We start from the raw sequence: 72089 nt of genomic DNA, 5'->3' as shown, positions 1-72089 counted from the left end.
CCGAGATATGAAACTTGACTGCAGGGGACTGAGTAGTAGACGAGCAGGACGGCAGGATGGATGGAACCACGTCCTCGGCTCCGTTCTTCCCTCCTCCCCTCCTCTCTGCCTCTCACTGGGTCTCACTCTCTACCAGAAGGAACCACAGGCATCTGACAGTCAAAGGCATATAAACAGTCATTGGCGAGCAAGGTGAGTGGAGCCACACATTAGGGAAGTTGGTAGAACATCTTGGCTAAGATGCACTTTGGAACTTTTTGGCATTTGAATGGAAAATGAGGAAACACAGGAATACATATAAATATAAGTAAATGCATAGACATGCCCTCTCGTACCCTTCCAAGTGATGGCCCTCCCCTGTCCCTGGACGCCGGCCTCACCTCCCGCCCACGTCGCCCAGGTCTGACCTCTGATACTCCTGCACCATCATCTGCAGCCCCAGTCTTGGGGTTCCTGCAGCTCAGGGACAGGACCCCAAGGCAGGGACTGGCTCTGAAGACCCCAGGAACCTGACTTAGCACACCTGCAGTTCTGGCGATATCCTTCCATGTCTGGTGACATATTCAGCAAACGTCCATTTAGAGGTGATGTTGGTAAGCCTACTGGTCACAGAGTAAGGAACTCAGCCCCGAAGGGTGACGGGGCAAGTGGGTGAGAACCTGGATTGCAGCTCAGGCTGTGGACACCCAGCCCCTCACACCCAGGCTGCTCAGTGATGATCTTCATGTGGTTCCCACCTCGAGGTAACTCCTTCCAACAAAGGCTGGTTGAGCACCTCTCAAGTAGTAAGTTCTGCAAATAGAGACACATTTAAAAGAAAGTTTTCCTCCTCTCAGTGCCGACCCACTCTAGAAAGAAATTAAATTTTAAAAAACCCACACAGAATAAAACAAGATCACCGCAGATTGGAAAACAGGCTTGTTCTGGGATGGCACCACGGGGAAGTGGGACAGCTCCTTGAGGTGGGATAGAATGGTGATCAAATGGAGTGGGAAACACTCCAGACACAAGGATCCACAGAAGAGCCACTGCAGTCACGAGGCCGGCATGGCTTCAGATGACACTGGGGACGAAGTAGCAGAGGGTCATGTGGGTCCCACGGAGTGCAGTGCAGTCTACCTGCTTGGAGAAAACCTGGAGGGATTGAGTAAGGACAGGACATGCTCACTTGTTTCAAAACAACCGCAGTCTTGTTGTTCAAGGGCAGGTGGTGATGCAGTACCAGAGTGAGAGGTGACAGTGCCACCTGTCAACACCTGGGGACCAATCTTGGCAGAGATGGAGGGTGACTGCAGTATTAAAGTGAAGAGATAAGCAAAGAAGAAAGACTGAACATTAAGTCACCATCCAAAGAAGTTAGCAAAAGAGCAACCAAAAAACTCAGAGAAGGAAACAGTAGTCAAGATAAGAGAGGTAATTAGTGAAATAGAAAACATCATACAATAGAAAGCCTAAAGATAAAAAAATAGATCTATAAAAATACTAATAAAACTGATAAATCTCTACAGATCCTAGTTTAGGAAATAATTCAGAAATGTCAATATCAAGAATAAAAAGGACATCTAACTGCATAAACTGCAGATTCAACAAAATATAAATAATATTGAATTATTGCAGTAAATTAATAAATTCTTAGAAAAATATAACTTATTAAAATGGACTTAACATGATTTCCCTATAAACATTAAAATAGAATTTTGAAGCAAAACTCTTCCCACCAAAACAGCACTTTAGGGCTTCTTACCTTTAGAGAGTGTTTAGACACATGTCAAAATCTCAATGATGGTTGCTAAAGAAAAAAGTGAAAGTCAATAAATAGCTTTGGAATTACTAGACAAGGAAAAATATGGAATAAATCACTCAATTCGAAAGCAGTCGTTAGAGTAGAAGATGAACCACTGTTAATAACAAGGGTCAGTATAACCTATGAAATAAGATAATAGACATAAATGCAAACCTATCTCTCATCAAAATAGATGTAAATGGGTGAAACATGCAAAGTCAAATTCAAATGGTTGTTAAGTTGATTATTAAAAAGATGCAGATAATCAAATTTGCTTATAAGAGACTCATCAAAAATTAAAAAAAATAGGCACTCTAAGAATATTCCCTAATTTATACTCTAAGTAGTTTGTAAAAGTTTGGGTTTATCTCTACTGTGATGCATTGATATAATATAAAACTTTTGAGGCTGATAGTATTTTTGTAAGTAGATTTTAAACCACTCATTTGCTTAATTTAATGGCATAAACATTTACTTATATTCTTAATTTATTATTGTTCAGTCTTTTAAAAAAATCTGTATTTTGAGTACCTGTGGCTATAAATTGTCCTTTATATACTGTTTTTGCTGTCTCCCAAAGATTTAATGTAGTATTTTTTGTTATTATTCACCTGTATATATTTTCAAACTTTCTTTGACATTTCTTTCATCTACGAGTTATATGTGGATTTCATTTACTTTACAAATGTGTGCTGTTGTATGTTAAAATAGCATTTTACCTTTTATTTCTAACAATGTTACTGGGGTCAGGAAAGTTTTATGTCTTACACTGAGTTTTTGTAATGATATCAACTTGTTTTACAGCCTGGTACATGGTCAGCTCTTGAATGTTCCACATGTGCTTCAGGAGAACATACCCAAGACTTGAGGGTAAATTTTTATATCTATTAGGTCAAGATTGTTAATTTTGTTACTCAAATCATCTGTAGCAAAATATAAACACAACACACACACACACACAACAACAAAACAATATATCAAGACAAATTTATGATGATCCCAGAAAGAGTTAGTTTTAATAATACAAATATATTAACGTGTGAAAATTGTTATCAAACTGAAATGAAAAACCATATCTTCTTCCTAATAGATATAGAAAAAATAGAATTTGAACAAAGTAAGCACCCATTTATTATTTTTAAAAGTAACTCCTAGGAAACCAAAAGAACTAAACATTCTAGAAAATTAATGAAGGTTATTTGTCAGAGAATAGAGCAAGTATTATAGTTAAGAAGAAGAGAGGCAGAGATGACCACTACTAGCATTTTTACTCAGCACTGTACTTTAGGTAATAGTCCATTTAGGTAATATTCTTAAATAATAGTCCAAGAAGACAAATAAAAGCTGTAAAGATTAAAAAAAAACCTATTACTATTTGAAAATGATATATTTGTTTACTCAGTAAAACCAAGAGATTATAATAAAGAAAATTACCACTTTTTATTGAACAAAATTATAGAACAATCAGGGATTCATATACCATATTCATGGATAGGAACACCTATTATCAGAAAGATGCCTTCTGCTTCCTAATGGATCTGTAAATTCTCTGTGGTTCTAATAAAAACCCTAAGAGGTTTTTACAGGGACCTTGAAAATTGGCACTTAAAAATTTATGTAAACAAGATAAAATAAAAATGGAATGGTGACTTTTCCTACTAAGTATCAAGATGTATTAGAAAGCTGTAGTGAGCTCCTCTGGTCTACAAAGAATTAGCTTCTACAGTATGGAGAAATGCTATAAAAAATACAAAAATGTCAAAAACCCAATATAAAAATGGGCAAAAGATACAAAAAAATCAGTGCACAGATGAGAAATCCCGAATGAAAAGTATATTGAAATACAGATAACCTCACTGGTAATCAGGGTGGTGCAAAATAAAACTGCGAGATGCCACTTTACATTCACCAGGTGGTTAAAAATGTACAAGTCCAGAAATAACACATTCTGGTCAGTGTCTAAAGTCACAGGAGATCATGAAGTGCTGCACAGAGTGTAAATGGCTCAACCACCTAAGGCAGTCATTGAAAAATAGTGAGTTCAGTGGAAGATTTGCACATGTATATCCTCCCTCTATGTCTGTACCTTGAGGAATCTATCACACAAATCCCAAGGAGACATAAAATAATCTTCATGGCAACATTATTTGTAAAAGAGAAACACTGGAAATGTCAGTGACCATTACAGGAGAATGGAAAAATATATTGCATTATAACCTTTGCAGAGAGTCATAATATTTTATTATCAGTTAGGTAGTATTTTTTCTTAAAGAAACTAAGTTATCCTAATTGGATTCTTCAAGATTTCAGGATATCAAATTATTATAATTCAAAATTCTGCTCCAAATATAAGTATTTGTTTTATGCATTTCCTTTTAAATAAATTGATATTTTTTTTCCTTTTCTTGTCTCCCACACCCCTCACACACTCTATGGTTATGAAATGAAGTAAAGATATTCCCTATGCTTCTATGCTTTCAATTTTCTTGAAATCCAAGCAAACAAAACCAAACCAATATTCCTAATCATACAGCATTTGAAGTGAGAAAATCTAGCACCTAAAAAAATATAGTTTGCTTACTTGGAATAAATATAAAGGAATTTTTAAAGTCAGTTTTAGTGATCTTGGACCCTCTGGTGTCACCCAAACTTTTAAACAAAGGTTCAGCAGGTTCGGTTGTACACATTCTTCATGGAAAGAGACCGTGGGTATTCAAGTGATATCTACTCGACACTAAAAATCTCTGATTCTCTCGTTTCATAGATTACATCTTCTACCACAGTAAGGGTGTTCTCCACTCTTTTATTGGGAGAAAAACCCCAAAATAAAACGCTTAATGTAAGTATCATGAATTACAGAAGCTGAGTTATTGCTCCAACTTTCATACTCAAGCAATCCTTTTTCCTTAGTTTTCTTTTAAGCAATACATATCTTTCTCTTTTATCAAGTTTTTATGATTTTGTTCTGGGTTTATTTGTGTTTATTCTCAAATTATTTCTCTAAATATTTCTCTATACCTTAGTTTTAATGGAGTGCTATTCTAAAACATCTCTTTTTTAGACAAACTATTTTTTTTTTTTGCCACTTTTGAATCTGGGAGTTGCAACTCTTTAAATATGAAGTCATTTTCCTGAATTTTATTTGATAACCATAATACCATATGAATTATGTTTCTAATCATCAGAGACAGTTATTTATTTTTCGTAAAAGCTTCCAGCATGATTTGATGATAAATGTTGTTTTAATTATTAGCATAGATATGATTCTGTATAGTCATAATCAGACAGGTTATATTTAATTGCTGATGGGTTTGTCTTCCTAGGAGACTGTAAGTTCCAGGAGTACAAGAACTCTGCCTGTTTTCCTTATCACAGAATTCCCACTGGCACATAGTAGGGAAATAAGCATTCCTAGATTTGATTACAGCAGTTAAAGTGAACTCCTACGACTGCATATATTAGCATGGAAACATCTCACAAGAGCCCTCGAACAGAAAAACCACCAGAGGCTCTGTGTAGCAAGCAGCCAATCCCCGTGTTACTAGGGGTTCACGTACGTAACGCTCATACACAAGAGAGTCAAACACCAACCTGAAGACAAAGGTTACTGCTGGGGACCCACAGCAGGACCTGAAGGTTTGGTTGATGTTCCTCCTTAGCTTGTGTGGTGGGTACCAATCAGGGCTCTGTGAAGGGCACCACAGGGGCAAGTCTGCCAAGAACTCAAAACAATAATAAAAGTCACTGTAAATCATTGCTTTTCTAAACCATGCAATTGTAGACAATTTAAGTGATAACATGCTCTACCCAGTAGAAATATTTTATCGATCCATGTTCTAAATAATTGCTTTGTTTTAATAATTATCCAGGACAACTTCAAATCTCCCATTTGCATGCCTTCTGTTTTAGTAGCTGTTGAATTCAATAAGAAGTGTCTTCAGAGAACTCCTGGGTGGACTACCCGCTGAGTCAGCTATGCACACCCTTCTTGGGGTCACGTGCCCAGGGGTCCTGAATCCTTGAGTTTCCAGCCCCGGGTACTAGGTGACTGCTTTTAAACAGTAGATCTGAAACCAGCAGTGACGGTAGAGCAAGCATAAGGACAAAGGACAGAACAGGAGTCAGTTCCATGCCTGTGAAGCACGACACCCCTGGGGAATCAGACGCCGTGGGCTCAACACCCCCAGCAGATTCAACAAAAAGTGGATACTTCTTCTCAGCAATGGATCGAATAATGTAATTCAGCCACTTTCTTTGATTCATGAGAGCTTGAAAAACTGTGGTGGTTTATGGAACATATTAGAAAATTTTGGCCAATTTTCTGTTGAAGGCATATTAGTGGAAATGTCTTAACCCTGGAGACTCTGAAAGCATCTAGAATTAATCTCAGAGAAACAGTGACATGGGCAGTGTTGAAATTTCTGGAATTTATTGTGAAATGGGATATTTATGAATCTTGACCAAAATTATCTTAATACTTAAGACATTTCCTATCTACATGTATATCTGTTCCTTCATGCACACAAAAAATCCAAAATAAAATGACTGAAATGTGCTTTTGACCTTGAGGGCAGACTGGCAGCTTTGGGCTATACGTCCAGGAACTGTGACCCTGCAGAGAAGACCACTTGATGCTCCAGTATTTGTGAAAGAATCCTCAAAAATAGAACCTGCAATGTAGCTACTCATTGCTGTGACAGACTAATGTTTAATATACATTTTAACTTTTTTTCAAAAATATGTGAACATAATTGAATATTTAATGCATTATTTTTCCCTTTTATGTCCGTGTTATTTATTAATTAAAACATTAATTTAGTGGCATAATCATACATATGAAGTTCAATCAAAGAAAATTTGGCTGCATTTCTTTTCTGATCATTATTATTTATTTTCTCTCCTGGCTATTATGGAAAATGATTTGTTTATAGACAAGAGGTGTGTTGAAAATCATCTGCTCCTGGTCAAAGAAACATGATATGCAAAGACGTTACAATATTATTATATACTAATTCTACAAGCCCATAAGCAGGGCAGGTAAGCAAGTTTTCTTACGGAAGCTTATTGTTAAGGGGAGCAGAGATGCAGAATTATAGCTATACCAAAATATGGTCAATATATATTTAAATATATCAAATATATATATTTGATATATGAAAGATACAGTATATTACAGTTCCTAGAATTTTAAAGCTAGCTACAAACTAAAGCATTAATAATTAGTAATAATTAACTGTTTTAGAACATTTTTACTTTATTTAAGGCATAAGAGAATTGGTAAATGTTTCATTAAAAGAAACCCTCTGTATGTAACTTCATGTTACACTCCTTCCTGAAAGTCTCACTGGGAGCATTGGGCTATAAAATTACGATAATCTCTTACTGTGGTCGATTTTGCAGTAATTAAAAAAGTGACTCTAGTTATATTTTTTTTCTGAAAATATTCACAATATACAAATTCCAACAACTTTGAAAATTACATGGTTTTTGTAACCTTGGGAGATTAGAATTATTTTAAAACTCGCACATGAATTAAAATTTTTAAAATATATTTATATCTTAAAAATGTAAAGTTGGCTAATTCGAATGACATGCCCTTATAACTGCGCTGTGATTTCAAAATTCCTTTGTGGCGTCTATTTTAATATTCCTGCTGGCTTGGGTAGCTCCGCTGCTTAGTCTGGTGACATGACTTATACAAACAGCCCCGGGAGTGTTCCCGTGACCGTGTCCTGTGTGTGCGTGTGCGCGCGTGTGAGATACACGGGCCCGATCCTCCCACGGCAGCGTGAACTCTGGCGAACCACCCCCTACTTCCTGCTCACCTCTAATGCCCTTGTCACTAGCCTGACTGCAGCTTTGGTGTCGGCTCTCAGAGGCCCCTCTGGGTGCTGGCAACTGTCTGACACTCCACGGTTGCAACCTGGCCGGAGCCCATCCAGACATCCCGGGCTCCTCTGCCTCTCCTACTTCGAGTTACTCAACCATTCAGTCTAGAAGCCACGGTTGGGGTCAGACAAGCCTGTTGGAGTGGTTATGTCATAATTTCAAAAAGGAGCAGCGACAGGCAGCCAAGTGCAGTCGTGACCGGGTTCCTTTACGCATGACCCGCGCAGCACAGAGGACGCAGAGAGCAGCGCCGAGGCTCTTTGTCACACGGAAATTCAATTCAACACAACACCATTTCTTCATCTTTTCAACTGTTCCTTTATAGAGCATATTTATTGAACGTCTACTGCATGGAAGGAGTCTGAAAGATAGTTATATAGCAGAATCTATCTTATATCTTATTAGAGTGGTCAGAACTTCCAGAGCGTGCTTTAAAGATCATTGGCGTTGTTTGCAGTTATTAATGAGATTTCCTCTGAATATGATTTCTACAGTTGGTTTTAGATGGCTTTCTATCAAAAATGGGTGTAAGGTTTAATTTTATTTGGAATCCTTTAAGATGATCGAGCAAATCTTCTCACTTGCCAGGATGCTGTCTTATAGCACAGCACTTGGTTTCCTAGCGCTGAGCCTCTTGTTAGAGAAGAGGGTTCACTATTCTGGATTCTCCACGAATGATCCACTGCGGGTTTGCCCATGGAGTCCTTCGGTGACGCATCTCTGAGAGTCTTGGTCAGAGCTGTTCTGGCATCACCACAGTGCAGGGTTGGTGCTCAGTCCTGTAACGGGCTCTGGAACATTTATGCAGGTTCCCAGGGGCTAAGGCTGGAAATCTTGAAAGAACTCATTATCTCAGAACTCATTCTGACTCCAGAAGCATTACTGGAGATTGTTCATTATTTAAAATTTTTCTATATTGGATATTTATATACTCTTTAAAAATGTTACATGAATTTTGGCCGATTGTATTTTTCATAAATGTTTCCATTTGATCAATATTTTCAAAGTTATTAGTATTCAGCCACATCTAGTGTATGTTAGCTACTCCCAAACCCACCCAGACATCAGCATCAGCTGAAGAGACCATCCTAAATGCATCCCCAGGCATTTGAGTCAGAACTCAGAGGGAAAGCTCCTCTCTCAGCCAGGGGGCTGGGAGGTTCTCCCCCTGACCCAGTGGTGATGTGCTCAGGCCAAAACCCCAGAGCATTTGCTAATCATTATTCTGATTATTCATGTTCTTCCCTGTGAATTACCAGATCATACCCTTTGCTTTTTTTCCATTATGTCTTCTTATTGATTTGCTGAGCATCTTTATATATTTTAGATATTAATCTTCTCTGTATTTATGACTTTTTAGTAAATTTTCTGCATTTACCAGTATTAGCAAAAGTAATCTGTGCTCAATATTTACATGATCAGTAACAAAATGCTTTCAAGTTGTCTTCAAAACACAGTGTAGGGTTCAGTCTTCCAGCCTGAGTGTCAGAGTTAGCACAGCCCGTTGCTCTGGTTTTCTCTGCTGTAAAGAGATGCCTCACAAAACCATTTGGGTAATTTTCAGTGGACAGCTGTATTGTTTGCAGCTGCACATTTAGAAACAGTTTGAACTCATGAATTTTATTGAACTGAGTCCCACTAACAATGGGCCTTAAAAAGCTTGTATTTATTTATTTTTAATGCCTCATAAGAAAAGTACCAGTAATAAAGCAGGCGATGAAGATTCAAGAATTATCTGTCCCCATCATGTGTCCTTCTCTTGCCTTTTGGAATTCCATGTCCTCTTTGTTTTTTACCAGCAAAACCGGTGGCAGCAAAATGTTGGGATTTGGGATGTGTAACTGGGCGCCGGTTCTGGATGTTTGACCTTCATTATTGTTGTTGTGACACACATCATTTTCTCTTGACCTAGTTATTAGGAAAAAAGTATGCAAATAACCCCGGCCACCATTGCCAGGCGACACTAGGCTCAGTGCTGCGGGTCAGCTGAGACTCTCGGGAATAATGGACCAAACTTACAAACAGCGGAGCCTCGAGCAGGTGGGTGTCGTGCGGCGTCAGGGCCAGTGCCCGAGGCAGGCCCCAGGCGTCACCTACCTTCTCCCCACGAACGCCCTGCTCCCGCCACAGAGACTCCCGTCCAGGCGTTTTCTAAGCCTTCACATGAAGTGTTCAATGTAACAAGATTTTTTCAGTCAAGAATTCAAAACTCAGAATAAAATCTCTGTTGTTTTAGTTAATAACCCAAACACAATCATAGTACTTACACACTCTATGCTTACCAAGACAATGCAACAGTATTTGCTTTATTTCATAATCTTTAATAATCTATTTCTGAGCATGATATAAACTCTTTATACCAGAGGTCAGTAAGGTATAATTAATACAAGTGGGTGGATTTCAAGACCTGAGGGTCACAAGAAAAACCCCGCGTGGAGTGAGCGCCCTGTGTTTGCTGCTGCTTCTCTGAATTGTCCCACTTCCCACGGGCTACAGCTTCCTGGTCAGAGTCAGAAGGTTCCTGGTCTGACAGAGTGGTGACAAGCATCGGGGACAGGACAACTACCTGCCAGGACCGTTCACTTCTCCTTATCTTGGGCCTGGAAGCCAAAAAAATTTGGTTCTTTATCCTAGCAAGACCAGGAACAGGATGTCTTCTGACAGGTACAATGTCTGCCTTTCACAAGGAGCGGGAACACGAGGGTGAGGGGACGACTCCGTCCAAGCAGAGCTGTTTAGACATTAGAATTTGCTTTCGCACATTTCCAAGTCCTCACAACACAATCTGGGGTGTTTAGAGACAGTTTCAATGGTATTGTACTGCAAGTCTTCGGGTCTTGCTTAAAATCTAAAATGTTTTTGCGACTCTTTCCTCAGGAGGCCACTTTTCCTCCTGAGCTACAGTTTCTTACCTACAAAATTAGAATTTTGTTCAGACAATGTTAAAATTCTGTTCCGTCTTTAATGTTTTATTAAAGTCCTTTGCTCCAGGTCATACAAACAAAAATTGGTTCAAGGAAACAAAAAATCTGCATCAATCACACCTGTGCTTTTCCTACATCTAAACACTTCCTCGAAAACTTCATTGATAATTGCATTAAATGCTGTGTCTGGGTGAAGTGGTTTCAACCAACAAAAAACCACGGTTGAACAGACACTGTTCTCAAACCCACATGGTTTTGTGATCGTTCACGGGGACATGCCCACCACAGGGCACTAATCTCCACCCAACACTCACCAGTGTAAATTAATTAAGTTTATTTGAAGAATGTCTGAGTTAATTTTACTATGATTAGATCTATAAAATAACTATATTTTTGTGTGGAATAACAAAATTCAAAATGGATTGATTTTCAAACTAGCTCACATGCACACGCACTCACTCAGAGAAGTGCACACTCCCCGTGACAGCGCAGGCGGGGAGCAGACCCGCCGTGTCCCTCAGACACATGGATGGAGACGTTCATCACTGCGGGCCTGAGGGGAGGGTCGAGCTGCTCGCACGACGGCCTGAGGCTCCTGCAGAAACTGCCTGGCGGGCAGGAAGCTGCCAGGTCACACTCCCTGCAACCCAAGATGACAGTGTTGGCGGCCGGGCGGTGGGAACGCTATGCGGGGGGCAGTTTGAAGGGCTGTCCCTGGTGCTGGGAGACGACCCCCGACAAACCTCATGCAGCGTCTCCATCTCAGAGCCTCTGTCCCGGGAAAGCTGCTCACCCACCGGAAGCATCTTTTCTCCAGGAGACTGTAGACACAGACTCTAGAAGTTCACAAAGCTTGGCAAATTCACTCCTCTGCTCAGTCTTTGTAGGGACCCACACGGGCTGATCACAGGCACGCACATATATTAGCATCTGGACCCTGGTGAGTGTTAACAGGACTATAAGATACAGAGAAATTATATAATATACAATATATATGATACAAAAAGTTATTTTATGTATTGTGTATTTAATATACTATATTAAATATAAAACACATAAAATATAATATGATATATTGTTTCTAAGAATTAAAAAGGAAACATAATATACATGATAATAGTGCATCTAGTTGTGTATTACAGTATATCATATATTTTCTTTTGCACCACCTCAGTCCGTGTGGATCCACGGTTGGGGGGTGACGGCCTCACCCTCGGTTTTCCCGATCTTGCAAAAGCAGAAGGTCACACCCGAGGTCAGGCTGGGGCCCTTGATCAAACGCGGACTGATGGCAGCTCTGTTTTAGCTCCAGCAAAACTGGTCCATGGGGATGGAACCCCCTCTAAGTGAGTGTGGCCTCTTCTCTGAGCCTTAGTGCATTGACCAGCCAAGAGGAGGTGGCCTGGAGGGAGGGAGAGGCCGACCTGAGCCCACCCGACCCCGCTAGGGTCCTCCAGGAATTGGCGGGTGTCCCCGGAGAGTGCCCACCTCAGCCCTCACCTCAGCGGGGATGGGGAGATGGATGTATGAACGAATAACACAGAGAAGAAGGAAAACAGAAGTGAGGATGTGTAAGGTGCTGGGAAAGGCCGTGAAGAATGAGCTCTGTGCTTGCAGGACAGGTCAGGCCTGGCTCAGTCTGCATTTCCTGTTCTCACCTTCACACCCACCCTCTTCCTTGGGTGACTTTTCACCAAACAGATGCTTACTAAACACCCACTTTGTGCACTAAGAATTCAGAGTGCAGCAAAAATGACATTCACCATCTTTTTCTCTAACAGAAGCAGTAAGCACAGATGTAACCAAGGTCACGACTGACCGTTGGACGTAAAATCGTCTTGGACTTAGAGAACCACTCGAGAGCGTGTTACTGGGCAAGCTGGTCGAGAAAGTCCCTTTTGATGAGGCAACACCTGACTTAGGACTGCAGGCTGGGCAGCCAAGGACAAGAACATCCTGGCAGAAGAAATAAGAAAGCCTCAAAGGGGCGAAGACTTCCGAGACAGGAGCAGAGGGAGGCCGCGTGGTCGGGGTGCACAGGGAGCCAAGGTGAGAGCCGGACCCACAGCGGCGCACACAGGGCTTACGGGCCGAGCGAGAAAGGGAAGTCCTGGTTTCCTTCCGTGTGTAATGGGCACCATGTGGAAGACTTGGAGCCATGCAGTGATGTAATCTAAATTCTGTTTTTGGGTGGTTACTCCAGTCTTGGGTGGAGAGCGGAGTACGGACTGGCAAAGGGACACCCCAGAGCTCCTGCAGGGGTTCCTGCAAGTTTGATGCTGACTTGATCCTGGGAGGTGGCGGAGAGAGGAAGTGGGTGGATCCGAAATCCGTTCCAGAGAGGGAGCTATCAGGACATTAGGAAGCTCTGGATGTGCTGTGTGAGGAAAGAGAGGCGTCAAGGAGGAGTGGTGCACTTTTAGTTTGAGAAATTTGGAGCGTGGCAGGGTAACAAAATGAGATAGGGAATTTCTGGAAGGAAAGTTTGGGATAACGGGAACCAAGAACTCGAAGCTGGGGACTTCCCTGGTGGAGCAGTGGTTAAGAATCCGCCTGCCAATGCAGAGACACGGGTTTGAGCCCTGGTCTGGGAAGATCCCACATGCCGTGGAGCAACTAAGCCCGTGCGCCACAGCTACTGAGCCTGCGCTCTAGAGCCTGTGAGACACAACTACTGAGCCCACGTGCCACAGCTACTGAAGCCCACGTGCCTAGAGCCCGTGCTCTGCAACAAGAGAAGCCACCGCAATGAGAAGCCCGCGTACCACAACGAAGACCCAACGCTGCCAAAAATAAATAAATAAGTAAATAAATTTTTTTAATTAAAAAAAAAAAAGAACTGGAACCTAGACACACGAGGGTGCAGAGCGTTTAGTCCCTTGGGGACCATGGTGGAGGGATTGTTGGCTGTACTCTGAGATCCGGTGCTGGTGGACAGAGAAAGAGGCAGGACGGCACTGACACCCCAGCTGCCCTCTGGTCCTCTCCTCCCTGGATGAGCTGCTGGGGGTGAGCAGACAGGTTCACGTGAGTCTACCTGTGGGACTTCAAGGTGTAACCCTGTTACTGGACACAATTACCACGGCCTCTGACAACACGATTAGTCTCTGTCAGCACTAATCGACAGTCAGCATCTAGCTGGTAAATAACAAAATTTAATTAATACTCTAGAGGGCTGGGAAAACTCGATTTCCACAGTTCTCTGTCCTTTTGTGCGAACACAATTCTATTTCCTGTGCTATTTAGGATTTCTGATAACATGTAAAGTCACCAAATGAAATTTAAAAATAAACAAAGTGAATTGTGAAAGTCTTGTGGTGGGATTTTTTGTCTAAATCCTAGAACTCACCTTTCTCTCCCGGGTCAACTGGAAAACCCTAAGTACAGGTGACTCTGCCGTAGCGGATGGAAATGTGAGCTTTACGGCTGGGAGGACCTCAGGGCCTCCTGCATCTCTCTGAGAACTCAGGACCTCCTCCATCCTGGCGCCTGTGCCCACCTGCAAGTGAGGGTGCTGAGGGAATTGGGTGCCTCAGACGGCTCACCTGCTGCTGGTCCAGGGGCGGGAGGCGTCCCAGCCTCCAGAACGCCCCGTCCTCTTCCTTCTGGAAGGCTGAGGCTGCTTCCCCTGATGAAAGCGTGAGGGAGTAACAGGCACAAGTACCATCTGATAAATGTCCCTTCCTGGGAAGAGGAAACAAACACAGAATTTAGTCTCTAGCGATCAGGCAGGGCTCCTGTTGTTTACGAGCTCGGGTTACTCCCCAGCCCCCCTGAGATCTGTAGGGGGAGGACACCCTTGGCTGAGAAACCTGCTGGAAGTCAGCACAGCCCCCTTGTCCTTTCAGTCGACACCAAAAGCCCCCAGGCCCCGTGACAACGATGCAACTATTCGCTGTGACACCAGCGTCACACCCACGACGGTCAGGTGTGGACACTGGCCACCCGCTGGCCTGGCCACGTAGAGGAGGGGGACCGTCATCACAAGCATCCTAGGAGGCTGAGGGATTTCGCTCTGAAATGAGGCCCGGTCCTGGAACACGGACCAGTGAGGTCTCGCGTTTGCTCCTGGCCCCACGAGAGCGCTGGGAGGGGACGGAGGGCGGCACGTGGCCTCTGAGCACCCAGGCTCCTGCAGGGCAGATCCTCGTCAAAGCCACTTCCCCGGGAGCCTCCATTTCCTGGCAGAGGTGGCAATGGAAGCAGGCGTGGGTCCAGAGGAGGCGCGTGTCCAAGCAGCGGGGCAGAGTCTTCCGGCCTCAGTCTCCTCCATGTAAACGACCGCGCTATCTGCACCATGTTCATGATGACATTGTCACCAACATCACACAGTGCAGGGCTCAAGAAGCTCTCCAACATCAACAGAGGTCCATCCACCTCACTACAAATAACTCGATTTCATTTCTTTTCATGGCTGAGTAATATTCCATTGTATATATGTGCCACATCTTCTTTATCCATTCATCTGTCGATGGACACTTAGGTTGCTTCCATGTCATGGCTATTGTAAATAGTGCTGCAGTGAACATTCTGGTACATGTCTCTTTCTGAATTATGGTTTTCTCAGGGTATATGCCCAGTAGTGGGATTGCTGGGTCATATGGTAGTTTTATTTTTAGTTTTTTAAGGAACTTCCATACTGTTCTCCATAGTGGCTGCATCAATTTACATTCCCACCAACAGTGTAGGAGGGTTTGCTTTTCTCCACATCCTCTCCAGCAAGGAAATACAGATTTTATTTTCATTTTACCCTCAGATATACATGGGCCCCCAGACCCCTAGCAGCTCAGTCGTGCAGCTCTGGTGAGGGATGCGAAAGGCCAGGCCTGAGTTGGGCTCGGTTGCTGATGAGATGCTTGGGTCCCACTTCTTCTCCGGAAGCCAGTGCCTCTTCCTGCACTGCTGGGAGGACTGACGATCTTTAAGGACCAAACCTTTGCTGTGTCCCTTACAACATGCAAATCAAAATAAACCAAAACTGGAAGCACATTCCTGATAACCGGCAGGGTTGTGTAGCTATTTTGCTAGCAGCCATTCAGTGACAAGATGGGCATGTAAGTAGGGTTGACGATTTATTGTGAGATTCATTCTTGTGAAAAGAGGCAAATTAACTTTGTGAGATTCATAGAGAGGCCAAGCAAATTGAGTTTTTGTTTGAAACTAATACTACTCTTCGTTTTGAAGTGATGAAGTGTTTTTTTACAATCTTGCTTTACTTTGATAGCAACTAAAAGACGTCCAACTTTTAAAAATTTATAACATCTTTTCATGGTGTGGGATTAGCTCCTCCTGCATTTGGATTGTTTATGCTGTGGAAATGGAAATTTTTGCACATGGAAGGATTTGAGAAAACCCCATAAATACACGATAGGGTTTATTTATGTTGGTGCCTGGGGATGCACAATGATGTGTTTACATTAAGTTTATAGTCATTTACAATAAAACACAACAATTGTTTCAATGGATCTGTGGGCGGTGGCAACGTAAGGGAAATAGATTGTGTCCTATGTGCCTGTAGCCTTAGAACCAGGGACCCCCGGGGAGCTTGCTGGCTCTCCAGGTGGCACCTGCTCTGCTGGTTCTCTGGCAGTGACGCTCTGGGCGTCTGGGGATCCCAGCCCGCCATTGCCCGCTGCTCTGCACTTCATGTGGCCGCTCTCATCACCCTGTGCTTGTCCAGCTTGACGAGCAGACGATGTGAAAGCTGGACCATCTTCTTCTCTCTCCCCAGACACTTCCAAACGGTCCAACAAACACAATTTTTAGGAGACTGTATTACCCCACAGGTGTTGCTCTACTAACCTGGAAAAAACAGTCCTGCAGGATGTAAACATCAAGGTACTTTTGGTTACTGGTGACAGAATAATTAAGCGGCCTTATTTTATTTGCTGGAAAGGAAAGAGTCTATTCAGGGACTCTGTCATCTCGCTCTGCTCTGGCCCAGTTCTCTTCTAACAAAAACCTTTTTCTCTGTTACCACCTCCATGTTTGTGTCACCAAACTAAGAGAGAGAGAGAGGTTCCCTTTTGATGCGTGTGCATCCCCCGAGGGGCACAGGTACCCTGGTCATTTCCACGTCAAAGGGATGGAGGCTCCCTTGGGTCCACATGGCAGAACCCGCGGCCTGGGGGGCTCAGCGGGTCAAGTAGTCTCCACAGATCTCCATGGATGGGCTGGAGCAGTGGGAGGGGGCCCCGCCCCTGGCAGAGACAAAGCAGGCACGGGTCTCATTTGCTCCTGGGCTGAGAGCCTCTGCACGGCACTCACTGCACAGGGACGCGGGCGGAAGGCGTTCGGCGTGGTCCCCACTACAGCCGGCAGGAGGGCACTGTCTCTCCCAGTTTACAAAGGTGGGAGAGGCACATGGAGCTAAGATAACTGGCTCTCGCTGCACACCGAGGAGGTGGACGGGCCAGGGGTTGGTCCAGGGTCCGGGCTCTTAACCGTAACGTCTGAATTTGGGGTAGCAATACAATTTCCACTCAAGTTAGGAAAACTTGAGACTAAAATAGGGCCCAAGTAATAATTACACTGGAACCACAGGTAAATCCAGCCAAACTGGGTCCCACCTTCAGTCTCAACAGTATTTCCGTGAACGCATAGAAGACCTTCAACCCAGGCGTCTGCTTGGTCACCAGAGCACTGGCCATTGAGGCCCCGTTTGTCACTTAGGGAGGCCTGGATCCCAAAGAGCTGGGCACCCAGGAATGTCCACACCCAGATGTCTAGAAAACCTCCGGGTGGCCTCTCTAGTGCCACATCACTAACTTTTAGAAAAGATAATCCAGTACAATATTCATTTTTCTGAGTCAGGAGGGAAAACAAATAAAGCTACTCATGTCTGTTTGCTTGTTTGTTTTCCCCTTGTAAACACGAATGCTTAAATCTCTGATGATGATCAAGGTTTTTAAGATAAATGAGCAATTCATTTTGTAAGCTGACTAGAGCTATTTATTTTAAAATGAGCTCCTGTTTTCTTTTTCACCAGGTTTTTGGAATTTCACAGTTGAATGATTATACTTTCCTGAACCATTTATATCCTCCTCCTCTTCACAGGTTAGTGACCCCTCTGAATGTCAGCCCTGCTGAAATCACATTAGCGGCCTGATTATCACCTTTTTCAGATCATTAATAACTCGATTAAGACTATTTGGAGGCCCTAAACCCGACTCCTAGGGCACTTCTGGGCAAACGTCCTCCAACTCAGAACATCTCCATTTATCAACTCTCCGAATTTGGTCTTCCAGTGAATTCTCCCTTCCAAGGAGTGGGCAGCATTACGGTCAGATGCACAGACACACATGATGTTTTCCCGTCGGCACCCTTCTCTGAAATTCTCTATCTCCCTGAGCGTGGTAACTTTACATGATTTAATCCTTTATTTTTCTTTTTAATTTGTAGGTAGGAAGAAAGTTTGCTAGAGGCATGGTATACATCTCAGCACCCTCAGCTCCTTCTGCTTTCCTGCAGTCAGGGAAGGAGTGCCTTTTCTCCGGGACAGTCACCTGCTCAGAGGCCATCTCAGGGACACAGTGGGGAGGGGGGGACACAGTGGGGAGGGGGGCCACAGGCTTCTCCGTCTCTGACTCCCTGCACACACTGGCAGCGCCTCCACTCAGCTGTCAGCACAGCACCTCTGATAAAAATCTGGTGTTTGGCTGGAGTTCAGGGTGTCTCCCCAAAGGACCAGCCCATCAATGGGACTTCATGCCTGCATCCCAGCATCCTTTAAGGACAATATGTTACCAAAATTAAACAAAAACAAAACTCTTCCCTGTGTGAAAATTATGACCTCAGGAAGTAGAGGGAAGTGTAAAACACAAACATCTAAAGTTAAAGCTTTATAATCCATACAAATATTTTGAATTTGGTCATTTTGGTTGTGTACTGTTGCCACTCCACTTATCGGGTATTTATTGATATTATTTAGCAACGTAATATGGTGCTAAATAGTGTTGGCTCAGCAATACCAGAAATAAAATTACACACGTTAATGAGTAACAAGAAGTATGAAAAATAGCTTTTAAAGCACTTTTGGTAAAAACTGAGAGCCACTGCCGGTTTCTGTCCTGCTCTGTTGCTCTGTTGTCGTGTTTCCCAAATGGTACCTGAGGGCAGAGCCAGGGCTCACACCCCTCGGCTCCGACCCAGCACCGTCCCTGCTCTGTGCGCATCAGGGCTCTGGGGTCTCTCTTCCTTCTGTTCCCTGACTCCACTCTCCTCCTCTTCCTTCCTGCCCATCAACATCCCAGACTGTGCAAGACGCATCCCTTCTGTTTGTGTCACATAAACTGTGTGCTCGAGGTCTGTGGTGTATACTTAATAAGGCGATTGCTTCATCAGGGCCATCCTCACCCGGAGCTGGTCCACAGGACATCCTACAGCCAAAGCAGTTTGGGGCCGCTACCACCTTTGCACTAAGGCATCTGCCATTCTACCCACCACTGCTTTGTACGTGGTTGGTTTTTACTTGTTTTTGTTTCACTATCAGTGGCAATATCAACACAGTAGAAAAAACATATCCAAGTATTATTTTGAAAATAGTTTGGCTTCAGGAATCCCTTAAAAGTGTTTCAGGGACCTCAGGACCCTCGGATGTAGCCCTGCAATTTGGGAACCACTGTATTCAATGTTATGTTAAAGAAGTATCATATTTTTAATGTGTTGGTACATTCTTTTGCAAATATTTAATTTTTTGCATCATTATTACTAAATAAAAGTGATTTGTAGTCATTTTGTTTCATTCTTTGTTTCTGGAATCAATGTTTTACTCTCAATAAAGATAATCTGGAAGTTTCCCTTTTTTTCCTGTGCTCCAAAATAATTTAGGTAGCATTGGGATAATCAGATTTATAAAGTTTAATGGAATTTGCCTGTTAGACTACCTGGGTATTTTGCTTTCTATAGGAGGATTCTTTATTAACTCAATTTCTTCTAAGGCTATTGGTTTCTAGTTTATGACTCTACCATGGTCAAATTTGTAAATCTATAAAATGAAGTTTTTAATTCCTTCTGGTGTTTACATTTTATATGCATAAAGTTGCACAAAGTGTTACCTTGCACTTTAAAATTTTCTTCTGATCTGTGGTTATTTTTCTCTTGTCATTTCTAATTTAATCCATTTGTCTTTCTCCTATTGTCTTGATTAAGTTAGCTTATAATTTTTGCCTATTTTGTTGATTTTTTCACAAAGATGTATTTCTGATTTATTCTGCTCTTTGTGTTGTAATTCATTAATTTCTTCCTTGATCTTTACTTTTTCCTGACTTGTGCTTTCTTTTTTATTTTAGGAGAGAAAATGTAATACAAGGAATTGGTTAAGTCGTATTAGACAAGTAGAAAAGCAGACAGTGAGCTATCAGAGGCAGTAACTGCAGGAAACAGATACACCCCGAGGAGTGGGAAGACAGGGGAAGAAGTCGGGGCTCTTAGAAACGGGGACCCAGACTCCTGAGGGGGCACGCCTGTGGTAGGTGCTGGTATATCCAGGGGCCCATGATGAGCTGGTTCCGGGGATGTGGAAAACCTGGAAATTGGAACCAGTTGCTACTGACACCTGCCTGCTCTATTCCGACCCTTCCTTTTAGTTGTTACGTTTTGAATCTTTTGATTTAGGAATGTCTCTTACATACAAATTAGTGCTGAATTTTGCTCTGTTAGTCAATGTAAAATCTTTCACTAAGTGCACTGAGCACATTTACATTTACTGATCTTGGCATTTTAATCTCAGTTTTGTCATCTGTTTTGTGTTGTATTTATGTGTCCACCAGGCTTTGAGATGGTCTCTCTCTGTTCTCCCCACTTAAGACATGTCGTTTGGTTTACAGAGAAGTTTGTATTTCTGTTGTATAGTTTTGCTTTATCCCAGTACTTTTATTTAACATTGTCCAATCCTCTTTATTTTGAATGTTGGTTCTCCCACTTCCCCCTTCCTAGCATTTAATTTGAAGTAACATCTTTTTACCAGAATTCAGTGTCTCTCAGGCAATTGACAAGTTTTTTTCTAACTTTTCACATTCTCTTTCAATTCTGCCCCCTCCCTTTTTAAAATGTTCTCTATATTATCCTTTATTTTAGAAATATGTATCCACTGCCTATAGAATTTGCTCCCACATTTATTTGCTTTTATTGTTTTAGAAGATGCCTTTCCAGTCTTCTGGCTTCTTTTGTTCTATTAAAAAGTTAACTATCCATCTCAGTTTCTGCTTTTATAAAATGGAATAGGTCTTTTCTTTCCTAGGCTGTTTTTAAGATTTTCTGCTTGTCTTTTTATCTTTCTGTGTTGGAATATTATTTTGATGTGCCTTCTTTTTTGTTTATTCTTGTATGCTTATTCTGACTGGGGTTTATGGGATTCTTGAATCTGTGGCTTGACGTCTTTCATCAGTTTGGAGGAATTTTCATCTTTTCAATGATTGCTTCTCTCCATCCATCCCTCCTGCCCTTCCAGAACCCAGATTACAAATACAGCAGGGCTTGCACTTTGTTCCACAACCTCTTATGCTTTTTGTTCTTATGTAGTCTCTCCTGCATTCTCTCTGTGCTTTGTTCTGAGTATTACCTCTTTACTGTCTACTTCACTAATTATCACTTCTAGTTAGTTTACTGAGTTACTGATTTCAGCTATTGATTTTTTAATTCTAGAATTTCCAATAGTCTTTTTTTTTTTTTTTTTTTTTTATTTATTTATTTTTGGCTGTGTTGGGTCTTCATTTCTGTGCAAGGGCTTTCTCTAGTTGTGGCAAGCGGGGGCCACTCTTCATCGCAGTGCGCGGGCCTCTCACTATCGTGGCCTCTCCTGTTGCGGAGCACAGGCTCCAGACGCGCAGGCTCAGTAGTTGTGGCTCACGGGCCCAGTTGCTCTGAGGCATGTGGGATCCTCCCAGACCAGGGCTCGAACCCGTGTCCCCCGCATTAGCAGGCAGACTCTCAACCACTGCGCCACCAGGGAAGCCCCTCCAATAGTCTTTTCAAGCTTCCAATTCTCTTCTAAAATTTTTATTTTACAATTTCTAGCACATACTAATCACAGGTATTTTGTTTCATTAATTCCTACTGTGATATCTGGACCTCCTTTAGGAGGTATTCTGGCGGAGATCATCCCTCAGGATCCAGGACACCTGCAGCCCTGTTCGTCCAGCCAGTGAAGAAGGATCCTGCTGCTGCCTCTGTGGCTGCTGGACAATGCCAGGCCAGCAGGCAGTCAGCCAACAACCATGGAACCTCATGATGTGGAGTCCTGAGCAGCTGCCTGGCATAACTCAGCCCCTTCATTACGACGTGTTGAATTTATCGAATGTTTGCTGCATACCTGTCTCTGACCCACCTAGGCCATTAACTGGGGTCGACAGCCAATAGGGCCCTTCCCCCATCCCTGCTGAACTCAGAGGAGTGTCCCCTGCAGGCACATGTCAGAGTTACGTGGCAGCTTCAGTCTCTGGAAGGAGCTCACAGAGCAAGCACCCTGGTGTTCTGGGACTCTGTGCTCTGAGTGGGGTAGATGTATCAGGTTATCCATGCGCCTTTATTGTGAGAGGACCTACCTCCCTGTGTCCAGCATGCTCACAGGCTGTGTGCTGCCCCTGGACAGACCCCTAGTGAGGAGTGAGGAGTGCGGTGTGTGGAAGGTTGCCTGGCCTCTCCCGCCCAGGGCAGTGGTGACAGAGCCCAGTGTTTCCCTGAGAGAAATCAGGGGGCAGAAGACCACTGACACTCCACAGAGCAATGGCAACTCTCTCAAGTGCCCCATAAAACATTTTGTTGTTCATTCCTCCTGCTAATGCTTGAAGGTGGTACTGCAACTATGTGCCAAGGGGTCATTTACGACGTCCAGTAGCCCCTGGAGGTCCACACGGCTGGTTGCACTGGTGCCCGGACTCCCCTCGCAGAGTCAGGGACCTGCTTCCTTCCCAGTCACCAAAGAGAAGTGATGGTCCACACGGCACCCTCACGGCTGCCTGTCTGACTCAGACCCCAGCCTTCCTGTGTCTGAAGAACACAATTTTTGCATTTGTACAACCTTTTAAAGAAGGTCTTTTTTAGAAGACTCATTTCCCCTTATTTAGATGTGTCTGCAGCCTGTTCCATAATTAAACATTGAAAGCCCCCTCATTTCCATGGACATAAATGTCTTAAGAGGATGCAGCTGTGTCATTCTTGGCATCTTTCAAAGAAAATACACAGATTAGGAAGTGCAGAAAGAGGGGCTCGCTGCTTTCAGCAGTTCCTCACAGCTGCCCGTCTTCGGCTTTCTTCCCCAGCTCGAATCAGTGATGTTCCAGCCTTCCCAGTGCAAGAGGGGACCTGCCTGTCCCAGAGCCGAGCCTCCCTTGCAGAGTCCTGGCTGGGAGGTCTGACGTTAAGTAGGCATGAGATTGTCCAGGCCCCGAGGGATGAGGAGACATAAATTCCTTGCTTTGACTCGTTAGGAGGTTGGCTTTGGCAATTCTAATCTATTCTTCACGAAGGGAACCCAGATAAGATAAGAGGATATATGGTTCTCCCTCTGTATTTGTGGGTCATTGGTTCCAGTAGTCTCCCTCCCCCCCGTGCCACCCCATACCAAAATCCATGGATGCTCAAGTCCCTTATAGAAAACGGTGCAGTATTTACATATAACCTACGCACAATCCTCCCATCTTCCCCCGCACCCTCCTTTATACTTTAAGTCATGTCTAGATTACTTATAACACCAAATACAAATCCTAAGTAAGTAGTTGTAAATATAATGCAAATGGTTGGTGGTGTGCAGCAAATTCAAGTTTTGCTTTCTGTAACTTTCTGAAATTTTTTTCCCTAAGTATTTTCAGTCCATGGTTGGTTGAATCCACTGATGCAGAACCTGTGGATACGGAGGGCCAACTGTCAATTGATTTAGAGTTGGCACTTCCCTGACAATCTGGACAGATGCTTAGTAAACCTGAGATAATTAATTTAGCATCAAAGTGAGTACTATGAGCATTATTAGATTGGTACATGTTAGGGCATTTGGGAGAACAGAAAATACAGCAGTTGAGCTGGATCCTGGTGCAAGAGCCACTGTGCCTTACCCGTCCAGGTCTCTAGTTGGCACATCTTCCCAATGCTTTCTCATTGTTCATTCCCCCCAGTGGAAAAGGGGGGCACTGTTGGACTTAGGAAGTTGGAGAAATAGGTAATAATGCTTCTCTTAGTGATTTAGTTACAGAGCTCTTACGTGCAACAGAATGAGAGGAAGTAGAATGGTTCTGTGCATAGATTTGGGAGCTAGACTGATTAGGGATTCAACTCCCAGCTCCATCATTCATGGGCTGTTGATCCTGAACAAATTACTTAAGCTCTTAGTACTTCGTTTGTGTACTGCATCTTAGTACTTTCTCATCTGTGAAAGGGGGATAATGATAGTACTTATATTTTAGGGTTGAGAGGATCTAAAAGATGAAATCAGGTTAAGGTAAGTAAAACAAGGAGGAAGCAGCCATTCAGGCATGGAATGGAAAGGGAATTGAAAGACTAGTTTTCAAATTTGTGTCTGCATAAGAATCATTTGGGGTTCCTGTTAGAAATGTAGATTCCCAGGCTTCAGCTCCAGGAATTGAGATTAATTTGGGATCCAAGAATTAGGTCTTTTTGTTCTGTTTTAGTAAACTTTTAGAATTATTTTAGGTTTACAGAAAAGTTGCAAAGATATATCCGTTTTGCCCTAATATTAACATATTATCATAGCACATTTGTTAAACTAAGAAGTCAACATTAACGCACTACTGTTAACTCCAGACTTCATTTGGATTTCACCAGATTTTTCCACTGATGTTCTTTATCTGTTCTAGGATTCCACATTGTATTTAGAGAAGCTTCATTTCTTACAGGGACTTTCAGCCCATGAGAGGCAGGTGGTCTGGAGACCACATCTTGAGAAACACTAGGACATGTCAAGGGCTGAGGAAGGTCAAATTGCCCCATCCTCACCACCATCCTGGTGGTGGGGCTGTTGGATATAGAAATTTGATTTGAAGAGTTGGGATGGACTCCTCTCCCTTAGATGAGAGGGGTTACCTTAAGAAGTGAGGCATCTATTCCTAATGCCAGATGAAATGAGTTTTGGAGTTTGGAAGGTGGGGTTGCTGCCTAGCCTGAGGAGATACATCTAGGGTTGTGGGCAGATCAGGGGAGTGAGTGCAGCAAATTGGGAACAACTACTTTGTGGGAACACAGGAGGGCTCAAGTAGTTGATTAAAGGGGATTACAAGGGGCCAGTTAGCCCGTGAGCCATAGAAATCCTGTATTTCCTGGAACCTGGTGATAGTGTTTTAGAAATGGCTCATAGTAGTAACCAACATCAAGCACTGCCACATTGGACACGAGCAGAGAGTCAAAGGGTGAAGCTGAGATGACCTTGTTGAGAGAGGGCAGTGGGAGGTGGACAAAACACTGATGCCCTGCGTTTGGAAGAGTCGGTTCCCACAGTGAGGAGATAAAGGGCCACCATCTGGGGAGCTAGAAGTAAAGGTCAGTAGAATTGAGAACGGTAAGATGAAGGAATAGATGTTGTAAGAAAAAGCTAGCAGAGTAATTTGAGGTCTTGAAGTAGAGATCGACATATTCTTGAGGACCTTAGGTTCTGAGGCTGTCACTGACTTTCTCTAATCACATTCAAATTATTTAGCTGCCCTCACAGCAGTTAAGTAATCACCTAACCTGTTCCTTTTTTTTTTTTTTTTTTTTTTTTTTTTAAAGAACATTCACCTCTTTTCATTTGACTCTGGATTTCTCTTAATTTCTATACTACTTCACTTTCCTGGTTCTTTCTGCATGTTAGCGATCCTAAACCATAAACTGGTATTCATAACATTTCTTTCACATGAAGTACATGTTATCTCATCTGCCAAACCCATTTAAAACGGACTAGTGGAAATTGCCTCAGAAGCCAAACAGATTGCACCTGTGTACAAGGGACCAGGTGTCTCTGAAGGGCTCCTAGATCTTTTGTATTCTTGCTGGCACGGTGTCAGGCTGGCCAGGCTGGTGAGTGGCTAACAGTTAAGATTTTAGGTGATCTAATCCTTAACTTGATAGATGCTGGGTGTAATCTACAGATTCTGCATAGAAATTAGCACTTACCCCTGGGAGAGCCCCTACCAGCTGTCAAGTGCTTTACCAAATAGCTCTATACTCAAGAATGCGGCTTCTGGGTGAGGGAACAGTCGTAGTCATTTTACATGTGGTTAGAGAGAAGTCTTGGGTGATGAAAGATTTTAGCTAACCTACACGCTATAGGTAAACATTTCCAAAAACATTGCATAACCTGAATACAGAGTGAATTGTTTTCCAGTAAATACTGGCTTCAGCATTTTTCAAAAATCAAGGAATGGTATATTTTATAGAATGGGAAAACTAAGAAATGAAATTTGACCTGTTGTAAAACTAGGATTTAGTGCTGTTGAATTTCAAGAATGGGCATACAGGGTACATTAGGAGTAAATGTGAAAGAATAGGGTCATGATGGAATCTGATACAGGGTGGAAAAAATTTCTCTTAACCAGAAACACTGGGCCCTAAGAAGTTGTCTTAGGGTCAACCACATGAATTTAACATACAAAAATGGCAATCTAATTTGGTTCAAACATACATTTCAAACTTTTGTCTTTTCCTTGTAAAGAATAAAGTTCAGTTCACGGTATACCAGAGTTAAAATTGCACAGATGTCAGTATTCCAATAGAGAAAAATAATTTTTCTTAAAAAGCGAAAAAATAAAATTTGAGTTCAGGTAGTCAGATATTCTTTTATAGTCTTACTACTTTAGGGAACAAACCCTTCCTCGGTATAAAAATCTGGAAAAAAATGCCATAGTTGCCACCCTATTAATAACTAGTTTCCATGCCCCATATTTGTTGGAGAACCTACTTTGTGATGTTTAAATTTTTACCTTAAGTTGCCTCAATTTCCCATTTATTAAAATGGCTGTATTGCCTCTAGAATTAAAGCTGAAGGGGAAAAGCAATTTTTAGCGATTCCCCTTATTCTACCAACTTGTTCTTGAAGCTACAGTCATGCCCAATGTTCCTACCCCCAATTTTTTCTTTTCAAACCTTCGACCACTCGAGATATGTCAGCATTTCTGCTTAGTAACTGGCATATTACTACGCGGTGCAAACTATTGATATAAACAGTGACTTGTGATAGATTTTTTTTTTCCTTCTGTACTAAATCAGATCATTTCTCCTCATCAGCAACTTAAGAAGAACAAAGTTAAAGATGTGACCTTAGGAAGGTAACTAAGGTGGAGGAAATACTACGGCAATACTATCAGGACTGATGGAATATTGCTCAAGTGCAGTGGCTAGGGTCTAAAAGAAACTTTAGAGATCTGGTGTATTTCCAACTGAATGTTAAGTGAAATAGCATGTTAAAGTCAAATTACGTGGCTTGTTTAAAAGTCACCCTCTTAACAGCAACCACAATTCTACTGCTTCCTGTTCTTCCATTTTCTTTCCTGTTCAATTGCTTGAAACCCTCAAACAACAAGTTCTGATTCTACAGTATTCCTGTAATTCCTTTCTCTGTGGATTTACCTACTTTTATCTTTCAATGTGCATTTCCATCTTTGCACCATAACAAACAATTCAAAAATGCCATCTAATGCATTATGCCACTGAGCACTGTAGCCAGTGATTTTAAGTGTACTAGATTATCTTCAGGTTGAAAAGAGCGTAAGCTGAAGAAATAAAGGTCTACATCTTAACTAAAGGCAGGGGTCAAAACAACTTATGAATGGTTAGTTGGAAAATGCTTTAAGGCGCGACTATCAGAGCTGACTGAAAACATTTGAGTTAGGCAGAGTTGTAAAGTTATGTGAACAGTGAGAAGTGTTACAAACACAGTAGCCATATATTTTAATTAAAACAGAGTTTATTAGCTTTTCTTTTAATATAAACATGAGGAAGAAAAACCACATAAGTTGTAGCATTCTTTTCAAAATAAAACTGCAATCAGTACTTGAATTTCCAAGCTCCAAACTCCATAAACAATATTTTTTGAGGTGGTAGATTGTAGTATTTTATATACCATAATTTATCATTTATGTCTCTGTCCCTTAAAAATGATGGAACCTGCAGCACTCAGTATAATGTGAAGCCTTGCTATAAAGAGAGAAAGTACTTCTGGCCCAGAAATGCTTTGTTTACAGGCAAAATTCCTAGGATTACATTTGAGAAGGTAGGAGGAGAAAGATTTCACATAGTTGAGAACACTTTTTTTTTTTTTTTTTTTAATATTTCAAGTTTAGGTGACATCGTTACCAATCTCCAAAAAGACTGATTACTGGACCTCCCTGCCTTTTAAAGCCTGAGGTAAGGGTTCCTAAGGTTTATATGTTTCCTCTTACATAGAACTTGAAGTGAGACACCTACAGCCAGGTTAACACACAGGATAGAAAAGCTGTTTCGTATCACTTACTCTCCTGTCACTACTACTAGGGTCCAGTTCTTTTCAATTTATTACATGTGAATTAACACTGTTGTTCATAATTCCTTTACCAAATCTAGAAAAAAGAAACTTAGGTGATCAAGCAGGTAAGCAGCCCAGCCTTGCAAAGGACTATTTTAAAAAGAGGAGGGGAGGTATCCCCTCAAGTCTTAGTGCAATTTTAAGCTTTGATACTTGTAGAAGTATAAATGCCACAAACTTACGAAACATCATTTGAAAGTTTAATCGAATTTCTTCTAAACTCATTTAGTTTTGTAAATTTTAAACGTTAAGCGTTTATTGTTTTATTTTTTATTTTTTAAAATTTATGTATTTATTTATTTATGGCTGTGTTGGGTCTTCGTTTCTGTGCGAGGGCTTTCTCTAGTTGTGGCAAGTGGGGGCCACTCTTCATCGCGGTGCGTGGGCCTCTCATTATCGCAGCCTCTCTTGTTGCGGAGCACAGGCTCCAGACGCGCAGGCTCAGTAATTGTGGCTCACGGGCCTTCCCAAGCCAGGGCTCGAACCTGTGTCCCCAACAAGAGAGCCTGCGACAGTGAGAGGCCCGCGCACCGTGATGAAGAGTGGCCCCCGCTTGCCACAACTAGAGAAAGCCCTCACACAGAAACGACCCAACACGCCATTAAATAAATTAATTCATTTAAAAAAATAAAAAATAAAAAAATAAAAGCTTAATGTTTAAAATGTACAAAAGTAAATGAGTTTAGAAGAAATTCGATTAAAGTTTCAAGTGATGTTTTGCCAGTCTAGCATTTATACTTCTGCGACACTGTTCTGGAGTATCCAAGCACACTATATTAAAGCTTAAAATTGTTCTAAGACTTTTGGGACACCTTCTATTTCATCACCGGCTTGTTAATTACTGGACCACCATGTTGGCTGGAATTATGAAAATATCCTTTAACACAAGTATATAACAAAGAGGAAAATCATCACAAAATCAGAAGCACCATTATAGTTAACAAGAAATGCAGCACGGACCCAATAGAAGGAAATAACCTACTTTCTCTGTTTATGATCGCAAACATGCTAATATGCTAATAAGTACTGCCTGCAAAGAATTTGGATGACATGTGTTATTCAGCAGCTTTTTGGTTTAAATTGATTGCCAATAATGACTAGCAGCTTCAATGATATAGTAGGGAGGAAGAACCCTGCAAAACCTAACGATGCTACAACAGTCTGTTCCGAAGTTTGGCTTTGTGAGTTGTTAGGAGTCCCATGTTTTTTTTTGTTTTTTTTTTCTTTTTTGTTTTTTTTTTTCTTTTTTTTTTCTTTTTTGTTTTTTTTTTGTTTTTTGTTTTTTTTTCTTTTTTTGTTTTTTTACTTTTTTTTTTTTTGGAGTCCCATTTTTTGATGGTAATACTGCACTGATTCTAAAGGAATATGCAGCAGTATGGGACAGTGAGGTAAGAAAAACATAGAAGTTATATAGCTAGTGTCTTTAAAGTCTAAAAATTTAAACTATTAATTAAAAAACGTCACATAGCTCACAGCTATCAGATATCTGTGCGTGGATTGGGAGCAGATATCTGTGCGTGGATTGGGAGCTTTTAGCTTTGGAGTGGTTTTTGTAACTCTGTTTACAATAAAAAGGACAGAAGAGCGTGTTACATTGACGAGGTCCCGTTCTTTCCTATGAGCATAATCTTCGCTTGTCCATGAGTCTCTTGAATTCAATGTCTTTCTTTAAGGTGAAAATACTAACTTTGCTGGTTTCTGAGCAGGAGAGGTGATATTTCTCCAGTCTTTGTTTCGAGGGGTTTATGATGTTACAACCCCTCACTTCTCCCTTAAGAGAGGATGGCATTGGAGCGCCGAATACCAATGAAATGATCAGCGCTGAAAGACCTTCTCATAGCAGCTCTACACACGTCTTTGTATTTGTCGTCACACAATCTGGAAATGGCCTAGGAAAGTCAATCAGGTAGAACATAGGTATAATTAGGGGGGAAAAAAAATGTTCGGACCTTAAAAAAACAAAAAAAGCATCATTGATAAGCCACACATCTCCATTCGTTTAGATAGTTCATAGTTACTGCTACTTTGGATAGCTGATATCTACACTAACTGACAGTTCCCTAAGTTAATAACCTTTAAGGGCTATGATTAGATTGCTGGGGCAAGGGGTAACTTGCCCTAATAACTTAGAGTTACTTAAAAATTGGGTTGCTAATGATAGGCTCCTAATAGCAATATCATCTGTTACCTACACACGTGATCCTTAAACGTAATGGACATACACTTGGGCAAAATCAGTGTTTACTCAGCTATTCAACTTCTCTTCAGTTTTCATTAGTTATTACATACTCTAAGAAAATTTTAATCAGGTAGGTATGTGCTGAAGGTAGGAGAGGTCTAATAACAAGCGCTGAAAGGTGCTATTTCACTTGCACATAAATTATGGTAGAAAAACATCTTATTCTAAAGTACCACCAAGGTACCACAGAAAGTATCAATTTTAAATGTGTTCATTTCAGTCGTGAATTTTGCTGTATACCCACCAAAAATCATAAGCCATAAGTATTACGTTGTTCCATGTACGTTACCATTTATATTAAAAACTCATGTACTTTCTACATCCAGTATCTGAATCCACATTATACTTTCCAAGTATAGGTCTCTCAGGTTAGCCACGGATGCTTTGTCTAATAAACTCATGGGACTGAACTGTGATACACATACACACACACACACACACACACACACACACACACACACACACACACGAACTGCAAGCTGAGTAAAAAACAGTTAAGAGGGAATTCCCTGGTGGCGCAGTGGTTAAGAATCCGCCTGCCAATGCAGGGGACACGGGTTTGAGCCCTGGTCCGGGAAGATCCCACATGCCGAGGAGCAACTAAGCCTGTGCGCCACAACTACTGACCCTGCGCTCTAGAGCCCGTGCTCTGCAACAAGGGCAGCCACTGCAATGAGAAGCCTGCGCACCGCAATGAAGAGCAGCCCCCGCCCGCCACAGCTAGAGAAAGCCCGCGTGCAGCAGCGAAGACCCAATGCAGCCATAAATAAATAAATACATTTATTTATTTATTAAAAATATCAAGACAGTAGAAATAGTCCAAAACATCAATTATATAAAAAAAAAAAAAGACAGTTAAGAGTGGTAAGTAGATTATGTAGGTACATCTGATTAGGGATACAATTTTAAGAAATTATTCATGTATGGTTATATGTAAGTGTAGAGGTTCAAATGGAAAACCATTAAGAACAGATTAAATATGATTGAAAGTATTCTGTATTATGGTTACAGAAGAGACAATTTTTTTTTTTTTATAATGTGGGATCCCTGTATAAACCATAAAAGACACAGGAAATATGATGCCAACGGGTCAATAAGCTCTTCAAACTGTTAACAGCTTTCCATTTTCCTAATCACTGCTTAATATAATTTAGCTACAGGTGTGGCTTCGGTGGCTGACAGAAAACCCCAGTTAGTGATTTCACAGCCTTACCTCTAAGTTCTGTGCTCTTTCTTTGCTAAGAGGAGTGAATAGAACATTCAGGTTGTTGTCATCTGCTAAGGAGCGAAGGTCAAAGTAGTATTTGGCATACACACTGAAAGGAACATTAATATTAAACTGAAGTAGCTCCACGAAGTGCCTTTCCATCTCATTCCTGGGGGAGGAGGAGAAGACAAAACCAACACAGGACAATTTTAGTCAACTGGGCTATCTTCAAAAATACCATTCTGAGCTACTAGGATGGCTCTAAATACTGTTTTGAAACCAATAATGGCTACCCAGCTGGATTAATACCCTAATGTTCAAACAAGGTACAGCTATTTGTGGTCCTTTCTGCGTCCCAGCACTTTGAGTCTGGGACAAGGGGGAAGAGGTCATGGCCCTCTTATGCACTCATGCTGCTGACTCAGGGGCTCATTCTTCAGAGTTCCATTAGTGCAGCTGTACGATTCATGCTCCACACTCACTCACGAGGCCCCGCTCTAGTGATCAGTTGAAAGGAATGATGTATGCTGTTTATTAGCTCTGAAGAACTTGCAGACATTTTCACCGGGCTGGTGACAGGAAGGGGCTTACTGAAGTAGAGACGAGCCAACAAAAGGAGTGGGCACATCACCATGGCAACAAATGGATCCATCGAGAGCCACTGCTATTATCTCTGAGGGGGGAAAACTCTTGAGGCAACAAGGATTCATCTCAAGTAAATAAATAAATAAGCTACATTCGATGGGAAAGGGAATCCCCCCACCCCCACCCCGTGCATGGGGCTGTGTCAAAGGGCATAATGCAAGTTTCTGTTCACCTTAAAACCTTACTAGGGTGACTTGTCGTCACCATGACAGGACAGGATGCACTTTTTAAGCTTAGGAAGGCAGTAAGATTATGTCTCAGCTAGGCTAAACCCACTTTATGATACGACCTCTGATAGAGCAGTTGTTGCCCCCGGTGTTAGGAGAGCAGCCCAGAATGTTCAGACCTACCGCCCCTTGCCAGGACAGACTGCACACGCCCACAGAGGGCGAATTCAATGAAGTGGGAAAGTAGAGTGCTGGGAGCAGGCTTCTGCTATATGACCATATCCAGCCATTTGCTTGCCAAATGTTTAAGTAAATAAATATAAAGTTAGAGTAAATCTTACCACTTTTCACAGCAATCACTTTAGAGAGTTGATTAGATAAAAATGATAAATACCCAAACAAACATGCAAGTGGCTTATTTTACCATACATTTGGTTTCTTGGTTTTCAAGTGTTAATATTTTATCCATTGGATAAATCAACAAATGCTCCATGTTCTCCTGTATGGAGAGCAGAGTATGAGCAGAAATGAGGTTTCTCATTTGTTGAACTTTAAACCTAACTGAACCTACTTCCAAAATTAATTTCCTGTTCATACGGCCAGAAGTCTATAGAAATGTAAATCAGATAATGTTTTGATAATCAGCTAATCAGGACTTAATTTACTACAGGAATAAATGCACTTCACTATCCCTTTTATATTTTCTCCACTAATACATTTTAATTGTGTGGAAATACAGTACTTCATAGGATTAACATGTCTATTAATAGAGCTTTAATCACTGAAGAAAAGCATTATGCCTACAGAATATGCATCTTCTGTGTTTTTTGCTGTTTGTAAATGGCTAGGTGGCTGAAGAGCCTACCACTTACAGGCGCAGCAAACTGTCTGAACAGCAGCTGCTCAGTTTAACTTACTCTTTTGAAGGGAAATATATATTTAACAAGACACAGAGATGTTAGAAAGTTTTAAGGAAAAGCTGATAGACAGCAATTTTTCAATTCAGACTCAAAATGAGACCATTACAAATAGTAGTCAACAGCAGAGGGATGAAACAAATGTGTATTAAACACTTTGTTGTAATGCTTTCCAACTCCCAAAGATCATAAACAAAAGCAGCCTATTATAAACATAACTCCTGGTGATTCTCCGTTCTACACAGAAAAGCGTTGTTTAGAATTAGTTTCTTCATAGCTGGACAGTGCCGCCAATGCTCCTGGGCTCAATGTCTATGAACACCCACACGTTTCCCTGCATGTTCTCGGATGTTGTACCTGGAACCAGAGCCCCAGTCAGCTCAGCTGCAGATTCTGAGAAAATTTCAGCTGCCATCATGGCAGGGATGGTGTTCACGATTACAAATTTTCCTTCCTTCAAGGGACCAGTTTCAAGACTGATGATAGTGTTGGTCAACGTCACTTTAGTTTCTGCAACTTCCAAAAGTACTTCTATTCATTTCAAATTCATTATCTGCTGTTCCACTGTTTGCTAAGATTGCTACCAGCAATATCACCACGACCACCTGGTTTACATGATCACCAAAGTGGGCATTTTCACCAAAAGCCACTTTGACAGCTACTGACAGTCACTGGTCCCTTCTCTTAGTCACAGCTTTCCTCGCTTCAGCTGTAAATATGCACTTTGGTAATTGTGAATTATCTAGGGTAAGGGGCAAAGGTAACAAAAACAAACTCTTGCCCCTGCCTACCATCTTGATCGGCCTCTGCTCTCCAATATAATCAAGAGGTGTCCTTTCACATTTTCCTGAATGCCACCCACAAAGACAGGTTCACTGGCAAGCGGGCACTTCGAGAGTCTGCTGGAATTACCTCTCTGGCTCATCCTGCTTCCCACCCTTGGGGCCCTTCACCAGAGCCAGACTGGAAGCCTGGCGTTTCATGCCAATGTGAGCGTGCCATCTGTGAGGAGAACCTGCCTAGTTAACTCAAGGCCCCACAAAGTGCTGCTGTGTTTGCTGAGTGCCCTGGGTGAGGCCCCAGGGATGCTTCCCGGACGACCTGAGAGGTAGGTGTTTCCTAACTCAGCAGACTTTAGGGGAGGAGACAGGAACACAGGGATCTGAAACCTTTATATGTGGCTACCTGTACATCATAGTTTCTGTAACAACAGAACCTCAGATAAAAAGGAGAAAAAGACCAGCAAAAGCAAATACACAATGTGTGACTCAGGTTGAAATTATAACCTGTCAGTAGTCTAGAGGCCCTAAGACCTTAACAGTGGCCACTTGCTTCAAAGACCAGGCATGTGCCCCTTAAAAATGGACTGGACCTGGTAGACAGCTTTAAGAAAGCTGTCAAGTTACTTACTGTACCATGTTGCTCTGGTAGTGAGCTTGTAAAATGTTTGGCAAAAACCACCAGAAAAATAATTTCAATTTCTCAAGCAGAATATTACAACAATAACACATCAAGACCTACCAATGAATGAGGGGAAATACAAATTGTTATACTACAGCTAGATAGAAAGAAGGCTGTAATTTTATGTCTATTTCAGCTCTCTGCACAAGGTAACCTTTCTTAAAATGTAACATTTCTTAAAAATGTAAACTTTATGAGAGCAAATGAGGTATTGGAAAATGGTTAGAAAGTTCACGGTAACCTTACAAACTCACATGTCCTCAACTGTAACGTCCTTGAGGATCTGGCAGTCGTCCACATTCCATACAGCCCGATCGTCCCAAAACTCGGAGGCAAGAAGAATGGCTCCCAAAACAATTCTTTTCCAGTTAGTGGGGCAAATGTCGATCTCAGCATAAGTTAAAAGCCTTTCTAAGTAAACCTGCAAAAGTAGAGCACTGATCTTTGATTTTCGTTCAGTTTAAGTGCTGTGATAAGAATTGTTAGGAATGACAGATTTCATCTCTTTTTGACACCCCTTTTATTCCTAGGTTCTACAAAGACTTTGCTCAGCCAAGCCAAGGCCAGAGGCCAGGTCACAGTTGTAAGTCAGATATTTCTGTGAGTCTGATATTTCTACTCTGCCCGTGTGAATTTCCAACCCAATTTTGGTCACAGGAATGAAAGGACATCTCAGCAAAGGGCATTCTAAAGACACGCATTGTATTATTACCTTCCCACTTGTCAAGGGCAGCACATACAGCCCAGTGTCGACTTCAACTGTTCAGTAAATGCTTGAGTGCCTATCACGTGCAATGTTAACTACAAGACTGGTGGTGGTTGCATGGCGATTTTACATAACGCTTGAGTGTGTAAAATTCTGGTAAGACTGAGCACATCTTTACCTTCTCTTCAGAGTCACCAGTCCTTTTGTGGCATGAACTTGAAGATAAAAACTGGTGGTCAAGAGAGCCTCCCAGTGGCTGCTGCGTGGCACAGCAGGACAGGCAGTACAAAGGGGCTTTACAACTGTCAAGTATTCCCATATTTTAGTGCCTTTTGAAGGAACACACATGCATACAAAGGGTAGTCCTTTTCATATCCCCAATTTTTCACATCTCCATTATCATTTCATTATTCATTTCTGTCTTACATAATCTGCAGCTTAGTCAATTCTTTTGGTTTTAAGGTGGGAAGACCTGCCTGTGTCTGTATCCCTGGGGCTCCTCTAAACCTGCCGGTTTGTGAGATGATTTCATGGTTTCTTTTACATGTATCAAATGTCTACCCTACAAAGAACTGGATGTAGTTAACAGCTGAGCAAAGATTAGAGAGGTAAGCTGTGATTTGTTGTTACCTCTGTAGAAGAGTGTATATGCCATTTGACAAAAAGAAAAATGTCCAGTTTGAAAGAGTCTGTTTACTCTCTGAAGGGTTATCAGATTGACAGCTCAGATTCGCCCATGCCCTCCAAACTCTACTGTGTTTTCAAACACGGGTATTGAGATTATATGTTCTTAGTGAAATTCGGCTCCCATTGCCCAAAGAACTCAGCACTCTCTAGTACCCTAAGAACGACTCTCCCCGCAAGGTTCAACTCTACTTTATGGGACTCATCAGAGGCACTGAAACGACACTGGCAATCTCTCAACTTCCTCTCACCTTTGTACTGGCAAACTTGGTACACGTGCTGATATTCATTTATCCCACTTGCCCTCCTGTCTCGGAGGAAGCGAGATTTCTTTCTTTTCACTGAAGCTAACTCTCCTATGAATGAAGTTGATCCCACCTCACTTCTGCAGAGCACTGTGCGCACAGTTAGTCTCCTTTTGAACAACTTCTCCCTGTCAGAGGCTTCCTCCAGTGTGAATGCTTCCATGTCCCCAGCCTGTCCCCCACTGCCCCTAGACGGCGTCCTCAGGGCTGAGGCCAGCTCCTCATCTCCCATCCTCTCCTTAACCCACTTCAGTCAGCCTCCTGCTGCTACCACTCTACAGAGACTACTCTTGCCGTGGTCACCGGTGCCTTCACACAAACAACCCAGAGCTCTTCGTCCCAGAGCTCCACTCCCCAGGCCTTCCCTCATAAATGAAAGAGCACTGCCACACGCCCAGTCGCTGAGACCAAAAACCTGCACTTGAGTGTATCCTGCTCCAATCTGTTAGAACTTCTTGTTATCTCTACCTTCACTGGTACCCTGACCGCTTTTCTGTCTGTCACTTCTGACTTGTATCGCTGCCACTGCCTAACTTCTCTGCCTCCCAACAGACTACAGTCTGTTCTCCCCAAAGCAGCCAGGAGAGCCTCTTAAATTAAGAGTACTTTATGCGCCTGCTCCAGATCTGCCAGAGGCTTCCCATCAAACAAATACCTTCTTCCCGTGGCCTGCAAGTTACGAGGCCCTGTGCGGTACGGCCTTGTCCTTCCGTGACCTCATCACCTATGCTCTTTCCCTCATTCCCCGCTCGGATCACAATGGCCACCTTGCTTTTCCTTGAACACACAGAACAAGTTCCTGTCTCAGAGCCTTGCACTTGTCCCCTCTGCCCGTAATGCCAGCGTACCTGATCTTCCTCAGTTCAGCCAGGTCCTGGGTTCAAACATTACCTCTTTAAAGAGGCTCTTCCTGAGCTTTCTAGTAAGCCCCTCTAATCACTTTATCCCTTTACCTTGCTTTCTCTTCATGGTTTTTACCACCACTTGAAATAGTCATCTTTTAAAAAACACTCATTAAAAAAAAACACTTATACTTTGCTATACACCTGAAACTAACACAACACTGTAAATCAACTGTACTCCGATTAAAAAAAAAAAAAAAAAAAAATTTACGTCTTCCACACTTGCTCCATAAAGGCAAGAACTTTATTTATCCAACTTGTTCTCTCCTCCACCCCCCACATGTAGAAAAGTGACACAGAGTAGGTATTCAGTGACATGGTATTTATGACATGAGCAACTTCTTGGTAGCATTTAGCGTTTGGACCATACTCTCCTTCTTGAACCTCTCCTGGTGTCTCTTAGGGTTCTCTGCTGGGTTTCCTACCACTGTAGCCACTCCTCTGGGGATCTGTCCCTTAAGTGCTGACAGTCCCTAGTAGGATCTATCTTCTACCCACTTTTTATTTTACATACTTTCTCTGCATTTGAACAGCTACACTTAATTCCCTCCCTCTAGCTCAGATTCATGCTCCAATCCCATATATCCAAATGATTACTAGACACTGCCATTCTGCTGTCTCGCAGGTACATCAAGCTTAACTTGTCTACAAAGAAATGCCCCTCTTCCAACCCAAATACTCTCCTTCCTGCATTTCCTAGCTCTCCATATGCAAGCACCATTCCTGCCTCTCTCAAGCATGTGCTAAGCACTCCAAGTGGCCCGTAGCGCCAAGAAAAGGCCTGTGTCTGATCCAGTACCCACTGAGGGGTCTCTTTTCAAAAGGACAAGCCTCCTGTCCTAAATTCTGCCTTGATAGGAGCAGGCAGTGAGTGGCCTAAGTATTCCTTCCCTGCAGACCACGCAGCTGACTTTCCCCCCTACAGGTTTGCTATAGGGAGGAGTAAAACAATCCCAACTACCTCTCACTTGAATATGATTTATTATTCAAATGATAAAATCTTACCATAGGAATTAGGAATGGATGACAAAAAGGTCCTTACACAGCTGTAGCTTAGCAGGCTAACTAGAGTAAAGCCTTCTGAAGTCCTACTGGCACCCTAGTCCTGGGCAACTTCACATGCAGGCAGTAAGAGGACAGCAGGGATGGTTAACACCATTATCCATTATCCAAGGAACAGAGAACTGAGGGCAGTAGTTCTCAGTCAGGACACACATCAGAACTGCCTAGGCAGTGCAGTCTGGGACTCAGCTTCAAACTGCCCGGAACCTGTTTCTGCCTGTGGACCAGAGCGCTCAGTGATTGCCCCGCCCCACCACCACCACACGCGTCGTCTGTGTGTGCGTGTGTGCACTGTGCGTGCGTGTGTCCCCTCAGGTGTGGAAGGAGAAACCAGAAATCTCTCCTGCTGCCTTTAATATCAATTGTTTTGTCATGAGAAAAACAATGGCAACGTTTTAAATCATAATGATGATTAAAGCTCAAATGTGTATACTTTACTTTCTTTTGATAGGTTTCTCTTAATAAAGTTCTAATGATCGTTTCAGGAACCTACTTTCATTTGGGAAAAACAGGACCATACCATGTGTACAAGGAAGAAATTTCTACAGATGCTTTATGAAAGAAAAAATATCTTACCAAAGTTACTACTGCACCTTCAGCAGTTAGCTGTGCGGCACTAGAAAGAGTATGAACAAATCCGTAAATGAATTTGTGTTCAGGATCATGCTCGAAGTATTCCTCTGGAATCTTTTCTCGCTGAAGGGAGAAAAAATGCAATTTAAGTATCCACGGAAGAAAAATACTTAAAAGTACCCTTAAGATAGCAGTCTTCACACTTGGGCCCACGTGCCCCTTAAAATAATTCTGATTGGGTGACATGTCTTGTAGTCTTTTAAATCTAAACAATGGGATCCTAAAATACCACAGTGATCCAGTACTCACCACCATTCATTAAAGAAAAATACAGGCACAACCGCAGAAAATTTATGTATTTCCACGTTCCTCCCCACAGAATTCTAACCAAATGTAAACTATTGGGTTGGCCAAAAAGTTCATTTGGTTTTAAGTAAAAATAAAAGACACAGTTTTCATTTTCACCAAGCATTTTATTGAACAATATATTCACTAACCAAACAAACTTTTTGGCCAACCCAATATTTTTAGGCTCAAAAGTCTTGCTGATCACCATATGTAATACTTTTCTGTAGTCAACTTTGAAAACACATTTCCAGTGTCCTGTAACCATAAGGCTCTAAGAATGTGCTGTCCTGTACAGCAGTCGCCAGCCACGTGTGGCCACAGAGCACCCGGAGAAGTGAATTTTAAAACTTTGTCATTTTAATTCGTTTAAAATGTAAACAGTTTTCTAATTTTCTTCTTAGAGGCCTTATCATATTAGGTTTATTTACAAATATTTATATTGTTTGATGCTATGGAACATCATCCTTTAAAAAGATATTTTCTGTTACTTGGGTATGTTTACTTACCTGCTCACTATTCACACAAAGTGCAACTCGGTTCATATCCATCAACCCCTTATACAGCACGCCTTCGGGAAAATGACTAGACACAACATGGCGTGGGGAAGAAGACTTAAAGGAAGATGAATTTGACTTCGAGCTGGAGGAAGTAATTTTCTTCTAGTAATTAATTTCAAAGCAAATCAGCATGAAATAAACACAACTGTATAAGAGAAAAATACCACTTCAATAAAACTGACACTTACTGTGAGTGGATGTAATCTCTCATCAAAAATATCCAAGGATCTATCTGCATCTCTATAAAATAAGAATGTGCATTTAAAAAATTAATTCAGGAGTTACTATCTTCGTAAAATATCTGCTAGGAGTAGAGAGAGGGGTAGAGGAAGCTTAACCTTCAACGAAGCAAACAGTTTTATAAATTCTTCTCCTGGATTCCACCCTTAGAAAGGTTTCCTGACCTATTTTTACTCAGCACATCAAGTTCTGTGAAATCTTTTCTACAACAACCAGCCAGAGTTGCCTCTATAAGCACTGACCCTCCCTAACAGGCAATGCTAGTAAACCAATATATTTTCACCCCTCTAACCTCACACTGGAATATGCAAGAACATTTTATAAAGCAGTGGTGGTGGGCAATAAATTCTTCTAACTTCAATCAATGTGAATATGAGATTCATGGTTTTTTCCCGTTTTTTTCTCTTTAGTTCTTTATATTCTTCTTGTGTATTTCTTCTTGTCTCTTTTAAATAGTTTGAGTTAAAAATGTAATTGTCTTTTTAAAAGAAACCAGGCTTTTTAATTTAAAATTTCACCACACTAATACACTGCGCTCATTTGAACAGCGCTTCTCTAAATGTGGTCTGCAGGCCTCTGGGATTCTCCCCTATACCCTCCTTCAGGAGGCCCAAGAGGTCAAAACTGCTTTTATAAGAATACTAAGACACTACCTGCCCTTCACATTGTGTGACATTTGCTATGGATGTATAAAAGCAAAAGTGGGTAAAACTGCTGGTTTCTGAGCATGAATCAAGGCAGTGGTACCAAACTGAATTAGAAGTCATTCAATTATTCACTGCCACTTGCAGTTAAAAAATCTGCTTGAAGAACATCCTTGATAAAAGAGTAAAAATTAATAGTGTTCTTAAACCTTGGTCCTTCTTTTTAATATTCTGAATAAGTGGAAAGTATGCATTAAGCACTTTTACATACTGAAATATGGCTGTGTTAAGGAAAAGCACTTGTGACTTGGCGGTAAGTCATTTTTTTCATAGAACACCATCTTTATTTGAAACACTTTTTTCATCGAACACCATCGTTATTTGAATGTACAACTGACACAGTCATTCTTTCAAAAATGAACAAAGTGAGCCTGTCACTTCAAGGAAAATAACTCTAAAGGTATTTGTTGCCAATGATAAAATTCAAGCCATCAAGCTAAAAATATCAGGAGTTTTGGAAAACTTCTACCTTCGATTGTGAACTTGACAACTTCTCAACACTTAAAAGACTTTTCTGGTAAGACTGGTGGTGATACTAACAAAAGTGAGTTTTTGACACTGTCTAAAGAAATGTGAACCAATACTTTCCAAATGACCAATGTATAATATTATAAAGTCAGGTACAGGTAAAAAGATCTACTCAGTATGCATGACAGATCAATGGGTATTAATTTAACATAGTATTTATTACAAGTTCATTGATATGATTTAGAATTCCATTTTAACTAATTTAAGAAACTAGCACATGCAGACTTTTGGTACAGTATCAAAGAATATACCAAATTATCTGAAGGCTTTAAAAATACACCTTTTTCCAACTATATATCTGCAAGCGGCTGGATCTTCTTCATATTGTTTCTTCAAAACAAATGACTGAAGACAGAATAGATATGAGAATCAGCTGTCTTCTATTGAGGAGATACTTTTCTCTCAATATTTTTTGTTGTGGAAAATAGTTATTTTTCATTAAAAAAAAATGACTTATGTTGAACACTGGGGTTCCCAATCAGGGGTGATTTCGTCCCCCAGGGGACTTCCGGCCATGGCTGGAGACAGTTTTGGTTGTCGTAATGTGGAGGGAAGAAGGTGCTACTGGCATCTAGTGAGTAGAGGCCAAGGGTGCTGCTATATATCCTATAACACACAGGACGACACCCCACAACAAAGCATTATCTAGCTCAAAATTTCAGTAGTGCTAAGGCAAACCCTGTTTTAACATACAATGGATTTAATTTTTTAAATTCTCAATTTCAATTTCTAATACAGTAAATTATCAATATAACCCATATAAACAAATACTCTTTGGGATGCTCAGTAACCTAAGAATTAAGGGTCCTAAGAGAAAAATAAATGATTCACTTCTATATTGTAATAAAAGCACTCTAATAATAAAAGCTTATGCCAGTAACATCTATAGTTATTACCTAACACTAAACTTGATACCTTGTAAATTAATTAGCTGGAATAACAAGATAGGTTTTAAAAGAGCTCACCTGTTCTTGATGTGGTAATATATTGCTAAGGTCATACTGTGGAGGAAAAAAAATACATTGTAATAACTGATTTTTATCATATCAGGCCTGAAGACATTTTTAAAAAGGGGTTAGCAAGGAGGGAAGACCTTCCAGAGGCCCAGTGGCCCCGAAATCCTCGAATTCAGAACAGTACCACATGGGTGCTTTCCCCCTTGTTTTAGGTTCTTCAGCTTTTAGCAAAATTAGGAGACCCAAAATGCTAGATATGCTGTTAGAAGGCATGTTTTGGTTGATTATTATAATATATAAATTATTACATACTTCCCCTGTCATTTGTCCTTCTACCCACAAAACCTTCTGTCCTGTACAAGTTATATCTATCTATACACATGCTTAAATTTAAGCCATATAGTAGTTTGTGTGTGGGGCTGTGTGTGTGGGTGTGGTTTTTTTGTTAGCCCCTGCATTTCAGTTGATTTAGTTCGCTATCCACCTACCCATCCGTTTTCCATTATTTCCCTAAAAGTAAATAATAAAAGTGCTCTATACCAAAATGATTTCAAATCACTTTTACATAATTATTAGAAAATTTAATAGCAAAATTTTATAGCCACAAAACTGATGATAGGTCTAGCTATCCTGAAATAAGCAGTGCTAATAAGACAGCATAATACTACACAGTATCCTATTAATGACAGGTATTTCCAAATTATTTTAATAAAGTATTAACGAACAGATAGATACAAGTCCTTAGGTAGTCTTTTTTAAGTTACTATATTCCTAAGTTATTCACAGATGTTGTATATTAGGCAACAAAGGGGTTCTCTGGTTAAGTTATATGCTCCCCTTTGTTCTCAGTGTCTAAAATGAAACTCAAAATAATTGAGGGAAGGCAAATCTGAATTTTAGAATAGGTCTATAGAATCTTAGCACTTGTATAAAGGCCTGTAACACCGTTAGCATCAAAGATGGATACTTCTATAGTGCTTCCAAGTTTCATCTTCAAATTGATTTTAAAATCACAGCATTAGAAGTTTTATGATGGAAAGGACCACTGAACCGTAGATGACATTTAATTAAACAACCCATTTTACAGATAAGGGAACCAAGGCTTAAAACTGACTTACCTAAGGTCCCACTAATTATCAGAAGCAGTTCTCTTTCTCCTGCCCTCTAACCAAATAGTGGCTCCCGAGCTCAGCTGCACACTGGGATCATCTGAGAAGCTTTAAAAACTGCCTGGCTTCTGCTTCAAGATGTTCTGATTTAACCGGCACTGGGTATGACTTGGGCATCAGGACTGTTTTTAAAGATCCCCAGATGACTGCAGCGTGCAGCAAAGTTTAGGGATGAATGAGTTAGGGTTAAGATCGGAGAATCACTCGGGATGCTTTTGTCCATATAATCATGCTTCACATCATTCCCCATCTTGTCAACAGGTGTGTGTGCGTGGGTGAGAGACAGACAGACAGACAGACACACAGACACTGTGTCTTGGAGGCGGGGGCAGGCGGGTGGACTTTGTGCATCCAGAAACATATATCTTGAAAAGTTGCATAAGTGATTCTAATAAGGCTCACCTACCCCACTGAGAACAACTACCCCACTGAAAACTAACCCCATGATAAACATTTTCAAAATCATTCCTAAAAGCCAATTGGCCCTATTAATTTTCTCAGTAAACCTTTATTTCACCAATAATGAATGTGATGAATGATCATTTTTAAAACTTCATGAGAGCAAATTAAAATTTACTGTACTTCCAAAAATTAGACTAGGTCGGGAAAAAAAAGGATGAAACCTACTTGTCTGAGCAAGGTTAATCTTTTTTTTTTTTTTTTAATTTTATTTAATTTTACTTAATTTGGGCTGCATGGGGTCTTTGTTACTGCGCGCGGGCTTTCTCTAGTTGCCAAGAGCGGGGGCTGCTCTTTGTCGTGGTGCGCGGCCTTCTCACTGTGGTGGCTTCTCTTGTTGCACGGCACGGGCTCTAGGTGCGTGGGCTTCAGTAGTTGTGGCACACGGGCTCAGTAGTTGTGGCTCGCGGGCTCTACGGCACAGGCTCAGTAGTTGTGGCGCATGGGTTTAATTGCTCTGCGGCATGTGGGATCTTCCCGGACCAGGGCTCGAACCTGTGTCCCCTGCGTTGGCAGGCAGATTCTTAAACCACTACACCACCAGGGAAGTCCCTGAGCAAGGTTAACCTTCAAAGTACTTTTGAATTATATACTGGACATCAGACTCTTTTGAATTCAAAAGAAGCTGCGACTCTAGCCAAAGTAGAGTGGTTTTTGTACCCACAGATTCAGTGTCTTGGCTGAATAAAAACATTCAGTGATTATGTGATAAGTGCCCAAACTCAGGACTTTAGAGATGGGGCTCAGTTTTTGCTGAAACATGATTTGACTGCAACTATTATTGTAAGCAAGAGAGGAAAGTTACATTATTATGACTGTGAACTTGCTGTCTTTAATTAAAGTAGAAGTTACTGATAATTTAAATAGCTAAAAAAAAAGCTGGCACATTAAAAACCAATTAAAAATACAATTAGCTTATAAAATTAAGACAACAAATAAAATTAAGGATAAGGACATTAATATTTTCAAATAGCATTTCCCAAACTGTGTTCTGGAAAATCAACATTCACATCCTAAGGAGATGTTAATGTTTCGTGGACAACCGCGAGGGAGGAGGCAAGAAGCTCTGCATCCCGTTTGGTTTTTTTCTCTTAAATAAGCTTGAAAAGTTCATCATTAGGGTTTTTTGAAAGTGCATCTCCAATTGTGGACTATGAGGTGCTCCCAGAAATTAAAGAATAGTTTCCATCATCATGACACTGTTTGTGTCTCCTTAAGTATAAGCCTGACCACAGCCATGTTTCCGAAACCTCACCTCTTTTATTGTTCTCTGCTGTGAGTGATACAGTGTGTTGGAGATATATTTATATATATAAACAAAACTTAAATGTGTCTATTAAGTTAAAACCTCAGTTGAACAAATTTCATCTACAAAGAAATTAAGCTTGAGTGTGTATTTCTTAAGACTGGTTTGATATATTCTCCCCCTCTTTGGGGGACAGGAAGGAGAAGTAAAATTTCATACAGAAAGAGTGCAGGAAAAAAAAAAATGCACAGTGGGATAAATCTGACAAACTCCAATTAAATTTAAATGCAGCTTCGCTTTGGTGCCAGTAGGGGACAAGCTGTTCCTTCTTCTAAGAGCAGCTTCCAAAGTAGTGCACGTTGTTTGAGGACTACAACTCATACAGAAATAATTGTCTCTAGAAACAGCCAATCAAAAGCACCTCTCTTTCTCATTGTGTTCAACAATGGCTTAACAACAGAAACGCGTCAAATAAAGATTTATACTTTTTCTGGGATTTCTTATTTGCTAACTGGCTTTCCCTTCTATCATGCGCTCTAAGATTAAAATGGAAACTGAAAATTCATATTTAGGTCCTTGAAATCAATCTATAGTTGACACCAGTTTTTTAACCTGATCACTGAAAAGGACAATTCAAATGAATGAACTTATGTATGGCTAGGATGCTTTTAGCGATAAGGGGGTCTGTCACTCAGCCCTTGGCAACCTACTTGTACTCACCATTTTACTGTGGTTCTAAGATTAGGCTGGCTGACCGTGCTGTCATCTAGAAATATTGTTGAGCATGAGCTATACTTTTTAGTAAGCTGCCCTGGAGATACCTGAAGGGGAAGGGAAATAGAAGAAAATGTCACAGTACGTTAAACCTATAAAGTGTGTTTTTTTCCTTGGTTAAAATGTCAAACGATAAAGCATTAAGATTTTTCTTACACTCCATGAACTGCCTGAGTGTGATATCATGTGCAGCTCTATGGGAAACCTCTATACTCTGACTTCCACAGACGAGCTTTGAGAAATGGGTTCTAAAATGCTGCCTTGATATAGTACCTATAATCAAACCTGGCAAGCACCTATTATAAATTACCTTTATAATAATGTAAAAAGTTTAGAATAAGATTTCAGGGTTTTTTCCTTAAGCAATGAAATGCAGCTGAGATTTCCTATTTCTATTCATTTACTACAATAAAACGTAATGCTTTATATAATACCGATGTAGGAGCATTTCACTGCAGTAAATGAACACCAATAATAAATGTATTAGTTCAGGAGACAGTGTGACGAAACAAACGTTTTCCAATCAGAGGCCGGGCATGCCAGGGCTGCTCTATCACTAAAAAGCTGGGGGCCATAAGTCTCTCTGGGCCTCAATTTCCTTATCTGGAGGACAAAAAGGTACTGCTTAAAGATTCTCTCGCATCCAAAAAAAACGGATAAAACAACTCTGAGAATTTAACTTCTCACTTCATGTTTAAGTAAGACTGCCATGACATTACTCAAGTGAGAACCTCAGAGAATACTTGCCATTCATTTCAAAATTGTACTAATTCTGTTCTACGTGTTATTTGACACTCCTGCCTCACCCATGCTGCTCTCTGCCTGCAATGCCTTTTTCTTCCTCCTGTCCCAGCAAGCTTGACCCCATCTGCCTCTAGGATCCCTTTGCCAGCAGGCACACCACAAAACTTCTCACTTTCTGCACACTCACACATCTAATTTACCAACTGTTCCATGGTCTCAGCTGCTTGCATAGTACCACCCTCTTAAGTAAACAAGCTTCTCCAGGTTAGGAAGATTCTTCTCCTACCTCCAGCTACTGAGCACAGAATCTGGGACAAATTAGGATTCGACAAGTGTTTGAGAAATTATTTAAGATCAGTTACAACTGGAGGTAAATCTTACTAAAGGTACAAATTCGTGAGAATTTATCTACAGTGGTGTTGGATAGGTGACAAAGAACTTTTTGAGACCCTCTAGAGAATGAACTATCTTTAAAACACTTTAGAAGTATCCATTTATTTGTGAAGAGCCCATGAACACGGCAATAGTCAAATACTAAAATGGCCTAAACTATGTTAGGACAACTCTCTTCCTTAAAGTAAGGCCAATAACCAAATCCCAATCACTGAAAGCCACTGGAAGGAAGAGTAGCATTCTTTAATACCACAGAATACGAACAATTTTAAAGCTGGGTTTTGTTTTTGGTTTTTGTTTGTTTACTAATTCAGATGAGCCTTCCTTCCTCCTATTCATATAAAATAGTTTTCACCATGCTGTCACACTCTCCCATCAATGTCATCCACAAATACATGAAAGGTGAGGCAGGGAGAAAATCTAGTTGATGCTTTTTAAAATACAGAGCATTTAAATAAAAATTGCCAGTATCCAATAATCAGAAATATCCAAATGGCATATATAAAACACCATTTTGCTTTATGCACCAGATGCTTTATGCAAAGCCACTTATTCCTTATTAACAAAAAGTTCTAGATGTAACATATTTGAAACAGTATCACTATTTGGAAGACTAATTTCTCCTTCAAGCTAGAAATGTTTTAAACTAAAACTCTGATATGGTCCTTAAGCTATTTGGTTAATGTGTAATTTTAGAATCTCAAAAAACAGATACAGCATGAAAAATGAAAATTCACTCATTCAAATACTTTGATTCTAAACGAAGCAGGTTATCTTTTAAGGTCACTACTATTAGGGTATAATATGACATACACTACACGTAATAAAAGTCAATGCTGACCAAAAATCTATATATATGAGGGGAATAAAAATAGTAAGGAAATGTACCAAAATATAGACTAGTTGGTAGAGCTTTGGGTGCTATTTATCCTGTTTTCCTCTATTAAAAACTTTTTTTTCTATTATGAATGTATATTGATTTGTCTTTGGAAATATTACTGCTAAAACATTTAAAATTTTTAATTAGATGTGCTCTATAGTCCTATGGGGGCTCATTTAAGTTGTATCAGCAACTTACAGTCTACTGGCTCGATCCTACAAAAGAAACACTAACACAGGCCTACTCCTGAAACTATTCAAACTTTCCAGCATCTAGTGTTCACTAAAGGATGGCAGAATTGAAGCCTCTGAGCAAAGCCTAGATATGTTAGCTGCCAGCAGATTACTTTCCTCTCATCTTGCTTGAAAATTTAAGATAACTGTCCTTTATGATTAAAGCCTTACCATTGCTGGCTCACAACCTCAATAAACTGCACTGACACACATAAGGGTATAAAATGCAAATACAAAAAAAAAAAAACAAGTAGCAAAAAACACTACTGACAGTTTAATGTTCATAGGTATTATTTCAATTGGTCACTGAAGAAGAGTATTTATCTTCATTCAGCACTAAGGACAAAATACATGGACTTTTATAATCTTTATAAGGGGAAAGGTTGCTTAGTAGACTGCAGGTTTAATGGTGAAGACTAGAAAATAATCATACCTAGGAGGCTAGTAAGTAACAACCCTCAAAGCTTATCATTAAAGGTCAAGTACCTGTTGAAATCCTGCCCCCACCCAATGACTCTTCCCATTGTGCCTACCGCCTCTGATTTTAACCCATTAAAAGAATAAAGCTGGAGAGAGCGAGAGTACGAAGTGCGGCAACCCGAGTCATGGCAGGACAGGCATTTAGAAAGTTTCTTCCCCTCTTTGACCGAGTATTAGTTGAAAGAAGTGCACCCGAAGTTGTAACCAAAGGAGGCATTATGCTTCCAGAAAAATCGCAAGGAAAAGTATTGCAAGCAATGGTAGTAGCTGTTGGATCAGGCTCTAAAGGAAAGGGTGGAGAGATTCAACCAGTTAGTGTGAAAGTTGGAGATAAAGTTCTTCTCCCAGAATATGGAGGCACCAAAGTAGTTCTAGATGACAAGGATTATTTCTTATTTAGAGATGGTGACATTCTTGGACAATATGTCGACTAAAATAAGTCACTATATGAAATGGCATCACGTGAAGCTGCCCGTTCCCCCAATGGCATCACGTGAAGCTGCCACTGAAGTTCTGAAATCTTTCATCCTGTAAATAATTTCCGTGTTTCTTTTATAATAAAGTAATGATATCCAAACTAATGATATTCAGTGTCTCTGAAATTTCGTTTTCTCTGTATTGATTTAAACATTCCCAAATAAAAGTATATAAATGAAAAAAAAAAAAAAAAAGACAATAAAGCTGAAGTTCACTTTTTTCTTCCCCCTTTTCACAAGTTTTGGATACGTTTATTAAGAATCAATGACTTTCACTGAAAAGTCTGTAATACTCCATCTATGTTGCACATTAATGGACAATATGGTAGGGTGAGTGGTTTGAATAGAATTCATACTCAAGGCCTTAGTAGAAAAGTATAATATTCTAATTATAGGTATAATCAAAAATATTGTCTGAATTAATATCGTTAATTATATTGCATTAAACTTCAAACTCAGAACCTATATTCAAAGAATAAATCTAAGTTTGAGTAGACTGACCACAAATCTATTTCCTCTCCCCCTTCTTTCAGATATCATCTCATTAGAATTAAAGGCATTTTTTAAAAAAGCTATACATAAGACAGGATAAACAGCAGATGATTTTTAATGTTTGAAAGGTGAAAAGACTAGATAAAGGAGTGGTAACTGACCTGGCAGAACAGAGGAAGCACAACCTTGGTACCTACAGAGACTGACTAGGACAGGAACAAGAAAACCAGTTTGTCTTACAGAACCCAAGGCAGGCTCAGAGTTCAGAGGCGTGGTCCCCAAATCCTTGCAGTGAGGCCCATCAGTTAACGAGTTGTCCAAGTGATGCTTCCAATTAGATCTTAACAGACAGCCAAGGACCATCACACGTTTGAGGGAAGCCCCCAACAAGTAAGAGATCAAAACAGGAAGAAGGAATGGGACTTCCCTGGTGGCGCAGTGGTTAAGAATCCGCCTGCCAATGCAGGGGACACGGGTTCGAGCCCTGGCCCAGAAAGATCCCACATACCACAGAGCAACTGAGCCCATGCGCCACAACTACTGAGCCTGCGCTCTAGAGCCCATGAGCCGCAACTACTGAAGCCCGCACGCCCTAGAGCCTGTGCTCCGCAACAAGAGAAGCCACTGCAATGAGAAGCCCACGCACCCAACAAAGAGTAGGCCCAGCTCACCGCAACCAGAGAAAGCCCACGTGCAGAAACCAAGACCCAATGCAGCCAAAAAATAAATAAATCAAATAAAATATAAGGACGCTTTAAAAAAAAACAAAACAAAACAGGAAGAAGGAGTTGATGGGAGTGATAAAAACTCAGGAGCAAATGAAAACTTGAAATTGCATCAGTGAAAAAAAGAATGACAGGATATAAGAGAACTCTATAAATTGAAAATAAGGTAGACAAAACAATATATTCAATAGAAGGATTAGAGCACAGTCAAGGAAATCTCCAGGAAGCAGGACAAAAAGACAAAATGCAAAGCAGGAGGGGAAAAAAGTTAGCGATCTGGTAAGTCTAAGACTTCCAACATCTGAATAATAGGAACCTGGAAGAAAAAAACAGAATATCAAAGAAACACACCAAAAAGGTCTATACCAAACCAAATTATGAAATTTCAAAATCCCAGGGAGAGGGAAGGTACTAAAAGGTTCCCGAGAAGGAAGGGATGGGGGAAAATGACTAAAATCGGTCATGTACAATGTACCATACAATGTCAACAGGTTTAAGAGCAACAGTGTAAATGAGAAGATGAGAGGGAAATGTCTTTAGAACGGCAACAATTAGTTTCAACTGAGAATTCTATACTTTATCAAATAGAAGGAGTTTCAGAGAGGCTAGATCTCTCTAAACTTTCTGCCCATGTGCCCTTTTCCCAGGAAAATGTGCTCCAGTAAAACAAGGAAGTATAACAAGACAAGAGGGAAACAGAATCTAGGACATAGGGGATCCAACATAAGAGAGCAGAGTTATGTGAGATCCCAGATGACTTCACACAGATATCCCAGGAAAAGAGGCATAGAGCAGGCCTAGGGGAACACTAGTCTATATGGGAGTAGGAAGACAAAAGATTGGGGCAAAGTGTCTCCAAGAAAAAAATGGAACAGATGTGGCTTAGTAGACGGAAAATATTTTTCATAGGCATGTGACAAATGTTAAAACATTTGGGGAAAAAAATAGCTGTTAGAAAACAGGCAAGTGAATATAGTCAGGAAATTAATTCCACAGAAAAAATGAAGAATGTGAAAGCAGGGAGACCGGGCAGGGAGCTACTTACTGCATTTGGCTGTGTGAGATCACGTTGGCTAGGAAAAGGGGGATTGGGTTATCCTAGAGAAGTGCAGAAGTGCTCCAATTTCATTAATATTTAAGAAAAAGAATGAAGGGTGTACAAGGAGGAGGCACAGTCAGAGAACTCTATGGCTCAGCAATGCACAATATTTGCAGAGTCGTAGTAATGTAAACATTGATTCTGATTTAATAAAAACTGATACATGTTGAGGGAACACAGGGAGGGAAATAACGTCATGGTGGAGCGAAGAAGCTCAGCTTTCACCTGCTATGACAAGAAGTCAATGGACAGTGCTAAAAATTAACTTACCTGTTATACTTTTATTACTTTGGTTAAAAAATAAGATCAAAAAAATAAGGCAAAAGAATTTAAGGCAGATCTTTATACTACAACCGTATTAGTGAAATTTAACGTAAATGTCAGAACCCTTAAAAAATGGGCACTACTAAGTCAAAGACTTTCCTGAATCCATTTGATAATTAGGAAAATAGAGATTTAGAAAATCTACAAAAAAGAGGTCCATGCTAACAGTATTGGATCCATCATATTTTTAGGAATCATGGCAGACATATTTTTAATTCAAACTATTAATTTCTTAACTTTTCAACTGTTTACTTACATGGTTTAAATGGTTGCTCCTCCTCTTTTCCCGCACTAAGAATAAAAAAAATTAACTGATGAATTCTGATACAAATGCCATAGAAAAATAAAAGTAGTCACTAATTATCTGATGGATTACCAATAACACAATGAGATAAAATTCCATTCTATTTTTTAAAATAATTTCCAACAAAATATATAATTTAAATCACCCAGCAAGATGAGTCCGATAAATAAAATCTAAAAACTTAGTTTCACTTTTTTGACCTAATAGATATTCTGTATTAGGTACAAATGAAAGACTCCCCATTTACAAAAGAAAAGGACAAAGCAAATTAGGCCAGGTGAGAAACTTAGCTAATAAAAAAATGTACCTGCTGCATAGCTGAACTACTAGCCAGGAGTATTTTCTAAGTCTTCATTTACACACAGCTTACTTTAATTACCACAATCTACAGATGACAACTCTACGAACCAGTTTCTGGCCAGGCACTCATCTCCGAACGCACCAGGATCTCTGGAAGCATCCTGAACCACTTAATGGTAACCTACTCAAATACCTTACTGAAAAAATACACAACTGGAAAGTAACCTATGTTAAACGTAAATTTTAAAATGAGTGTGCTGACCTAAATGAACATATCTACAGCACACAAAATGGTTTTGCTCCAACAAAGGCCAGAAGAATAAAAGCCTGAAGAGGGTCTTAGGCCACACTCTTGCTCACATTGCCTCCTTTAACTCCAGACAGGCATCACAGGCACGGATTCCTTAAGGCTGAAGAGAGAGACAGGCATGGGACAGCTTTTCTTTTACTGTCTCCAGAGCCCCTCTACATGTGAGCAGCTCATGGCTCTGGAAGAAAATGAGAAATAGAGCAATCCTAACCAGAAAGGAGTGGCTCAAGTACACACACTAGAAAAATGCAAGTTAGAAACCCCAGGAGCTTCCAGGTTGGTGAGCATGTAGTACCCTTGCAGAGGGCATCAAAGCTCTGTGCCCTGTCCCCATGCCTGGCCCTATGCATCTCTTCCATCTGGCTGTTCCTGAGTTATATCCTTTTATAAAAACCAGTGATCTAACGGAAAAAAACAAAAAGCGAAACAACAACAACAAAAAACCAAACCTCCGTTTTTTATTGTGCTGCATCACTTTAAATATTATGGAATGTTCACTTCTTGTATTCCTGCTCTCGTAATCAACTGAAAAACTTGGTCACGTATGGCTTTTTAGCAAATAAACTAGGATTTAACATAACATTCAGGAAGACAAGCAGGCAAGCAGGAGTGCAAAAAATTCTACGGTTCTGATTCTCATCTTAAAACAAGGAGGACACAGGAAATGTATATGAGTTTCACATGCTGAGGATAATCTTCTGGAAAACCCCATATGGCATGTTGCTCTTATTACCCTGGCACAGCACTACATTAGGATGAGAAAGTTTTGAATAGCTTAAAAGTTCTGAGTAGCATAAATCTGGATGTGAGATAGGCTCGTCTGGTTGAACACTGTGTAAAACAGGGCCAAAATCACAAGGCTCAATTCCCATATATAACAACTGATTTTTCTGCTTTGATCAAATGAAAACCTAACTGTGACCTAAACCCTATCATTTGTCTTTAACATATGTGCTCTTCGGAGTAAGGGGAAAAGGACAAAGTAGCATGGAGAAATAGACCACATCTAAATCATGTGGCCAGTTGACTATGTTGATAAAGAGGTGGCAAAATGTATAAACAGATAGTCTAAGTGTTCTCCTCCCTAAAACACTGACAACTAAAGGAAACTGTATCATCAATATATTAAAATAAGACAAGTGAATACATAAAAAAGTGAAACATTTAAACCACTGTAAGAGTTTTTCTAAATACCTCCTATAATACACAAAACAAAAACAGTTTTCACTCTTTTTCTCAGGGAAAAAAAAGCATTGCCTTACCATCTGTTTGAGATTTGCTCGGAAAAATGGTGCTTGCCCTTGGGTGGTCAGAAGGGTTTGGTTCCAAAGCTAAGTCTGTATAGGAAGAAGAGAAAAAGGTGTGGTGATTTAGTTGAGTAGAAAAATACATGATTTTAAAGATAGCTACACATTGATTGAAACCACTTATTAATAGTCTTGAGAAGAGCTTTTAGTAATGACAAAAAGGCAATTTTAGTAAAGGCACAATATAAAAATTCTATTGGGAAACAGCAAAATTGTAGAAACTCTCCATACATGTGGAGTAAAACCATGGCTATGTCTTAGACTTCTTTAACTTGCACCTAAATAATCTATGCCATTTTTAGATGAATCATATATGTGACTCCCCTCCTATTTATCAATTAAAAATTCAGTCACCCTCTTTTAAAGCTGATATTACTAGCACATTCCAGGAACAGTCTCAAGAAGCAAGTTATGCTGTGGCCAACTACTGTCAGATACCAGCTCAATATATCAAATATGCCAAAACGAAGTGAGTTGCTTTTGGCAAATGTTCTTCAGACAATCAAATGGCTAATTCTAACTCCATTCAACAAATGAACTCATTTCATTGGCTGTGGTTTATCTGGGGGCTATTCATCATGGCAGATTTAAGAGGACTACATAAAAGTTCAATGTTCTAATCTAGAGGAACACTTCCATGAGAGTGATTTTTAACTTTGCCCTCTATTTCCAAAGCTAAACTCACTTCTTCATTCCACGCTGCATGATCAATTTGGGGCTTCAATAAGAGTACTTTCTGGAGCAGATCATAGGGCTACTAGAAAAAAATTTTGGCCATACCTACACGAAAAGGTGGGTCTGCCTGTAGCCCACCTTGCACCAAGGTGGGATAGCGTCTTCTATTTAGGCAGAAATACAAAACAAGCACAAGCTACCACATAGGATCGTAAGGTTGTTGTTTCAAACAAACAAACAAACATAAAAGCCCTATGACACTTCCTCAGCAAAGTCCATCTCAAACCATTTAACCAATCTTTTAAGAAACTGGACCAAGATTCAGATAAAGAGTAATGGTTAAGGCAATTATTTCCCAAACCACATAATAACTGATCTGTTTTTGAAAGATGGCTTTGATGGTCAAAGCGAAATACAAATATATCCCTGCCTCTTAGAGAATCCAAAGAATACACACATTGATATATTAAAAACTAATTAGTCTAGTAATGAATTCTGTCTAACCCAGCATTTCACAAATGTATCTACCTAGAATCCCCTTTTCCCACCCAGAAAGAATTTGGCACGAACAGTAATTTTGGACTTCCCGTTTTAACAGGAATCTGAGCCATCCATTTTAATGTCATTGCCAGCACTAGTAATTTACAGAGCTAAACCAACTGCTTTGTTCTTCATGAAAATTCCTTCACTGAATTTGAAGTTTATCAAGCTGCTTTTGGAGAAAATATTCTATTCAACATTTTAATGTAAAAGACCCATATAATTATTTTAAAGTTTTTTTCTCCTACATATTTGAAAAATTAAGACAATGGGAAAATAAATTATTTCAGCTGTACACAAAATGGCAGGCAGAGACTTTCACAGCTGCCTCTAACCTATAGCTTCCGAAAGAATTCATGACTACTTACCTATACCAAAAAGAAAGTAAATAGACTACATTTGAATCTAAAAAATAAGCAGAAAAGTTTGCAAAGTAGCTGTCTTATTTATCAGTGTCTATGGCATGGTAAAACTTAACAATTTTCAATGGAAGTCCAGGAAAATTAAGTGCCAGAATCAAAGAGAAGCAAGCTTTAACACACACACACACACACACACACACAGACACACACACACACACACACACACACACCCGCCAAACCAAGATGTGCTACTACAGATCTAAATATAAAAGTCAAGAAGGCTGGGATAAAAGAAATGACAACATGCAAAAAAAAAAAAAAAGTAAACTGAGCCCAAGTGACCAGAAAAAAGCTGGCACTCTCCCTACTCTATCCTAGGGGGTTCAAAGGTAGGCACAGGACCCAGGACCGGCCAATCAATCACAGCTGTCCTGGGACGTCCCAAGAAAAGAGAAAGGCAGAACTGTACTCTAGGATCCTTAGCTAGTCTTGAGCTGCTGGACACTCCCCTTGCTATCATGAGGGGAAAGGCTTTTCAGGAGACATCAACAGAGGAGAGCAGAACTGAGGAGATCAATTAACTCCTGGGTCAAGTAGTGCTTAACTCTGTGATGTTCTTTTACCTTGCAACTGAAGGAGACCTGGTTAATCAGCAGTACTGATGATCACACTAAAGGTGGGGAAAGGTAAAAGTCACTTGCTCATTCCTTTAACAAATATCATGAACAAAAATCTGCATGAGACAAAACGATGCTCTGTTTAAAAATTACACACAACCATTCACAATCATTAACACACAATGATTCACAACCGTTACTTTTAGTTGCTTTTCTTATACGTTAAAAAAAGCTCTAATTAGTGTACAATTTAAGTCTTCTTGTTACTAACAAGCGCTCTCCACCCCACTGTTGCATATTTATTGTTTAATGAATACACACTGGCCCATCAAGTGTTATTCCTATACTGGACTTAGCCAATCCCCTATTGCTGGGGATTGGTGCTTACAAAGTTCTATTCTTAAAATATTATGAGGAAAATCTTCATGTACATAGTTTTTTAAAATAATGGTTTTATCTCCGTAGCAAAGATCTTCGGAAGTGGAATGACTAAGCCAAAAGGTTAGATCATTTTCACGGCTCCATGTACAAAGCTAAATTGCTTCCTAAAGAAGGTGGGGGGCACATTAGGGTATAATGCTACCAATCATGACATTTTGAGTTCCTACCCTTGCTTTGGATACTTGAAAAAAAAAAAAAAATTCCTACTGATATGAATGAGGAACCTCACTGTAGATCTAATTTGTATTTCTTTTGATTACACAGTTTGACCATTTTCCCACAGTTATCAGTGTTATTTCCACTTTGGTGAGTTGGCCTATCATTTGAATGTACTGTAAACATCAGGGCCCTACTGCTGTCAGTTTGCATGAGGTTTTCAGAAAATATTAATCTTTTGTTTATAGCCTATATAACTAACAATTTTCTATATAACTTGCACTTTTTGCTAATGAAAAATACCACATCACTATCTTATAGAATGGACATGTGAGCCATTAGACAGTAAACTCATACATACACACAATATTTCTGCACTTCCCATGAACTATCTTCCCAAGAGCCTAAGGAGACTATGATAAAACCTACCACACTCTTCACTATCACAAAGGTAAGACTGCCAACTATTAAGCAAAGCTTTACCACCCACCATCCCTCTCATCCCTCTCCCCACCACATGCACACACAGTAATTTAGAGACTTCAGGAAATTACTGTGCATTCAGGAAATTACATGGATTCTTCCGAAAGTTATTTCTTTAGAAACCTCTAAGAATGTTTTACCCAGGAGAAATATTCTTGAGCTCATGATTAGGGGTTATGATTAAAACTGTATTTTAAGACCCATCATTTTTGTATTATCAATTTAAGTTGCAACTTATTTGACAGCATGATAGGTCGATGTAGAAAAAGTATGATTAAAGAAAAATTAAACTCGGTCTTAATGTAAACATTCCTCAGAGGAAACCTGTAAAACACCACCGACACTGAATACTGTTTTTCCTCCAATCTAAGATTCTACCAGTTGTTAAGATCCATCTCAATTGCAGTTGTTAAAAGTGTGAAAACATAGGCAACTTAGAACAAATGAAATGCATTACTGAAGGCTAAAAGTGTTAAAACTATGCTATCAAACTGTCGATAAATGATTTGTCCTTGTTAAAATATTAGAGGGAGAGGGAAGTGACCAAGAAAGCATCTGACAGAAGCAGCATATTTCAGAAAGCGATTAATATCGACATATTGATTTCAATATATTCCAAATAAACAGGAGATGTCAGCAGTTTCTGGGCCAACTGCTGAGCACCAGTTTACTTAACGGTAACCACTGCATTTACTGAACTGCCCTAGCATCCCTATACTGTGCAGTGTATTAGTTTTATGGCTCATAATACAAACATTACAATCTTTACAATTACCATGTCAACTGATGATTTCATCTCTGAGTCCACACTTTCCACCGCAGTCAGGGAGTTCCTGCCAGCCAGCCCTGAGCTGGGCTGCCTCACCAGCGGGTACACAGCAGGCTCCTGCACCTGCCAGGCTACTGCTCACCCAAGCCTTGATCCTGCTTTCCTAGCTTCTGACAATCCTGGCTTCCAAACTTCCCAGCTCTGGTTTCCAACTGCTTCTGTACCTGCCTCTACCCTGGTTCTCAGTTTTGCCTTATTTTAATCCTCAATCAGTGTTACAGTGATCATGACTGAGAGGTGACACATAGGTAAGTACACCTGGCTTTATATATTTCTAAAGAGTACTTTACTCAGTTTCTTGGACTTTTAAGAACCTTTCTGGGTTGCAAGTTACCTTCATTTCATTTCACATTACGCAGTGTTACTGTTTTAACTCTTAAGTTTTATTACTTTCATACACTAAAACAACAACAACAAAAAAGGCTGAGAAAAAAGGTAGTATTCCAAAGAAGCTCACATAATGTCAACAATAAATTCTGTTCCTATATGCCATGCATTTGGAATTTACAGTCCTACTCTCTATCAATACTCATTTTTAAAACCTTGGACAACTCAATTTATACCTAAGAGAAGAATTCCTACACTACCTAACTCAGAACATGGTGAGAATCAAATGACATGCAAGAGCAATCTATATACTACAGCCTATTTTAGACCCTTATTAATATCGCTTTTTTGTTCAAGCCACTGTTGGCTCTCACCTGAGCTACCGCACCAGCCTCCTAACTGGTCTCCCTCTCTGCTTCCTTCCACCCTTACAGTCTATTCTCACACAGTAGCTGGTCTGATCTCCCTCCACCCTCTCTACCCCCCTTCCCTTTTTCTAAGAATTAACATCATTCCCCTGCATATAATCCTTCAATGGTTTCCCATTACAATTAGACTAAAATTCATATTTTTTGGTCAAGGCCCACTAGGCATACAAGGTCTTAATCCCCCATATTCCTCCTGGCATTCATTCACTCAGCTGCAGCCACCCATCTTTCTGTCCTTGGCACGCATCAAGCATATTCCCTTCTTAGGAACTGCACAGAAGCCTCTTCTCCCACAGCCTCACATGGCTCTCTTAGGACTGCTCATGGGTCGCTTAAGGAGAGAAGCTGTCTTTAACCACCCCTTGTAAAACTGTCCTCCTCCCCAGCCCATTACCTTCATTTTCTTTCTTACTGTTCTCACTACCTGATGTTATTCTTGTGTCGTCAGCCCCCAGGCACCTCTAGAAAGTAAGGACCTGAGTTAGGATACGGGTTTTGTCTTGTCTAACCACTGTTTGTCCTGCCTCTGGAATGGTGCCTAATAATCATGTTTCAGTGTACCCAAAACCAGTTCAGGTTCTCCCAATTTTCCCACATCATCTAAGATTTCTTCTAATGCTGTCTTTTGATGTGTCTGTCACCTAAGACCAGAGTTAATTTCAGATCTCTTAGAGTAGTAGTTTAGTTACTCAGAATCAAAGACACAAGACAGGTTACCAAGAACCACGAAAACCTAAAAGAGGAAATCTAATGTTCAGTGAAAAATCAATGGTAACTTTAATTTGGGAAAAGAACATTTAATGTTAAAATACCTTTACTACAAAGTGACTCACCCTAGGAATTTAATTAAGTCATAAGACAAAGTGTACAATCAGAATGCTATAGGGAAGTATCAATATAATGCATCAGTTTTTATCTGTGTCCCCTGAATAAAGCATTATAATGGGATTATAAAAGATGCTCAACCATAAAGGCTGGGTAAATGAATTATGCTCCAACCATTCGATGGCACAGTAAACAGTTGGTAAAAGGCAGGCTGTAGAGCTATGCACAGTTGCATGGAAATACATCACCCTGGAGCACTCTCTAGGTGTCAGCACAGTTCCAGGAGCTTCATGTTGTTACTTTTCTTTATAACACAAAGTTACAAAGTGGCACATAAAGAACAATCCCATCTTTGTAAAATAAACACAATGTTATGTTTATATGCATACAAAAGGTTCAGGAAGAATCAACACCAAAATATTAATAAAAATTCTGGATATTCTGAGTGTGAGTGAAGGACTTTTCTGTGTTTTCTCAATCTTTCACATCAAATGTTCATTAATACTGTCACCAAAAAAAGGAAAGATCTGTTGCTCAGAGGTTTTTCCACATCATATTGCCAATTCCTTCCCTACCCAGTCTTCAGGGGGATGGGAGGTAGGGGTCACTTGAGAGAGCACCTTTCACCAGAAAATTAGCAAAGCTCCTAAGGTCAGAACATAAAGGTTGTATGAAAAGTTGATGAATAAAAGGAAAATCAGACAATAGGACCGTAGCATCTTCTTTTCTATTATGACACTACCATCAGTTATATTAGATATACTGTTAAAGACAAAGTAGTAAAAAATTCTTTTGAGTCTATCTGAAATCTATACTACGTTCTTAGGAGTTACTTTTTTGAGATGGCTTGAAGAAATCATGTTCTTCTCCAATGTTTCTGAAGAACAAGACAGAGCATCATTTATGTACGATTTTCTCTAAGTAACCAAATAATTCTTCACTGTAGAAAAGCCAAAATGTTTTATATCTGAGTAGGTATTTCTCAGTTTCCAGGGAAACTGATACAAAATTGTCTGAAATAAAGACATGAAGAGCAAACTTCCAATGTGCCTGTACTTTATATTTGGTGTTCTGACCTTGTTTCTATGGAAACTTAATTAATAGGCAAATGCTGAAATTGAGGTTTCTCTTATCACTTTATCGAATGCCCCCCCAAAAAAGACAAATTGAAATGAAATTTTAACAATCATGTTAAACATAAAAAGGTAAATTCTGTACTCATGAACTCTATTTTTCCAGTTCCTGATTTAGCACTCCTTCCTTATCATACATAGTCGTATGCTAAATGCTTAGTACCTTACCTGTCCGCTTACCAGCTTCCCCTAATGTCCCTCTGTCCAGGGCATTCTCGGCTTCAATTGGATTTCACCAGAACAAACTCTTTAAATTATATCAACGTGTTTACCTGACTGATAAATTTAGGCTATTTCATGACTTCTACCTTTATTCATATCCATTGCAATGTATGTACAGACAGAGAATGGAGAGGTAAATGTTGCTTCTGAGTTGTGTACAATAAACTGGAATGGCAATAATCAAAACTGGAGTATGCTGAGATAGGCCTAACTTATGGATAAATTATAAAATATAAGGTGCACTCTAAACAGTTTCTTAAGCATCCCAAGAACTGAATTTGGCATATCTACCACCTCCCAAGTCTGTCTCTTTTGTTCAGTAGCTGTGTTACACAGTCATTTCAGATCTCTAAGTCTTGGCTTCTTCATCGGCAACAGAGGGAGAATATATACGGGCCTTATTTGTAGATGGAAGGGCCGAGTGAAATACACAAGAAAATGCATTGTAAATCTTAAAAGAATTCTATAAAGGTCCAATTTTCGTCTCTCATCCTACACTAGCCAACTACTAACTGTTTTTAAAAATCATTTAGAGGCTTACCTTATAGCAACAAGCAGAGCAGTTTTCACAAGTACTTACATGCTTTGTGTTTAAAGCTACAATTAATTCACATAATTTGTTCATTCTTTCACAATATCTAACGATTCTGAAAAGGGAGTACTTTCCACTTACAAAGCCACGTCCATCATAAGGGTGAATCCACAGGCTTCATTATTCTAACTTTTAAAGAAATTAAATAAACCCAACTAAAATTTAAATAGAAGAGCTGTAAGACATTTCGTCTATGAAATAATGAAATAATCTCTGGCATTTAAATGAAACAAATGGGCCAGTGGGGCTTTAACATCTTTATGATACAATGTTTTATACTTCAAAGAACAGTCTTTATTAAAGTGCCACTATGCTACCCAGAAATTTTTTTTTTTTTAACCTAGAGCCATCCCTTTCCAAAATTCTAGAGGCAAAAATCAAAACATTTCCTCTCTTCTCTCTCTCCTCTCCTCCCCGACAACACCCACCCCCAGCCACTTAGTCTTCAGAACTTTTACCTGAACATTCTTAAAGTTAAATAGTATTCTACTTGGGTGGGGGGGCGGAGGAGGAGGGAGCCATGGAGACATTTTTCTGCAGGATGGATGTGGTATGTTAACTCCCAAACCTTTATATTACAAATTACAATCTGAATTTGTTTTTTCTCCTTTGAAACTTCTGTCCAGCAGTCTCAGGAACCACCTCACCCCTCCCTTAGAACAGGCAACGTGCAAAAGAAGTCGGTTAAGGCTGTGCAACTGAAGACATACTTGTGTCAAAGTGGGAATTTAAAAGTAATCAGAACTCCACGGGGTCTCCTTTGGTAAAGAAAAAAAACCCAACAACTATTCTCTGCAGCCGTGGCAGTAACGTTTCACACCGTTCACAGTTATTTTAAGCCCCTCTCCCACCATTTTCTTTCCTATCGTGTTCAAATTATAGTTAGAAGGGATAAAGTAGCTTCTATCAGGGCGACTGAAAACATTAAAATCCAAAGAATTTTAGTTAAGAACACCACACTGACTCTGTCCATCTCTATATCGAATTTAAATGACAAATCCTCTAATGTTTGTCTTAATTGTCTCGAATATCAACTACCTTAACAAATAGAAGTCTATCATCAGGCCCTTACCTAGTTCCTTCGCTTAGGTACCATCTGGATAGGGAGACGGGATGGATACGCCAAAGTTAGAGTATTTAAGTTTGCATTAAGAAAAGAGAGAATACACCAGAAAGTCTCTGCTAAGTCCCACGAGATGTTAAATAGAACCACGAACAGGAAGGGCCGCGGATTGGAGGGTCTCAGGCCGGGCTGGGAAATGGGAACGGGGGAAAGAATTGGGCATTCGGGTAGGGAAGAGGGAAGGAGACTGGCCGGACGCGACTGGTAAAGAATAAGGGGTGGGGACGCCAAGCAGAGCCAGCCTTCGTCCCCGGTGCCCAGCCCTGGGAGAGCCAACTCCGGGCAAGAAGGAGCCCTAGGCGGCGTCTCCCTCCCGGGGGACCCTGGGGGCGGCGGAGGCCAGAGGTAAGCCCGAGAGCAGACGGCGCCGACCCCGCGAGGGGCGAGGCGCGTCAGCCGCTTCTTACCTTCGGGCATCTCCCGGTCGCTGATGTGCTGCAGGTGGTGGCCTTCGCCACCTGCGAAATCCAACTCGGCGGGTTCCACGGTAGCCGCCGCCGGAGCTACTGCCACCGCGTTCCCGGCCGCCGCCTTGTAGACCTCAGACTCGCAGTCCGGCTCCGCTGACCCCCTGCGCCGGCCCGACTTGGGGCTGGCATTGGGGGACAGGCAACAACACAGCGAGTTCCCCATGGGGCGCCTTCACTCCTCACCGCCGCCGCCTCCGCTCGTCCCCCGACTCCGCCGAGCTCAGAAGCCGCCCCCTCCCCCAACAATGGCGCGGCGGGCACTGGCAGCCCCGGGCTATGCCGGGGCTGTGCCGCACATGCAGACGCGACTTCGCCCGCCGCTCTCCTGTCCGCCCAGCCGCCGGGGCCCCGGGCAGGGGTACGGCCCCGGCCGCACCCCCGCCCAGCCGCTGGGCCCCGGGCAGGGGTCCGGCCCCGGCCGCACCCCCGCCGCCGCCTCCCCGGAACCAACTAGTCTGTGAGGGCGGTGACCAGACCCGCTTATTTAAAAGGGCTGGGAACCAGACAAGTGCTGAGACGCGCAGGCACTGAGGGAGAGAGCGCAGCCGGAGCTCCTCCTCCTTCCGCTGCCGCCTCCCGACTGAAAGTAGCTAGCCCGGCCGGCCCTTGCCTACCGGAATGTGTCCTTCGGTTACCTGGTTACGACGGACCAATCACGACCAGAGTTCCCTCCACGCGCCCTCCTCAGAGCGCAGGCATGTGACTCACAATGCCCCGCCCCCGCCCGCGGCTGCCCCGCCCCCCGAGCGGCGCGCCCCAGACTCTGGTTTCCATTCATCTCTCGCGCTCCGAGCTTTCCGGTCCTGCGGGAAGCGCCGCGGGAGTTTGTTAATCGAAGCCGTCCTGAGTCAGTGGGCTCTGTAGAAAGCCCGTGTTCGTAAAATACCAGTTCAGTTAGCAACTCGGTTTCACCGGGTCCACAGTTGACTCATTTGATGTATTGCTCAACGAACTTAGTTTCACCCCAATTTTTGACCGTTTTTTATAACTGAATGCTCCTCCTCTCTTGCCTTCCAAAGAGTGTTAGTTTCCGCCTACAGTTTAACCATAGCAACCCCCGGGGCCCTGGTCCTACTCTCAATAAAGAGCTGTGGCTGTGTCTTGAATGAGACTCAAGGACACGTCACCCCTCCACTTCCTCATCAGTAAATTAGGGACCGAACTCCTCCCTCCCACCTCTGAGGCGCTGGGATTCAGCAACTCGCTTTTCTCGCCTGTTGCTCTCTTCCACGGCAGGAGTTTCCAGGTTTCCCTACTTTAGCCAACAACAACGCATAAAGCACGATTTTCTCATACAAACTTGAGAGTCACAAAGTGAAGTACCACGGTCTTGATTTGATGAAGATGATAACGATAGTTAACATTTGGCAAACACTATGCGCCCGCCCCCGTTCCAAGTGAGGTACTCATTTAACCCTCGGGAACAAAATCCTCAGAAACCTTCATTTTACAGATTTTACAGACGTTAAGTCACGTTCCCAAGGTCACATGATTGCTCAGGGGTGTGGCCAGGATTTGATCCCCGATTGTGTGGATCCCCAAAGGCACCTTATTGTGATCATCAGAAAATAAAGGTCGAAGTCAAATTTGGTTGGAAGTGGCATAGTGTATCAGGATTTTCTTTTTTTAAGGAGGAACAATTTTTTGATGTGGATTTTAAAATACTTTCCCTTCATTCAACATTGATTAGTCCCTCCTACATGCCAGGCACCCGTGTGTGAAAAATAGTCCTGCCCTCAGTGACCTCAGGCACGGTGAGAAAACAAAGGCTTAGAAAGCCCAATAGTCTGAGGTCACACTGCTGCAAAGTACTTAAACCTGAAATTCAAACCTAGATCTATTAACCCCAAGTAGATGCTGGGGTAAAGAGCTTGGTTTTCTTCCCAGAAACATGAGAGCCATTGAATGTTGTGAAGTTAAGGCGTCACTATCAGGTGGTTTGTAGTGAGGTCACGCTTGAGAATAAGTAGGACTGATGGAAGCAACAAAACCCATTAAGAGACTTTATATTCATCTAAGAGAGGAGTGAGGGCTCAAACTAAAGGCAGTGGCAGAGATTGGAGTGGAGGGAAAGGATCTGAGGTCATTTGGGAGGTAGAATAGAAGTGCTCAGTGACTAGATATGGAGCGGGAAGGGGAAAAGAGAAGCAAAAATGGCTGCTAGGGTTCTGGCTTAGGGAACTATGTAGAGTGTGGTTACTTTTTCTTAGATAGTGCAGGAAAAGGAAGAGGTTTGGGAAGGAAGATCATTTTGGGGTTCTGTTAAGCGGAACATGGAAATGGAGCTCTCTGGTTGAAAGTAAGCCTCTGCAGGCTAAATCCATTTTGTGATATCCCAACTTATGTTTTCAAAAATAACACATTAAATCAATTTAAAAATGTGATTGGGGAAATTCCCTAATGTTGACAGCTAAGAATATCACATTTTTCATGGAGCAACTTGGAATCTATGGTTTTAGTAAATGAGGCATCCTATGTAAAATAAAACTGGTAAATGAGAGCTCTACCCACCACCAGAGCCTCCCATCAAGCCTCTTAGATAGCCTCAACCACCAGAGGGCAGACAGCAGAAGCAAGAAAAACTACAATCCTGCAGCCTGTGGACCAAGAAACACAGTTAGAGAAAGATAGACAAGATGAAAAGGCAGAGGGCTATGTACCAGATGAAGGAACAAGAAAAAACCCCAGACAAACAACTAAATGAAATGGAGATAGGCAACCTTCCAGAGAAAGAATTCAGAATAATGATAGTGAAGATGATCCAGGACCTCGGAATAAGAATGGAGGCAAAGATTGAGAAGATGCAAGAAATGATTCACAAAGACCTAGAAAAAGAACGAACAAACAGAGATGACCAATACAATAACTGAAATGAAAAATACACTAGAAGGAATCAATAGCAGAATAACTGAGGCAGAAGAACAGATAAGTGACCTGGAAGACAGAATGGTGGAATTCACTGCTGCGGAACAGGATAAAGAAAAAAGAATGAAAAGAAATGAAGACAGCCTAAGAGACCTCTGGGACAACATGAAACGCAACAACATTCACATTATAGGGGTCCCAGAAGGAGAAGAGAGAGAGAAAGGACCCGAGAAAATATTTGAAGAGATTATAGTCGAAAACTTCCATAACATGGGAAAGGAAATAGCCACCCAAGTCCAGGAAGCGCAGAGAGTCCCATACAGGATAAACCCAAGGAGAAACACGCCGAGACACACAGTAATCAAATTGGCAAAAATTAAAGACAAAGAAAAATTATTGAAAGCAGCAAGGGAAAAACGACAAATAACATACCAGGGAACTCCCATAAGGCTAACAGCTGATTTCTCAGCAGAAACTCTACAAGCCAGAAGAGAATGGCATGACATATTTAAAGTGATGAAAGGGAAGACGGAAGACCCTACAATCAAGATTACTCTACCTGGCAAGAATCTCATTCAGATTCGATGGAGAAATCAAAAGCTTTACAGACAAGCAAAAGCTAAGAGAATTCAGCACCACCAAACCAGCTCTGCAACAAATGCTAAAGGAACTTCGTTAAGTGGGAAACACAAGAGAAGAAAAGGACCTACAAAAACAAACCCAGAACAATTAAGAAAATAGTAATAGGAACATACATATCGATAATTACCTTAAACGTGAATGGATTAAATGCTCCAACCAAAAGACACAGGCTCGCTGAATGGATACAAAAACAAGACCCATCTACATGCTGTCTACAAGAGACCCACTTCAGACCTAGGGACACATAAAGACTGAAAGTGAGGGGATGAAACAAGATATTCCATGCAAATGGAAATCAAAAGAAAGCTGGAGTAGCAATTCTCATATCAGACAAAATAGACTTCAAAATAAAGAATGTTACAAGAGGCAAGGAAGGACACTACATAATGATCAAGGGATCAATCCAAGAAGATGCATCCAACATAGGAGCACCTCAATATAAAGGCAACTGCTAACAGCTATAAAAGAGGAAATCGACAGTAACACAATTAATAGTGGGGGACTTTAACACCTCACTTACACCAATGAACAGATCATCCAAACAGAAAATTAATAAGGAAACACAAGCTTTAAATGACACAATAAACCAGATAGATTTAATGGATATTCATAGGACATTCCATCCAAAAACAGCAGATTACACTTTCTTCTCAAGTGCGCACGGAACATTCTCCAGGATAGATCATATCTTGGGACACAAATCAAGCCTCAGTAAATTTAAGAAAATTGAAATCATATCAAGCATCTTTTCTGACCACAACGCTATGAGATTAGAAATGAATTACAGGGAAAAAAAACGTAAAAAACACAAACACATGGAGGCTAAACAATACGTTACTAAATAACCAAGAGATCACTGAAGAAATCAAAGAGGAAATCAAAAAATACCTAGAGACAAATGACAATGAAAACACGATGATCCAAAACCTATGGGATGCAGCAAAAGCAGTTCTAAGAGGGAAGGTTGTAGCTATACAAGCCTACCTCAAGAAACAAGAAAAATCTCAAATAAACAGTCTAACCTTACACCTAAAGAACTAGAGAAAGAAGAAAAAACAAAACCCAAAGTTAGCAGAAGGAAAGAAATCATAAAGATCAGAGCAGAAATAAATGAAATAGAAACAAAGAAAACAATAGCAAAGATCAATAAAACTAAAAGCTGGTTCTTTGAGAAGATAAACAAAATTGATAAGCCATTAGCCAGACTCATCAAGAAAAAGAGGGAGAGGACTCAAATCAATAAAATTAGAAATGAAAAACGAGAAGTTAACAACAGACACCACAGAAATACAAAGCATCCGAAGAGACTACTACAAGCAACTCTATGCCAATAAAAGGGACAACCTGGAAGAAATGGACAAATTCTTAGAAAAGTATAACCTTCCAAGAATGAATTAGGAAGAAATAGAAAATATGAACAGACCAATCACAAGTAATTTAATTGAAACTGTGATTTAAAATCGGCCAACAAACAAAAGTCCAGGACCAGATGGCTTCACAGGTGAATTCTATCAAACATTTAGAGAAGAGCTAACACCCATCCTTCTCAAACTCTTCCAAAAAACTGCAGAGGAAGGAACACTCACTCATTCTATGAGGCCACCATCACCCTGACACCAAAACCAGACAAAGATGCTACAAAAAAAGAAAATTAGAGGCCAATATCTCTGATGAATATAGATGCAAAAATCCTCAACAAAATACTAGCGAACAGAATCCAACAACACATTAAAAGGATCATACACCATGATCAAGTGGGATTTATCCCAGGGATGCAAGGATTCTTCAATATACGCAAATCAATCAATGTGATACACCATATTAACAAGCTGAAGAATAAAAACCACATGATCATCTCAATAGATATAGAAAAATCTTTTGACAAAATTCAACATCCATGTATGATAAAAACTCTCCAGAAAGTAGGCACAGTGGGAAGCGACCTCAACATAATAGAGGTCATATATGACAAATCCACAGCAAACATCATTCTCAATGGTGATAAACTGAAACCATTTCCACTAAGATCAGGAATGAGACAAGGATGTCCACTCTCACCACTATTATTCAACATAGTTTTGGAAGTTCCTAGCCATGGCAATCAGAGAAGAAAAAGAAATAAAAGGAATACAAATTGGAAAAGAAGAAGTAAAACTGTCACTGTTTGCAGATGACATGATACTATACATAGAGAATCCTAAAGATGCCACCAGAAAACTACTAGAGCTCATCAATGAATTTGGTAAAGTTGCAGGATACAAAATTAATGCACAGAAATCTCTTGCATTCCTATACACTAATGATGAAAAATCTGAAAGAGAAAGTTTGGAAACACTGCCATTTACCATTGCAACAAAAAGAATAAAATACCTAGGAATAAACCTACCTAGGGAGACAAAAGACCTGTATGCAGAAAACTATAAGACACTAATGAAAGAAATTAAAGATGATACAAACAGATGGAGAGATATACCATGTTCTTGGATTGGAAGAATCAATATTGTGAAAATGACCATACTACCCAAAGCAATCTACAGATTCAATGCAATCCCTATCAGATTACCAATGGCATTTTTTACAGAACTAGAACAAAAAATCTTAAAGTCTGTATGGAGACACAAAAGACCCCAAGTAGCCAAAGCAGTCTTGAGGGGAAAAAAATGGAGCTAGAGGAATCAGACTCCCTGACTTCAGACTATACTACTACAAAGCTACAGTAATCAAGACAATAGGGTACTGGCACAAAAAGAGAAATATAGATCAATGGAACAGGACAGAAAGCCCAGAGATAAACCCACACACCTATGGTCAACTAATCTATGACAAAGGAGGCAGGATATACAATGGAGAAAAGACAGCCTCTTCAATAAGTGGTGCTGGGAAAACTGGACAGCTACACGTAAAAGAATGAAATTAGAACACTCCCTAACACCATACACAAAAATAAACTCAAGATGGATTAGAGACCTAAATGTAAGATGGGACACTATAAAACTCTTAGAGGAAAATATAGGAAGAACACTCTTTGACATAAATCACAGCAAGATCTTTTTTGATCCACCTCCTAGAGTAATGGAAATAAAAACAAAAATAAACAAATGGGACCTAATGAAACTTCAAAGCTTTTGCACAGCAAAGAAAACCATAAACAAGACGAAAAGGCAACTCTCAGAATGGGAGAAAATATTTGCAAACGAATCATCGGACAAAGGATTAATCTGCAAAATATATAAACAGCTCATGCAGCTCAATATTAAAAAAACAAACAACCCAATCCAAAAATGGGCAGAAGACCTAAATAGACATTTCTCCAAAGAAGACAAACAGATGGCCAAGAAGCACAAGAAAAGCTGCTCAACATCACTAATTATTAGAGAAATGCAAATCAAAAGTACAATGAGGTATCACCTCACACCAGTTAGAATGGGCATCATCAGAAAATCTACAAACAACAAATGCTGGAGAGGGTGTGGAGAGAAAGGATCCCTCTTGCACTGTTGGTGGGAATGTAAATTGATACAGCCACTATGGAGAACAGTGTGGAGGTTCCTTAAAGAACTAAAAATAGAATTACCATATGATCCAGCAATCCCACTACTGGGCATATACCCAGAGAAAACCATAATTCAAAAAGACACATACACCCAATGTTCATTGCAGCACTCTTTACAATAGCCAGGTCATGGAAGCAACCTAAATGCCCACTGACAGATGAATGGATAAAAAACACGTGGTACATATATACAATGGAATATTATGAGCCATAAAAAGGAACAAATTGGGTCATTTGTAGAGACGTGGATGAATCTAGAGACTGTCATACAGAGTGAAGTAAGTCAGAAAGATAAAAACAAATATCGTATATTAACGCACATATGTGGAACCTAGAAAAATGGTACAGGTGAACCGGTTTGCAGGCAGAAATTGAGACACAGATGTAGAGAACAAACGTATGGACACCAAGGGGGGAAAGGGGCAGGGGCAGGGTGGTGGTAGTGTGATGAATTGGGAGATTGGGATTAACATGTATACACTAATATGTATAAAATGGATAACTAATAAAAACCTGCTGTTTAAAAATATAAGTAAAATAAAATTCAAAAAAAAAACCAATTAAAAATTTTTTAAAAAAAAATTATTTTCCCACAGTGCTCCCATATAATATGCCCCTCCAATTTTTTAGTGTTTACCAACAGTGTAAGTCAAACATTTGTTCCAGTAAACAAGTGAATACAATGACTGGTAGTTTTCTCTTTTAAGGATTGTGTACAGGGTAGTAATGTCAGGGTTATAAACACGATGAAAAAAAAAGAAAAAAAGTATGATAAGAAACAGGATATGTGCATATTGTCAAAGTATCTCCTCACAAGATATTTTTTAATTTCAAAGGAGAAACAGTAACTTTACAGTGGAGAATCCTGGCAGACACAACTGTAACCAAATGATCAAGGTTAATCTCACCAGTAACGAAACATGCTGACATCAAGTGTTCCCTGATATGATGCACTGAGAAGAAGACAGTTTCGATTCTGTAGTATTCTTGCCAAAAATGCATAACCTAAATTTAATCTTGAGGAAATACCAGGAAAACCCATTCACTTAACAAGTGGCCAATACTCTTCACAAATGTAAAAATCATGAAAGGGAAAGAAAGATTCTGAAACTGCCCAGATTGAAGAAAACTAAGAATATACCACAACAAAATACAATGTGGGATCCCAGACTAGGAAAAAGACATTAATGGGGAAACTGTTGAAACCTGAATAAAATCTGCAGGCCAGTTAACAGTATCATATCAATGTTATTGTTTCTTCATTCTGATCATTGTGCTATGGCTATGTAAGATGTTAACATTTTTAAAAGCTGGGGGAAAGGGATATGGGAAGATTGTGTACTAGTTTTGCAACATTGTTTGTAAGTCTCAAGTTTCTGCAGAATGAAAAACTAATAATAATTTTTCTTTTCTGCACCCGGTCAACAGCTTTTGGAGAAGCAGGTGGACTGTCAGAAAGACACTCCCAAGTCAAATTCTGGATCTGATATTTATCTAGCCACGTGACTTCAAGGTAGTTATTTACACCCACTAACCCTGAGCTAGTCCTCCAGCTGTACGGTACTCACCATGATCCCCACTTTACAGAGGAGTCAGCTGAGGCAGTGCACATAAAGTGCTTATGACCTGGTATATATTATTATTGTTATTATTATTATTATTATTATTATGAGACATAAGGGAATGTCATTATGCAAGCAAAATCACCTATTTCAATTATTTTTATTAAGAACTTCCTCATCTAACGAAGAATCAAAGGAAGAAGGCAGGGATGCAGTGAGTGGGAAAGAAAAGAAAAAAGGAGCTAGA

General features: G+C 40.6%; 1 protein-coding gene across 1 annotated transcript; it reads right to left on the bottom strand.

Annotated features, from left to right (window-relative positions):
• Positions 1-29062: 29062 nt before the first annotated feature.
• LOC309662930 (cyclin-Y-like protein 1) lies at positions 29063-59452 on the bottom strand (the record flags this gene model as incomplete). Its single annotated transcript, XM_082466135.1, has 5 exons — positions 29063-29970; positions 31534-31696; positions 34972-35138; positions 38953-39072; positions 59417-59452. The coding sequence occupies 5 exons, from the start codon at positions 59450-59452 to the stop codon at positions 29854-29856; spliced, it is 603 nt and encodes a 200-aa protein (XP_082322261.1). The 3' UTR covers positions 29063-29853.
• Positions 59453-72089: the final 12637 nt, after the last annotated feature.

The sequence above is a fragment of the Balaenoptera physalus genome (assembly GCF_965194825.1).
Source record: "Balaenoptera physalus genome assembly, chromosome: 6".
In the NCBI taxonomy this organism is placed as follows: domain Eukaryota; kingdom Metazoa; phylum Chordata; class Mammalia; order Artiodactyla; family Balaenopteridae; genus Balaenoptera; species Balaenoptera physalus.
The sequence above is the reverse complement of the archived record's forward strand: the minus strand, read 5'-3'. Positions and strand labels throughout refer to the sequence as shown.